Source organism: Lissotriton helveticus, chromosome 4_1 (assembly GCF_964261635.1).
Source record: "Lissotriton helveticus chromosome 4_1, aLisHel1.1, whole genome shotgun sequence".
Classification (NCBI taxonomy): domain Eukaryota; kingdom Metazoa; phylum Chordata; class Amphibia; order Caudata; family Salamandridae; genus Lissotriton; species Lissotriton helveticus.
In genome coordinates this window covers 1,334,998,600-1,335,070,688 of record NC_136063.1, presented here as the reverse complement: position 1 = coordinate 1,335,070,688, position 72,089 = coordinate 1,334,998,600, and positions in this window count along the sequence as shown.

Here is a 72,089-nt window from a genome sequence, read left to right as displayed (position 1 = left end):
TTTTCAATGTGTGTGGTTTCTGAGGTAAAATTTAGGCAATTGTACTTTCTCAGATAAAGGTTGGAAAATGTTTTTATTTTCTCCTTGTTTGAATATCTCTCTTTATGGGTTTGTCTTACCTCAAGGAACACAAATCTTCTCTCTCTCTCTGTCTTGCTTTCTTTTTCTCTCTCTCTCCAACTTTCCTTCCATTCAACACTGTCAATGACCGTCAACATAGGTGAACTTTAACCTAAGTCACTGCATACACTGAAGTGTTTGATTAGTATGTTATACATATGTTTTTGTGCAGATTGCTCATGAGTCACTATGGCATAGTGGTTAAGGTTGCAGACTTTTACTCCAAAGCTTACATGTTGAAATCATGGGTTTCAACTGGTTGTGAGTTCTTAATCAAAAACAAAGGCAATTTTTTTTCTTTGATAATTTCTTTTTCTTTTCTCCTTGTTTGAATATCCCTGTTTATGAGTTTGCCTTACCCCAAAGAATACACATTTTCTCTCTCACTCTATCTTGCTTTTTTCCCCTCTATATATCCCACTTTGCATCTATTCAAAACTATCAATGATGTCAATGTAGGTGAACTCTAACCTATGGCACTGCATACACTGGAGTGTTTGATTCGAATGTCATATATAAGTATTCATGCACATTATTCATGGGTCACTGTGACCTAGTCGTTAACTTTTGGACTCTTACTCCAAAAGTTATGTATTCAAATCCTAGTGTTTCCTTGGTTGTTGTTTTTTAAGTAAAATTACAGGTAATGGTACTTTTTCTGATAAATATTGGAAAATATGTTTAATTTCTCCTTTTTTGGTTATCTCTCTTTATGAGTTTGTCTTACCCCAAAGAATACAAATCTCTCTCCTTTTATCTCACGTTCTATTTCTTTCTATCACCCTCTTTCCTTCCATTCAACACTGTCAATGATGTCATCATAGGGGAACTCTAACCCACGGCACTGCACACACTGGAGTATTTGATTCAAATCTCATATATACTTTTTTGTGCAAACTATTTATGAGTCACCATGGCCTAGTGGTTAATGTCGCAGACTTCTACTATAAAGGTTATATCTTCTCTGTCTGTCTATCTCACTTTCTATCTCCCTCTTTCCGTCCATTCAACACTGTCCAAGATGTCAACATAGGTGAACTCTAACCTATGGCACTGCATACACTGGAGAGTTTCATTTGAATGTCATATATACATTTTTGAGCAGATTACCCATGAGTCACTGTGACATAGTGGTTAAGTTCACTGACTCTTATTCCAAAGGTCATGTATTGAAATACTAGTGTATCAATGGTTTTGGTTTCTGAATTAAAATTATTGGCAATGGTACCTTCTCTAATAAATGATGCAAAATATTTTTAATTTCTCCTTGTTAGAATATCTCGTGTTACATTCCTACCCCAAAGAATACAAATCTTCTTCTTCCCTCTGTCTGGCTTTCTTTTTCTCTTTCTCTTCCTCTTTCCTTCCATTCAACACTGTCAATGATGTCAACAAAAGCAAACTCTAATCCAAGGCACTGCATACACTAGAGTGTTTGATACAAATACATTATATATGTTTTATGGCTGATTACATATGAGTTACCATGGGTTAGTGGTTAAGGTTGCAAACTCTTAGTCTAAAGGGTATGTTTTCAAAGCATGGCATTTTTACTGGTTGCAAGTTCTCTGTCATAAATAAAGGCTATGGGCCAGATGTAGGTAGGCATTTACCGGTCGGTAACGGCCGAATTCGGCCGTTACCGACCGGTAAATGCAATTTGAGATGTAGGGCCCTGTATTTTACAGACTCGGTAAATTTACCGATAGGTAAATTTACCGATTATGTAAAATACCGAGTCGGTATTTTTAAGGATTAGGGACAATTGATATGTAGGTGGGACTCTTCTGAGTCCCACAAGCATTAAAAAATCGGTATTTTACCATCAAATACTATTTGATGGTAAAATACCGATTCTGGTGTGCATGCACATGTGTGCATGCACACCTGTGCCATATGACAGGCAGACCTGCCCTTAGGGCAGGTATGCCTGCCACATGGCACCCAAACCCGTTTTGGGGGTGCTAGAGGGTGTCAAAGTGACACACCCTGCACCCTTGTGTAAATCGGTATTTACCGATGCGGTAAATACCGACCGGTAAATGCCCAATCATTCCTATGGGCTTCAAAGCCCATAGGAATGCATGGGCATTTACCGGTCGGTATTTACCGCATCGGTAAATACCGATTGTTTCCGAATCGGTAAATGCACATCTGCATTTACCTACATCTCGGTACTTTTATTTTACCACTTCTTAAATACCGAGTCGGTATGATGCGGTATTTAAGAGGTGGTAAAATAAAATTTACCTACATCTGGCCCTCAGTTACTTTCTTTGGTAAATGTTTTTCTTTTCTCCTTGTTTGAATATCTCTCTTTAGAATACACATCTTCTCTCTCCCTCTTTCTTGCTTTCATTGTCTCTCTCTATCCCCCTTTCCTTCCATTCAACACTGTCAATGATGTCAACATAGGTGAACTCTAACCTACAGCACTGCATACACTGGAGTGTTGATTCAAATGTCATGTATAAGATTTCATGCAGACTACTCATGAGCTACTCTGGCCTAACGGTTATGGTCTCTAACTCCAAAGATTTTGGTGAAGATTTACAAGCCCCTTGCAACACATTTACGCCGCCTTTGCCTCACTTCTGTGACGCAGCGGCAATCTAAATCATGCGCCATGTTGCGCCTTATTTACAACGTGACGCATCCAGGGAGATGCATCACGTTGTAAACTCCTGCACCACATGAAACCAGTGCCAGGTTTCATGTGGGTGTTCCAGAGCAGGGTGGGCTTTCCCTCGCAGGTACGCCTCATAAAAGTGATGCAGTGAAAATTACAAGATTTCACTGAGTCACTTTTACGGCCATGCTGCGTAAAAACCCTGCGCCTGCTTGAAGCAGGCATAAGGATGGATTCAGCATGTTAGGCCTAGGGCTCCCCCGAGCCTTGCAGGAGCCATGTGTTGCTTGCGATACGACTCCAGCAATGTGCTGCATTTCCGCCAGGGGATGCAACACACATCTGCCCATCCGTGAACCACAGCGTGCCACATTGTAAATGGGGCGCATCAGTGGTGGCGCACGGGTGGGCAGATGCATCGCATCTCTTCTGGCCCATCCCTGCTGATTAGCACTTGCGAACACGTAGATGCGGCGGGCAGCGACAATCTCGCAATTGCGAGATTGCAAAATTTGCAATTTCGCACAAGAAATTCACCAGCAGGCAGCATAAACCTTGAAAATGATGATTTTTATCAGAATAACTCCTCAGGTTGACATTTGCCTGCACCTTTTTTTTGCAAGGAGTCCATTTCAGAGGGGGTGGGAGGAAGGAAGTACCCCACAGTCTCCAACTTCCTGTTCCTGTCCAGCAGGCTCCTCCCAGTGCTTTGTTCATGTCCTGGTCACTTTGATATGGATCTTGACCTGGAAGGATTACTTTTTGTGGATGCTGCTGGATATTTGGATTTGAGGCCTTTTTGACTTCCTTTGGATCACTTTTGGATTAGAAATTTCACAAGTAAGTTGATGTTGTTTGTACAGGGCATTACAGTTGCTGCAAATACAATTTTGGAACTTTTTCAGAACATTAAATAAAATATATTGTGGGTAGCCACAGTATCCAGTAGGACCAGGGTTAGTTATGGGTGCATGATGCAACTGTTTTGTTGAATTTCAACATCATTTAGGGCATGGATGGCATTGGATTGTGGTGATTTGATGTGGGTGGGGGCCATTTTGAGGCCTGGTCCAGGCAGGGCCTGGCCATGTGGGTGGGGGTCTAGGGGCCATTTTGAAGCCAGGCAGTGTGCTTTGGTGTGCCATAGGCCTGCACCCAGTCTGCCATGCTTTCATCCATTATGCCCAGGGGTACTCAGTGGTGCATGGACCGAGTCTTTCTGTGGGGTGTCTTGAATTTCAACATGATTGAGGGCACGGATGGCATTGGATTGTGGTGATTTTTGTGTGTTTTTCGATTTTTTGGCTGTTGTTGGGCCTTTTGCCCAGGGGTACTCAGTGGTGCATGGGCCTAGTCTTTCTGTGGGGTCTCTTTAATGTAAACATCATGGAGGGCATGGATGGCATTGGATTGTGGTGATTTTCGTGTGTTTTTCGATTTTTTGTAGTGTTGATGGGTCATGGCCATGTGGGTGGGGGCCATTTTGAAGACTGGTACAGGCAGGGCCTGGCCATGTGGTGGGGGTCAAGGGGCCATTTTGAATCCAGGCAGTGTGCTTTGTTGTGCCATAGGCCTGCACCCAGTCTGCCATGCTTTCATCCATTATGCCCAGGGGTACTCAGTGGTGCATGGACCAAGTCTTTCTGTGGGGTCTCTTTAATGTAAACATCATGGAGGGCATGGATGGCATTGGATTGTGGTGATTTTTGTGTGTTTTTTGACTTTTTGGGGTGGTGTTGGGGCCTGTCCATGTGGGTGGGGGCCATTTTGAGGCCTGGTCCAGGCAGGGCCCGGCCATGTGGGTGGGGTCTAGGGGCCATTTTGAAGCCAGGCACTGTGCTTTGTTGTGCCATAGGCCTGCACCCAGTGCCATGCTTTCATCCATTATGCCCAGGGGTACTCTGTCAGTGGTGCATTTTATTGGTCTTTCCATTTTGGGGGGTGGGTATAATGAAAAATGCTTACTTGCAAACTATTAATTGAAGCACTACATATGCAACATTTATTTAACTGATGTTCCTCTGGCTTCGTTTGCTTTTAGGTGCAGAAAGACGAATCATCAGCCTCATCGTTCCTAATCAGTGCCAGGAAGAAGTCCTGCTGCGGTGTGTGCAGCACAACGTCACGTGTGGCCACAGACAACTCTGCAACTTGTGCAACTGCGGCCTGCTGTTCTGACATCTGAAGAAGATGGCCCCAAAAAAAGTTGCCCGTAGCTCCTCTAGCAAGAAAGTTGCCAGTAAGGAGCAGAAGAAGCAAGTGGCGCCACTTACCAAGGAGACTGGTGTGACGACCGCCACATTTTTTGGGGAAAAAAAGTACGCCTGCAGCAGCAGCGGGGTCTGCTGCAGACCAAGCTGGGAGCAGCACCTCCGCTCCATTGGGCTCAGTGCCACCACCACCACGCCAACTTAGGTCCAAGCCCTTGAGTGCTGCAGAGGCAGCTAGTATAGTTGTTCAATCACCATCGACCAGTGATGTTGGCTCATCGCAAGAAAGTAGCAGCATCCCTCAATCAACACAGGTTGTTGTAACTCATCTGACGAGTGTTCAACAACCACAGCCGCAACAACAACCACATGTGCAAGTACATGTGCAAGTACAAGCCCAAGTACATGTGGAAGGAGAGGCGGCGCAAGGAGAGGCGCAAGCAGAGGTTCATGGAGCGGCACAAGGGCCCACAATAGTTGTTCCTCCCGAAGTAGGGGCACATCAGGAAATCGACATTCATGCCGAGGTATCATATGAGGAAGCCACTCCTCCTGATGATTCATTGTCTTCCAGATCCCTAGCAAGGAAGAGATCAAGGATGGTGTCTACATCTTCTTCAAGCCCCCTTCCTTCTGATGATATGGATGAAAATTGGGAACCAACAGGCCTGTCTGAGAGTGAGGCACACCATGATCTGACAAAGGTAGCTAAGCGTAAAAGGAAGGTCCCCGAAAGTCTCAGAGTTGTGGAGTGTGATGATGACGCTGAACAAGAAATGGCGTATACTCCTGCTGAATGTGCTGATGAAGACTCTCACGACGACGATGCAGTCATCATAGATGTCACTCCAGCCTCAGCGGGCATGCAGCAAACAGACATTTTTAGCCTATCCCGAAATGCTGCTGAGCGTGATGCTGGTGACGTGTCAATGGGACCACCACCAATGCAGTTAACTAGTACGCCACCACCTACAGCTTCCATATTTTCTCGCCAGAAGGGACCTCCATCCACCTCGACCTCCATTTCCTCAATTAGTGGTGCTGTAAGTGCACAACGTACTAAATTTCGGCAACACACATCATCCACTTCATCTGGCATTAGCAGCATTCCCAGTATCGCCTCCTCCACCCCCCACAGACATTTGAAGTCCTCAGTTTGGGACTTCTTTATTGTTAGCCCAACAAGGGAAAACATAGCCATTTGTACCATTTGTAAGGTTCGAGTTAGTCGTGGTAAGCTTGGTACCAACTATGGTACCGGAGGCCAGAGAGGTCATCTTGAGAGACAGCACACTGTCAAATGGCATGCGCACCTAAGGGAGATCAAGGCAGCTCGAATTGCAAGTCAACAAATTGTATCCGTTGATGTTTCATCTGCTGATGACAAGGAGGAAGAAGCGTCAAACATTTCTTCAAATACACCCAGTACCCCTGTCAGCAGCACACCCCCTGGAAGATATATGAGCCAAACTAAGAGTATGGGAGAGAGTGAGACACCAATGCAAAAAAGTTCATCATCACTGAGCGTAACTGGGTCGAAGAAGTCATCATCATCCCATAAAATGGTCCAGCCCACCATTAGAAGTATGTTGTTTTCAGATGTGCCATTTGAACGCAACCACCCAACGGCGCGTCTGTATAACACTAATCTGGCTAAAATGCTAGCGCTGGACCTTCTCCCTTTTTCTTTTGTGGAAGGGGTGGGTTTTCTTGAAATGGTGGCAATGCTCTGCCCTAAATGGAAGGTTCCTAGCTGGTTCTATTTTGCCAGAGTTGCGGTTCCAGCACTACATGAAGATGTGCTGGAGGTGATTGGGGGAACTTTGTAGAAGAGTGCTGTTCACACTATACATCTGACAACAGACATGTGGACCAGTTGCGCAGCCACTGATTACATGTGCATCACTGCACACTGGGTCCCTCTTTCAGGGGTGAAAGCAAAGCTAAACGCAGTTGTTGACACGGACAAAGTTTATAAAGCTGCTCGGAAACATGCAACAATAGCCAATTTTGCCATGGAGAAAACTCATACAGGAGAAAACATTTTGCATGAGTTTAACACAAAGGTCTTTGAATGGCTGTTCCCAGGAAAACGCATGATTGGTTATGTTTCCACGGATAATGGCGCCATTGTAGTTAAGGCCATGGATAAGGGTAACTATTTCAGAGTGCCGTGTTTGGCGCACTGTATAAACCTGGTTGTTAAAAAATTCTTGAGTGAAGAAAGTCCCGTCTCCGAGTTACTGACCACCTGCCGAAGAATGTGCACACATTTCAACCATTCTTTTAAGGCCCGGAAGCAGCTGCAACATGAACGTAAAGTGCCAGTGAAAGCACTCATCCAGGAGGTGGCAACACGTTGGAACTCAACCTTCTACATGCTTGAGCGTCTGTATGAGCAGAATGCGGTAGTCGATCAGTATTTCTTTAAACTGGGTACACCTATGATAGACATGAGGATACAGGTGGAGCAATGGGAGCTAGTTAAAAGCCTGACAGACATGCTTCGTCCTTTTGAGGTCTTCACGCGTGCATTCAGCAGGGAGGACTGTAATTTGGGAAAAGCTATCCCATTGTTGCGCATGCTAGAGCACCAACTGAAGGCGGTGTCTTCTAGGTTTGAAAAAGATGGAAAGGAAGAAGCATTGGTGTTGGCGGAGAAGTTATTACAGCTCCTACTTCGCGATGAATGTCTTGAAAAGATCCAGACAAAACAGCATTACATTTCTGCTACTATTCTGGATCCACGGTACAAAAAGGCAGTGGCAGGCAGAGTATTCTTTCCTTTTGATGACGCAGATGTTACAAAGTACAAACATTGGCTAGCTGTGTCAGCCACTCGGTTTGAAAGAGAATGGCAGGAAATTGAAGGAAAAGGCAGTACATCAGCAGGCCATCCGCAGTCAAAAAAATCCACTTCTGCATCTGTGGCTGTGGCAGAAGTGAGTGATTTTCCCTCTCAGCCGTTAACGACACCAGCAACCGTATCATCTGCACCAGACACAACAGTAATATTGTGTGAAGAAGAGGATTGGCTAACTGAGCTTGGGTTTGCTTCTCAAATGGTCCCAGAAAAAAGTAAGCAAAGTGGAGGAACCCTGGAGAACCTTGAGTCTATGGTGCAGGCCTATCTGAATGACTCAACAGAGGTCCATCTTTCTCATGACCCATTGGCGTATTGGCATGGGAAAACAGATGTGTGGCCAGAGATCACCAACCTGGCTATAAATTACTTGTCTTGCCCACTCGCAAGCGTGTCTTCTGAACGTGTTTTCAGTGCTGCTGGTGGCATTGTAACTTCCAAAAGGACCCGCCTCTCGCCCAAAAATATGGAGAGGTTAACAATTATCAAGATGAATCAGCACTTCATACCACCAGATTACAAAATAGGAGAATGCACGCAGGAAGAAGACAAGGAGGACAACAACTTAGATGAGGGAAGTTCTTCCCTGTTAACTGACCTACTCCCGTCTGAATTAGCAGAGTTTGAGGACGAGCTCTTCTTCCCTGACACCGAGCCCTGAAAATGAGTCAATGAATCACTAACTTTCTTTTTCGTCCTCATTCACTTTTATTCCTGTGTGTCTGTCTTTCTTTGTTTTGCAAAATCTATATAAAAAAAACTTTAATCACCTAATCACAAAAACAAGCCTATCAGCAGAACTGTCTTCACTTATGTGCTTATTGATTTGAAGGTGCCGGAGTCTGCATTCCTCAGGTTCACAAGTTCACAAGAACATGCTCCTCTATCCTCCTCCACCAGACTCCTATTTCCCTCAAAGCAGATGGCTGGATTACGCCCAATGAAGAAAGACTCTGCACTTGTGGGGGTGTTCTACTTCTTTGCGGGTGAGTTGACGGGTCTGGGGCATTGCTGTGAAGGTCTAATACCGGCTAAAAGTGGTTTGGAGAAAATCGGAGCAGAAAACTTTTTTGCGCTTTTGATCACTTGCCTGTCTTTGGGGTGCTGTTTGGGGGGCTTATAGGTTGTTTGGGGTGGGTTTTGGCATCTGTGAGCACTGCTGGCACATTCTAATGTTGATTGCATTTGTTTTACAGGAAATCCATGGTGGAAAAGGGGAGTTAGGGCCTAGCTGCAGAGCTCATTTGGACTGCATTCCAGGTAGGCCCACAGTTTCTTAAGTGTGGCTTTTCCCGGTTTTGCTTTTCGGCTTTTTGGGGGGGTGAAACTTGTTTTTGCCCGGGTTCACGGGTCTGGGGGCCTTGCTTGGAAGGTGTAATACCGGCTAAAAGTGGTTTGGAGAAAATCGGAGCAGAAAAAGTTTTTGCGCTTTTGATCACTTGCCTGTCTTTGGGGTGCTGTTTGGGGGGCTTTTAGGTTGTTGGGGGTGGGTTTTGGGGTCTGTGAGCACTGCTGGCACATTCTAATGTTGATTGAATTTGTTTTACAGGAAATCCATGGTGGAAAAGGGGAGTTAGGGCCTTTCGCCCTTTGCAAAGTAGGCGAAGCAGGCAACACTACGCCCACTTCGTGGGCTTAGCGAAGTTGCCCGCCACCGGCCTCCCTCCCGCCCTCCGTAAATGCTTAAATGATATTATAAATGAATTATAAAACCACTTACCTTGTCCGCCACGTCCCTGGGGCTCCCGCTCGTCATCGCGCCGCCGGCACCGCCGTCTTAGATACTAATGCGCATGCGCAGCCGCCAGCGCATGCGCATTTCTCGCCCGTGCATGCGCATTAGTATCCAAGATGCGCACGCCGGTGGCGTGATGACGAGAGGGAGCCCCGGGTACGCGGCGGACAAGGTAAGTGGTTTTATAATTCATTTATAATATCATTTAAGCATTTAGGGAGGGCGGGAGAGAGGCGGGATCGAGGCGGGTGGCGCGTAGTGGGGCTATGCGAAGTGCGTGGGTGGGTGTAGTTTTTTGCCCACTTCGCGTAGCTTCGCGAAGCCCCACTACGCCCACTACGCCCAGGGTTAAAAATGATTCAGCAGAAAGTTGTGTCACAGTAGAACTAGCAACTTGCAAGCGCAGTACATAACTATTGTGGCCAGTATCTATCTAACCTCCCACTTCTTCATCCTTGCTCTAACATTAGTGGGAGTTTAAGGAATTAATTCTACGAGCACTGTGGACTCACTCCATTAGAGTCGACTATGACAGTACACCAGTCTTATTCTTCTTCTTCTCTCTTTTGTTTAGCAAAATTGGTACGTTAACTTCTGCAAGCCGGCATAATGCCAGCGCAGTCAACTTTCACCCGAGAAAAACAGACGCCCGCCATGATGAGTGAGACAGACTTGCGTTACAGTACCAGTCCAGTACATGCAGGTGGTGATGCTCTTACTTTTCTATTACGGGTGGCACTGAGAATACTCTGTTACAAGGGCTACTGCTTAATTAATTTTACTTTCACCCTACAGTGCCAATGAATACTAGAAAAGGAAAATGAAGAAGATAAATAATCTGATTATCTATCACTGCACATGGTATGTATTTGCTTACATATGGGATGACTTTAGGTGCTTTGCTTTTTATTGAGTCAACAGTGATACATCCACACATGAATGACCGAGTTCTACTAAACTTATTAACAGAGGTAGTGAGTGGCCATCGTAATAGCCGGATATATGCTGTGCTTGCAATACAAACTACTGCTACTATTCATGGTAGAATTCGGACAAAATTACAACTTCTTTTCCTTGCCTTTCCTACACTGGGACGGACGTGCGGGTGCGGTGTTACATGCTCTTCAGAGTAACACTTAGTTCATCAAGTGACCGTCTACTCTCTCTAGATACACATATGCTATCTAAGAGTCAGATAGTACCATGATCCATCCATTCAAACTATATGTCAATCATTCTTCTTCATGTCTCTCATCTGGACAAACCTTACGTTTTCTCACGGGAAAACAATCTTTTCATTTTATTTGGAAAACCGCAAGCCATACATCCGTGCTTGACTTGCATTTGAATTTCAACCAAAGCATATATTGTGCACACATATAGTTTCTGTTTCACCCACCCAGGCTGTTCTCCTTCCACCCATCCTTGCTTCATCCTTCACCAAGTCATGCATCATATTCCTTCCCAGCCACCTCGGGCACCAATCAAACATGTATCATTCTTCTTTGTCAGTCATCATTACTTTTAACTTGCTCGTCCTTCCACACTTACTTACACCCTCCTTTCGCTTTTCGTTCATCCCATCCATCAAGTTCATCTCAGATCTGATTTGTATTCTCGAAAAAAAAATCACCGCTGAGTTGAAGTAAATTTAGAGGAGGCTACTACCTGGTTGATAAAAACTTTGTTCTAAATTTGAAAGTCTGCTTAACAGTATAGTAACTTAACTGTAGAACATATATACTACACCCGTGCAGAGAGCACACTATGTAGTCTGCAATCTCAATAAGTAAGGAATATAAGAGCTTACCACTGCCCGCCACTACCGTGGCAACCCGCACAGCAGTTTCGTCCGGCACTTGCACCGCCTCCTCCCCAGAAGTGTCCTCCTCCATCTCCGCGCTGGGCCCAGCACCAGATGTTCCACCTACAAAGTACATTTAAGAATGTTAGATGTCATAGACATACACCACTCACTAGTATTTCGTCTAGGAATGAAGAAATGTGAATACAGAAACCAATCTAATAATTTGTGACTGTCTACTCTAAAGTAAAAATGGCCCTTTTTCCAGGGAAGGGTGTTGTCTTGCTGCACTTTTTGGCACAACTGATGAATGCTTGCTTTTTAACACGCACCATTTTTCTCATAACAGACAGAAGCTTCACTTCTAAGAACAAATCATCATCACTAGGACGGAGTGACCAACGATTCAGCACCAAAAAGAAAAATTAAAGTTCAAACCAGGTGAGGGCTCGGCTCACCCACAATAAATTTGTGAAATAAATCACTAAGCACTTTTCCATTTTTAATCAACCGTTTATGTTTTATGACAAGCTTGATTTTAATAAATATTTTTACTTTTAATAAAGCTTTAAAACTTAAATAGACTCTGTGGTTTTTGGTCAAGAGTGAATGAGCAAAAGGTTTTGCAATTTGCAAGCACAAGTCCGTGCCTCTGACACTTCTGGACTCTGACTCCGTACTCTTGTCCTGCGTTGGATAATCATCATTGGGGATCAATCATCGATGAATTCGGGAGCTAAATGACTCTGCCACACTATCTAGTCAGTAAGGAGATTGGGGGTTCTTCAAAGTCTGATATCACTGAGGTATGTGGAAAGTCTACCTGCGCCTATTATAATTGATAAACAATGCACTATTTAGTGTCCATAGTTCTGTTTGTGCAGATTTGTCCCTGCAACAGTAGTAGTATGGATTGTCCTCCTATTCAAACTAAAAGTAAAGTAGTATCTTATTCTTTCTTGGTGGTCATTCACCTTTTTATTGTTGGCAATTGTCAAAGTATAAACATTTAGAAGACTTGAAAAGACATTATGGACAATTCCAGAGGACTGCACTCAGTGCATAGAGCTATTGCTGACTAGAATGGGAGTTTCGTTTAACACCTTTTGCCAAATGTGCAATCTTAGATAGCTACACAGACAGACTAATAAGAATAATCTAGTAATACCACAGGGAGTCATAGTAGAGGCAGGATAAGAATTTAGATACAGTCTACAAGAAGATCAAAGACGATTTAGAAAAAATCGGATGAGGAACGCTAGGAAAAAATAGGTACTCTATATTAAAATTAAAACTTACCGGGGCCAGCAAAGGAGCCCTCGCCTGACCGATCCTGGCTTTGAACAGCAGCAGCAGCCGATAACCCCTCCTCCTCTGTCCTCTTGCCCCTGGGGGGAGCTGATGTACAACATGAAAGAAAGAAAGACCCGAAAACATGGATGATTGTTGTCAACCAAATCAAACATTTCAAAAGAACAATAACAAAATATTTTGGCGAAATAGCAAATACACAACTATTCCACGGGATATATTGACTTATCTCATGTGGTCTACTACGATATTAGTATTGCTTGATTTGCGGACCGTCGACTTGGAAAGTTATGTAACTCACTAAACAAACTACTAAAAAGGTTCGCCTAGGACTGGCAGGCAGCAGTCCGCAGCACGCGAAGTGACAGACAAATTCCATTGTGATTGCAGATCAGCGACAACACTAAAAAGTTTCATACTACATTAACCAGTCATTAAAATACTCAAACTATCAATCCACCATCACTATTTCTTCTTATTGCCACCTGTACAAAGAAAGGACTGGACTTGAGTCTCTAGGGGCAGATTTACAAGCCCCTTGTGGCTCTTTTACTCCATTGTTGCGTGACTTTTGTGACGCAGCGGCAGAACAAAAGAGGCGCTATGGTGCGGCGTATATTAACAATGTGACGCATATGGGAGATGCATCACGTTGTAAATCCCTGCGCCATCAGGGGGCATTCCGGCGCAAGGGAGGGCATTCCTGCGCAGGAATGCATCCTAAAAGTGTGGGAGGGAAATCTACAAGATTTCAATCAGTCGCTTTTAGGACAATCATGCGTCACTCAAACCCTGCGCCTGCTTGAAGCAGACGTACGGCTTGACGCAGCATTGGGGAGATAGGGCATCCCAGAGCATTGCTGGAGCTGCGCCATCGTTGCGATGCAACTCCAGCAATACGCCGCCTTTACGGCACAGATGCGTAACGCTTCGGTGACGTTTTGGGCCCATGGTGCGCCACATTGTAAATACGGCACACCATGGGTGGTGGTGGCGTGGCGCACAATTACTGGCGCATCCCTGCTACTTTGCAGGGATGCGCCGGTAATTGAAAATCTGACCCTTAGTGTCTAGCATTACACAGTTCTTTAAACTACACTCATACATAATTTCTTAGGCCAATGAAATGAACACAAAATCGAAAACAAATAAGCATAGTAGCAACGCTTCTGAGAAGGAGAGCAGTGCACCTGAATTGCACAGAATATTTTGAAATATAATTTACCTACAATGTAATCTGCAGCATTATTGCTCTTGGTAAAAAACAAAAATTTGCAATATAATAACACACAGAGCAGGAGAAAACAGAGTAGTGATGAAATAGCTACTACTACTCACCAAGCTCGGGGATCTCGATGTCAAGCAGGTCGAGCAAGTCGCGGTCCCGGTCCATGAGATCCGTCCAACGGTGGGTGTCCTGGTTGTAGGTGCGCCGGACCAGAGAGTGTTGATACATGGCCCGGCACACCTTCTCCCACCGCTTCTGGCGCTCCCGGAGCCCGTAGCGCCTAGCGATCTTGCCGCCTGCCATGATGGTCCTGGGGAGGCGGCGCTGGACATAAAACACTAGTGCGGCCACGTCCTCCGCGCTAAAGATCTCCCGTGGCATCACCAGCTCCCCCCTCAAACGCCAGCATGGGAGCCGGGCACGGGGTGCGGGACCCTTCCCCTTCTCGGGCTGCTTCCCGGCTCCCTTTACCATGGTCTGGGCAGAAAGAAAAGTAAATAAGAAGTAAGAAATAGAATAGGGAAGAAGAAAAGAAAAGAGTTTAAAAAAGTAGTTTAAAATTAACCAAAAGTAGCAGAAAACACAAAAATATAGAGCTAGAATAATGGAGGGATAGATAATAAGTAAAATAGATCAAAAACAACTTCAAACAAGCAAAGGATGGCAGAGATTGACAGAGGATACAGAAAGCATGCCCAGAACCATAGCAATGAATGAAAAACAAGATGGCCGCGCCCGTTCACGACCGCTTGGGTAAGTTCGCGCGAGATTTCCCTCGCGATCACACGCGAACTTGTACTAGTGAGCCGCACACTTTGCGAGATTACACTTAGCGCCCGGAAACGGAAATACATCACGCAAACAAGATGGGCGCGCCCATGTACGACCGCTAGGGTAACTACGCAACGTTGCGCTACAAGCGGCTTGCGAAAACACAAAAAATCACGCGAACTAACACGCCGCAAAAAAAACCAAATCGTATATTTGCACGAATTCACGGCTTCTGAATTTGATCTCGCGCAAATTCGCGGCCGAGAATCTCGCGAAATTGCAGAAAAATGATTTTTGCAAAACTGAAAGCACTCAGCAGGTGCAAAAGTTCAATCTTATCATTAGTAACCATTCCCTGTAGTGCCTTCTGAGGGGCCCCTCCAGAGTTCAGTTGCCTACTTGCAACTATTCTATGACCCTGCTCGGACCCTCACAGCAGGCTCAGAGAATAGCTACAAGTATGCCACAAAGGTCCTGTTAAAAAAATTACACTGCAACAGAAAGCAATTACAGATAAGGAAGCAGGTGCCAGATTGGAAGTTCAAATTCAGTGACACATTAATCAGCCCCTAATTCATTCATGTCAGTTGAGGCATGGCAGGTGTGCTAACGAATTTTACAAAACTGAAAGCACTTAGCAGGTGCAAAAGTTCAAGCTCATCATTAATGAGGAAGCACTTACAGCTAAGGAAGCAGGTGCCAGCTCAAATTCAGTGACACATTCATCAGCCCCAAATTAATTCATGTCAGTTGAGGCAGGGCAGGTGTGCTTTTCCCCCCATAATCTACAGTGATGAAGCAGAGGGTGGCATGGGTGAGCCAGAGGGTGGCAGTGGTGAAACAGAGGGTGGCAGTGGTGAAACAGAGGGTGCTGTGATGAACCAGACGTATAAACAACATGGTCGCGACCTTTGCTACCTGACAAGTAAGTTCGCGTTTGTGAACTGGTAAAAAACCCTTGCGAAATGGCAGAAACACTTGCGAACACAAAAAAAAATCTGCAAAATTTGCGAGAGTTCGCAAATTTAGCGGATTGCGAATTCGCAAAATTCGCCCATGCTTAGTTCCTTCCATTCAACATTGCCAATGATGTCAGTATACCTGAACTGTAACTTATGGCACTTCATACACAATTGTTTGATTCGAATGTCATATGCACCATTTTGTGCTGACTACATATGTGTTATCATGGCATAGCAGCTAAGGTTTGCAGACTCTTACTCCAAAGTTTATGTGTTCAACTCCTAATGTTTCACTGGTTGTGTGTTCTCAGTCACAATTAGAGGTAATGTTACTTTCTTTGATAAATGTTTTTCTTTTGTCCATGTCTGAATATCTGTCTTTATAAGTTTGTCTAACCCCAAAGAATACACATCTTCTCTCTCCCTCTATCTCGCTTTCTTTTTCTTTCTCTATCTCTCGTTCCTTCATCCAACACTGTCAATGATGTTAACATAGGTGAACTCTAACCTACGGCACTGAATACACTGAATTGTTTGATTCGAATGTCACATATAGGTTTTTGTGCTACTTATGGGTTACTATGGACTATTACCACAAACATTAAATTTTCAAATTCTGGTGTTTTAATGGTTATAGTTTCTGAGTTAAAAATATAGGCAATGGTACTTTCTCTGATAAATGTTGAATTGGATTTTAAGTTCTCCTTGTTTGAATATCTCTTTTTACAAGTATATCTTACCCCAAAGAATACAAGTCTCTCTCCCTCGGTCTCACTTTCTTTTTCTCTCTTCCTCCCTCTTAACTTCCATCATCACCGACAATAATGTCAATATAGGTGAACTCTAACTCATGGCTTTGCATACACTGGAGTGTTTGATTCGAATGTCACATACACAATTTGTGCATTTCTTGAAGAGCCAGGGTGGCCTCCTGGTTAAGAGTGCAGACTCTTACTCCAAAGATTAGGGGCTCAAATCCTCATGTTTCACTGTTGTTGTATTACCTGTCAAAATTAAAGACAATGTTGATTTCTTTGATAAATATTTTTCTTTTGCATTTGTTTCAATATCTGTCTTCATGAGTGTGTCTTTTCCCAAACAATACAAATCTTCTCTCTCCCTCTATCTCACTTTCTTTTTCTTTCTCTCTCTCTATGACCCACCATCCCACACTGTCAATGTTTTAACATAGGTGAACTCTAACATACGGTATTGAATACACTGAAGTGTTTGATTCAAATATCATACACATGTTTACGTGAAGACTTCTTATGAGTCACTGAGGCCAGTGGTTAAAGTCTCTGACTCTTACTACAAATGTTCTGTGTACAAATGTTGGTGTTTCTAAGTTAAACTTATTGCCAATGGTACTTTCTCTGATAAATGTTTTTTCATTCCTCCTTGTTTGAATATCCCTCCTTACAAGTATGTCTTCCCCCAAACAATGCAGATCTTCTCTCTCCCACTGTCTTTCTTTCTTTTTTTCTCTCTTTCCTTCCATGCAACACTGCCAAGGATGTCAATATAGGTGAACGCTAACCTATGGCACTGTATACACTGAAGTGTTTGACTCCAATGTCATGAATACACTTTTTATACAGGCTACTTGCGAATCAATGTGGCCTAGTGATTAAGGTCTCTGACTCTTTTCCAAGCGTATTGTGTTCAAATCCTGGAGTTTATGAAGTAAAATTACAGGCAAAGGTACTTTCTCTTTTGAATACCTCTTTTTACAGGTATGTCTTTCCCCAGAAAATACAAATCTTCTCTCTCCCTTTGTCTCCCTTACTTTTTCTCTCTCTCTATTTCCTTCCATTCAACACTGCCAATGATGTCAATATAGGTGAACTCTAACCTATGGCACTCCATACACTGGAGTGTTTGATTTTAATGTCATATATATGATTTTGTGTAGCCTACTCATGAGTCACTGTGGCCAAGTGGTTTAGTTTGCAGACTCTTATTCCAAAAGGTTATGTATTGAAATCCCATTGTGTGCACTCACTGAAAATTAAATGCAATGTCACTTTCTTTGATAAATTTTTTTTCTTTTGTCCTGCTATGAATATTTGTCTTTATGGGTTTGTCTTCCTCCAAATAATACAAATCTTCTCTCTCCATCTATCTCTCTTTCTCTTTCTTTCTCTCTTTCTCTTTCCTTCAATTTAACACTTCCAGTGATGTCAATATAGATGAAGTCTAACCTCTGGCACTGAATATACTGGAGTGTTTGATTCGAATGTCATATATACCATTTTGAATAGACCACTTGTGAGTCTCTGTGGCCTAGTGGTTCAATCAATCAATCAATCAATCAGCGAATTTATAGAGCGTACTGCATACCCGTGAGGGTCACAAGGCGCTGGGGGAGGGGGTCGCAGCAGCTAGTGGTCTGCCTTTATAAGTTTGTCTTACCCCAAAGAATACAAATCTTCTCTCTCCCTCTATCTCGCTTTCTTTCTCTATCTCTCTTTCCTTTATTCAACACTGTCAATTATGTTAAAATAGGTGAACTCTAACCTACTGCACTGAATACACTGAAATGTTTGATTCAAATGTCATATATAGGTTTTCGTGCAGACTACTTATGAGTTTCTGCGGCCTAGTGGTTATGGTGTCTGACTATTACCACAAATGTTACATTGTCAAATTCTGGTGTTTCAATGGTTGCAGTTTCGGAGTTAAAAATATAGACAATGGTACTTTCTCTGATAAATGTTGAATTTGTTTTAAATGTTTCCTTCTTTGAATATCTCTTTTTACAAGTATGTCTTACCCCAAAGAATACAACTATCTCTCCCTCGGTCTCGCTTTGCTTTCTTTTTCTCTATCCCTCCCTCTTAGCTTCCATCATCACCGACAATGATGTCAATATAGGTGAACTCTAACTTGTGCACTGCATACACTGGAGTGAATCGAATTGAATTTCATATATACGATTTTGTGCAAGTTGCACATTACTCAGTGTAGCTTAGTGGTTAAGGATGCAGACTTTTACTGCACAAGTTAGGGGCACTAATACTGGTACTTCACTGGTTAAGTGTTCTCTATCAATATTAAAGGCAATGTTACTTTCTTTGATAAGTGTTTTTCTTTTGTCCTTGTTTGAATATCTCTCCTGATGAGTTTGTCTTATTCCAAAGAATACAAGTCTTCCCTCTCCCTCTATCTTGCTTTCTTTTATTTTCACTCTCTCTCTTTCTTTCAATCCAACACTCATTGATGTTAAAATAGGTGAACTCTAACCTACGGCACTGAATACAGTGAAGTGTTTGATTTGAATGTCACATATACAATTTTGAGCGTGTTGGACTTAACGCAGTGTGGCTTAGTGGTTAAAGATGCAGGCTCTTACTATAAAGGTTAGGGGTTCAAGTCTGGGTGTTTTGCTGGTTACCTGTTCCATGCCAACAATTACAGCAATGTTTCTTTCTTTGATAAATGTTTTTCTTTTGTCCTTGTTTGAATATCTCTCTTTATGAATGTGTCTTATCCCAAAGAATTAAAATCTTCTCTCTCTCTCTTCAGCTCGCTTTCTTTTCTTTCTCGCGGCCCTCTTTTTTTCCATCGAACACTGTCAATGATGTCAACATAGGTGAACTCTAACCTATGGCACTGCATTCACTAAGGTGTTTGATTTCAATGTCATATATACATTTTTGTGCAGACTAGTGATGAGTCACTGTGGCCTAGTAGTTAAGGTCTATGACTCTTAATTCGTGTATTTTGTGTTCAAATCCTGACACTCATGATGTAAAATTACTGCCAACGGTAATTTCTGTGAGGAATGTTGAATTTCTCCTTGTTTAATACCCCTGTGTACAAGTATGTCTTTCTACAAAGAATACAAATCTACTCTCTCCCTCTGTGTCGCTTCTTTTACCCTCTCTCTCTCTTTCCTTCCATTAAACATTGCCAATGAGGTCAATATAGGGGAAATCTAACCCATGGCACTGCATACAATGGACTGTTTGAATTGAATGGCATATATAGAATTTTGTGAGATTGCTTGTGAATTACTGTGGCCTAGTGGTTAAGGTTGTAGACTCTTACTCTGAAGTTTATCTCTTCAAATCCTGGCATTTCACTGGTAGGGTGTAACTGGTTGAAATTAAATCCACCATTACTTTCTATGATAAATGTGTTTCTTTTGTCCGTCTTTGAATATCTGTCTTTATAGGTTTAAGTTTCCCCAAAGAATACAATCTTCTCTCTCCCTCTATCCCTCTTTCTTTTTATTTATCTCTCTCTATTTCCTTCCATCCAACACTGTCAATGATGTTAACATTGGTGAACTTTAACCTATGGCACTGAATACACTGAAGTGTTTGATTTGAATGACATATTTAGGTTTTCGTGCAGGCTACTTATGAGTCACTGTGGCCTAGTGGTTGACGTGTGTGACTAAAAAGGTTATGTTTAAATCCTGGTGTTTTAATGGTTGTAGTTTCTGAGTTAAAATTATAGGCAATTGTACTTTCTCTGATAAATGTTGATTTCTTTTTTATTTCTCCTTGTTTTAATATTTCTCTTTACAATTATGTCTTTCACCAAAGAATACAAATCTTCTCTCTCCCTCTGTCTCACTTTCCTTTCCTATTCTCCCTCTCTCTCTCTCTTTCCATCCATTCAATATTTCCAATTATGTCAATATAGGTGAACTCTATCCTATGGCACTGTATAGACTGGAGTGTTTGCTTTGAATGTCATATAAATGATTTTGTGTAGGCTATTTGTGTGCCACTGTTACCTAGTGGTTAAGGCTGAAGCCACTTGCAACAAAAGTGGTGTCTTCAAATCTTGGTTTACACTGTTTGCGTGTTCTCCTTTGAAAATATAGCTAATTTGACTTTCTTTGATACATGTTTTTCTTTTGTCCTTGTTTGAATATCCCTCTTTATGAGTTTGTCTTACCACAAAGGATATAAATCTTCTTTCTCCCTCTATCTCACTTTCTTTTTCTTTCTCTTGCTATTTTTCCTTCCATCCAACACTGTCAAAGACGTCAACATAGGTGAACTCTAATCAATGGCACTGAATACACTGAAGTGATTGATTCCAACGTCATATATTCCTTTTTGGGCAGATTACTTATGAGTCACTGTGGCCTAGTGTTTAAGGTCTCTGACTCATCCTTCAAGGCTTAGGTGTTTGAATCTTGATGCTTCAGAGGTAGAATTATAGGCAAATACATTCTTGGTTATATGAATTTTGGAATACCTGAAAGAATGGAGTCAGGTAAGTGACCACCAAACATCAGCCACAAGTCAGTTTTGACACTTAAGCATACATAACTTCAATGGTACGAGTTCAATAATTTAGACTTTTTTTAAAGGAATGCCGACAATCAATATATCTGCTCTCAACATCCAAAATTACCCAAACAATCACATTTACAAATGTCGGGGCATATTATCAAGAACGGCGTTAAAATTATTGCCGGTTTAACAGCCAAAAACTGCAGCTATAGCGGCGATAATGGGCTTGATAATATGCCCTGGAGAATTCCAATAGAAGCCCATGTTCACACCAGAACATGGACTTCTATTGGAACTCTCAGGGGCATATTATCAAGCCCATTATTGCCACTTTAGCTGCAGTTTTCTGCCGCTAAACCGGCAATACTTTGTAACGTTTTTTTTTATAATATGCCCCGTCTACATGTAGGCTGTCAGTGTATACCATTAACCCATCATGGGACCAACAACAACAACAGTCCCAAAAAATGTCTCTTAACTAGAGTAAGTAGTTATGAGGTATGTAATGCCAAGCACTTTATCAAATAATTAGGGAGCATATTAGCAAGTACCCTGCATAAAATTATCGCAGTTTTATCGGCAGGAAACTGCTGATAAAATGGTGATAATGGGTTTGCTAATATGTGTTATAGAATTCCTATAGAAGCCCGGGTTAGATGTGCAGGACATCTAACCTGGACTTCTATAGGAATTCTATAAAGCATATTAGCAAGCCCATTATCGCCGTTTTATCAGTAGTTTCCTGCTGATAAAATGGCGATAATTTTACACAGGGTTCGTGCTAATATGGCCCTAAATTCCCCTAAAGGTACTATACCTACCATCAGCCACTCCCAATCCACCAAATAAAAACAGCCTCCTGTGCAAGTCATCTCTCCCCGCAACTTCTCCTCAATGGCAGGAAGCAATAGGTCCAGGTTGGACTCCTTTGCTGGGTGGGGAGATGACTGACTGCGCTGACCACAGATCCCAGCAGGCTTTTTACCCCAAACTACAGCCATCTTGCTACTACATCCCCCCCCGACTGGCAGGAAGTCATTTGTCAATTGGGGGAAATCAGAGTGTTAAAAAATACCTCACATTCCAACAGGCCTTCTAATACAAACTACATCCACTTATGTCACCCATCTTGCTGCTACACAGTCATTGGTCAAGTGGTGGTGGGAGAAGTGTCAGAAATGACCATACATCTTAGCAGTCCATACAGATTCAGTTTATCATATAAACTGTAGTCAACGGTATCTACTCACAGATAGTCAATTGTATGAACAATCATCACAAGTTGACATCCCACTCAACAATCTATGACACCAACCTATTTTGTCAACTAAAACTAAACAACAACTTAGGAGGAGCTATATCAAACACTCCAAACTTCAATGCAAAACACACATTTTAGTTTTTGAGAACACCTGGTGGCAGATCATAAACAAGCAAATAGGACTGTACTACTGGCCAGTGTGAACAGGTCCCATTATAACACGTTGTGCTGCATCTTTAGGTAGGTTACAAGCATATATATATGTCATTTGTGTAGCACTTGCACTGTGACATACAGTGAGGACACACATCAACAGCTACATCAAGTTTTCCAATATTGATTATCTAGGCGATATAAATGGAAATTACCATGGTCTGTCTCCACTACCAAATTGGTTTTGAGCAAATAATAGTACACATATTGCAAAACAAAATACAGTGGCTTTGTAGCAACTTTCATTCCTACTATTGCAATCAGATGTCAAAACAGATGTGTATTATTACATTCTGTGCCAGACATTGCAAGGATAATTTAATCTCCTGGTTGCACTCAGACAAGGCATTATATGCCTGGTATTGGCACAACTCAGACACTCCCATCAGTTGATGACATGGCACAGTGAGCTAAAACAATAAAATGAAATGATACTAGCAAGGACAAAACATGTCTCACAAGTAAGAGCAAACTGAAACTTCAGCCAGAACAATGTCACTGTTAACACTGTTAACACTAGTTAGGCAGGAATGACACAGTGTGCATGTAACTATAACCATATCCCAACCCGTCTTGTATAAACATTGGCACACTTATCCTTAACTCTGATGTATACATACACATAGTCTGCACAGCTACACATAAAAAAACACTGTTGAACTGGAAATACATCTTAGTGCATGCCTACAGTCATGAAAATAAGTTGTTGATAAGCTGTTGATTCGAATATATGACGTTAAAACGCATACCATTACAACGCATACTTTTACATCACAGTTTTTACAACGCAAATACCATTAGAACACATGTTTTTACAACGCATACCACTACAATGCATGTTCATGGAAATATATTACAACTACCATTACAATTCATACTAATACAACACATACCATGTCAATGCAACATACGTTTTCATTATTTATTATTAACATTTCAGTAAGTTAGTATTTGTGCATCCAACCCTTGGGACGAAATGCAAGGGAAATAGGGATTTTGGGTGGGGGAGATTACTAATTCGACAACAACATAAAATCCACGGATCCCTAAGAGGAATATATATACAGACAAGTAACCAGTACACCCCCACAGGAAAGCACATTTAAGATGACGGAATCCCCTAACCCACTGAGGTGGCAAGTTCATCATTTGGGATCCCCTCTTGGCTACAACCTGGTGCAGCCAAGGAGCTACAACTCCTTGCTGAGATCTGGGCCTAAATCCATCATTTTTTTGCTCGCCATTCCAGTTTTAACCTAGCCATTAGCAAATCAGTCTTTGCCCTGTGCCCCATGGGAACAGTCCAGCCCGAAACAAGTATCCTAGGACCGGTTTCGGCTTTCAGCCATCATCAGCCAGGATAGATTGATTCCAGTGGCATGGAGAGCACAGGACCCACGTCTGAACATACCCGTCCCACTCGGGGGGACAAATGCAAAAACAACAGTTGATGGACAGAATGCAGAACAATGTCATACAATCACCCCAGTACAGAGATCTGGGCCTGAATCCATCATTTTTTTGCTCACCATGCCATTCCAGTTTGAACCTAGCCAAATGTAAATCAGTCTTGACCCTGTGCCCCACGGGAACAGTACAGCCCAAACTGCCAAACCAGGTCCTCCCTGGACTGGAAACAAGCATCCTTGGACTGGTTTCGGTCAGGATAGCTTGATTCCAGTGGCATGGAGAGCACGGGACTCACGTCTGAGGATACCCGTCCCACTCGGGCGACAAATGCAAAAACCATAGTTGATGGACAGAATGCAGAACAATGTCATATATTCACGTCAGTACAGAGATCTGAGATTTTCCACCCAGCACTTGTCTGCCAGTACCAGTCTGCACGCCTGCCTAGCAGGCAGAACTGGACAGCTACAATGGTGCCAGTGCAGGACCAGGCTCTGCCGGCTTGATTATGATGCTGGCAGTAGCCAGCCTTTCCGCGGAAGTGGGACCGCCATGGAAAGGCATGCAGAAAATGTCTCTGGGGGCCATTGTGGACCCCAATGTGTTCTTGGGCTGTGTGGGTGCACTGAGGGGTACCCATGGTACCCCTTTACATGTTCCTGTACCAGGTGGCATTCACTGTGCAGTGCCTGCCACGCAGTGCAGTGATATGCATTACATGCTCCTTTTCACATCGCGGGGGTGCTGCTGGCAGAAGCAACCTCCGCAATGTTAATGCCTGCGATTGTACCGCCACGGGCGGATTTCTACTGCGGAGCATGCTAATCGGTCCTTAAGGGCAGACTTTTCCTGCTACCATGGCGGTCGGGCTGATCTTCTGACCGCCATCCTAAAAGACCCCTAAATGTTGTTCAGCGTAAAAAACCTATAAACAAAAAGAAAATGTGTTAAACAGTGAAAAGTTATCTGAACAAAAAAAAAACTTTATTGTCAGAAATAATATATTAGCAGGCACTGAAGTGATATGTCTAACTATACCTATTATTCCACCTTCATGACTTTGCCTCAGGGCACATGCTGATGTAAAGTGCTGGAAGGTGGTGGGGCAAATTTACTATGCTTACTCCAACAGGTGCTTGCCTCAGGGAAAGTGCTGGATGGTGGTGGGGCAAATTTATGATTCCAACTCCAACAGGTGCTTGCCTCAAGGAAAGAGCTGGATGGTGTTGGCAAATTTACTATTCCTACTGCAACAGGTGCTTGCCTCAGGGAAAGTGTTGGATGGTGTGGGGCAAATTTACGATTCCTACTCCGACAGTTGCTTGCCTCAGGGAAAGTGCTGGATGGTGTTGGGGAAAAGTTGCTATTTCTACTCCGACAGATGCTTGCCTCAGGGAAAGTGCAGGATGGTGGTGGGAAAATTTAACATTCCTTATTCGACAGGTCCTTGCCTCAGGGAAAGTGATTGATCGTTGTGGGGCAAATTTACTATTTGTACTCCAACAGGTGCTTGCCTCAGGGAAAGTGTTGGATGGTGGTGGGGGTAAATTTGCTATTCCTACTCCGACAGGTGCTTGCCTCAGGGAAGGTGGGGGAAAATGTGCTAATCCTACCCCATCGGGTGCTTGCCTCAGGGAAAGTGCTTGATGGTTGTGGGGGCAAATTTACTATTCCTACTCTGAACGTTGCTTGCCACAGGGAAAGTGCTGGATGGAGGTGGGAGCAAAGTAATTGTACTTAAATTAAAAAATTTAAATGTAAACTGTAAACTTCACATTTTCATTTCTGTTCTTTGTGAAGAATGCAATCAAACAGTTTATTTTCTTTACAATTCTCAACAGATAAAATCATAAAAAGCAACCAGAGTAGAGGAACATATCTACCACCGAAATAATCCAAACAAGCCCTTCAACATTGAAGACGCCAAATTACACATTGTAAAAATGATCCAAACCAGAATAATTAATTATTTTTACAGGTTTTCAGGGAAGAAGCATTTTTTTAAAATGTATAATTGCATAAAAAATGTGAGCGTCACAAACAAAAGCAAAATTACTTTTTTCTAGTACATAAATACTAAACTATTTCTCTGCAGGCTATTTCTAAAACTAACATTTTCCAAGCAAAAACATAAATGTCTTCACTTTTTTCTAAACCAAAGAATCAAAAGCTCCAAATACCACATAAAGAACAACTGAAATAAAAATTCAAGAAAAAACCCAGGGGCAGATTTACAAGCCCCTTGCGCCACCCTACGTGCTTTTTTCTCTCCTTGTAAATATGGCTTCTTCACACGCATCACTTTGCATTGTAGGGGCACTCAATGGGTCTTGCTATGGGTGTTTCGACGCAACACCCATGGAAAGAGACACATCTCCAGATTTAGGAGAAATCATGAATCTGGAAGCGTCTGAATGCTACACCACCCTAGAGGTGGCGTAGCGAGGTGCAACAAGGAGAAATATTTTCATTTCTCCTCATTTGTTCCTCTTTCAATGCGTACTGCATTCTACAGCATGCATTGAAAGAGGAAAATGCGTGTAGTGATTGTTTTGTGCAGGAAGGTGACCCTTCCTGTATAAAAACATTCTCCCTACGACGCAGGCATCCTTGCACTATAGTGCAAGGGTGCCTGTGCCAGCGCATGGCTGCAGTTTTGTGCACCAGCGCTGATGGAAGCACAGAGATGCAACATATGCTTGTAAATATGTCGCATTCTTGTGCTTCAGAAGTGCCACTGCGTGGTGCTGCCAAAGGGCTTGCAGTGCCACACTGCGGCACTTCATTGTAGATCTGCCCCCTAGAATCTACACCAGGACTTTCCAACTACACAACAGAAAAACAGAAAAAAGGTAACATTTATCATTCTTACAAGTCTATCCAAAATTAACCTTTCCTTTATCAAAGGTATCAAAGCAGCAAAATATTCCAAACCAACATTATCAAGCCAATGCAATTGAATCTTGGTACAATTTTGTTTAAAAAAGCTGTAAATTAATTAACGTACACTAACTTTTCACTTGCAGATAACATAGTTTTTAAAACACAAAATCACTAAAACATTTTTTTCTTTTTCTCTTCTTTCTACAGAGAATGGCAGCAAGAAAACAAGCCACATATTTGCAATCACGCAGGGGAAGTAAACTGATAAGTTACAGTGGCTATGTTTATTGGAAGTAGAGATTAACTGAGCCCAGGTGCCTTGGAGGTGTGTGCATTATTACTCATCCCATTGCACAGGCAGAGCAGTTACTCTTGGTGACACTGTTGAAAGGACCACTGAGCATAACCACTCTGCCTCTGCAATGAAGATAGAAGTAAGAGAAAATATACATGAAATGAAAGCCATGGCATCCACCTCCAATGAACCCTGTGTCTCAGTTTTGAGGGAGGTATCACAAAACATTCCTAAACATGTAGCAAGTTTATGCCCACAATTCCCAACCTATGAAGAATTATTCAGAGTAAAAAGCAGGCAAGTAACCACCTACGTGTAACACCCCAAACCGTCTCTGATATTAAAATTCCTCCTTAACTTACTCTAACTGTTACTAATGAAATCTTTCTTTTGCATGACAACAAAAACCCTCTTAAAAGAATTCTAGTCTTTAGCACACCCCATAATCTTCTTCAGTTAGAGAGCAGTGATATTTGGAAGATGGATGGGACATTTAAATTAACACCTCATCCATTCAACCAAATATACACTATTCATGCCTAGATTAATCATACATCAGTGCCCTTAATGTACAGTTTACTCTCTGATAAACAAACATCAACATACACTTGTCAGTGATAAAAGCTACAACCATGAACAAAAGTCCTAGAAAAGTTTTATTTGACTTTTAATTACCTATGAGTAACACAATTACCAAAATGTACACGATACCCAAATTCAAGGATCTTTTTACACTTTTCACAGGCTTATTGGGGAAAAACTGAGGATTACATTTCAGAAAGTAAACTGCAATTTGAGTTGAAGAAACTAACAACACTTTTCTTTGTTCCTCCTGACACTGACAGTGTAGATGAATACTACACATCTATTACTAAATCTGACAATTTTACTGCAACCAAGGACAAATTGGCACCGCTTCTAAATTACTTTGAAGACACATTGATTGGCCATCCAAGCAGGTCAGGTCGCAGGAGGAGGCCACGTTTCCATGTGAAGTGGTGAAACTGCTATTAGAACTGCTTAGAGAGGGAGCAAAAAATAAAAATGCCATAGAGGGATGGCATAACTCCTTTAACAAATCTATAGGTAAACCACATCCTAACTTCTATAATTTTTTGGGAAATGTTGAAGAAGGAACAAAGTTTCCAAGAAATGAGAATTGCACAATCATTACTTTGTAGTCTGAAGCCACAAATTTCTAAAAGAACAAAATAAATGTCAGAGCGACTATTGGGTGCAGTTCAATAATTTTCGGTAATGGTGGCTTCAGACTACCTAGATAAAATTGCACACATCCTATATTTCTAATCTACACTAACTCCTAAACCACCTTACTTGCCTGTTTTGACAATAAATGTCCCTATTTCAATTGTCATTTTTTTAAATGATAAATTCAGTCATGGGTTTCTTACCGTCAGTTATCTTCTTATTGCAACTCTTGGACTTGCATACAATCCCACATTTCACCAAGAGTCTTGAGCAGTCCTTAAATCCAAAGGACATAATCCATAATCTGTGATGTAATCCATGACCCGAGTTAAACTAACCAAAAAGGACAGAGTTTGGCAAAGCCATTTTCTTACATCAAAAATTATGCTGAAAACTGTACTGTGCTCCCCTACAAAAAACGCATCCCCCAAAAAATCCAGAAACAGAATTCTTGTTTGGCAAAAAACGCAACAAGAAATCCATTGCTGCAATCCTCTCTTGATCGAATTCAAGTTAAAAGAACATGAACAATTAAAAAAGTTTTGAAATAATCCCAATAAAAAAAATCCAACGTTGAAATCCTCTCTCAACTGAAATCCAACATAAGTCCCAAAAACCATATATCCATGTTTTGAAAATGTCCCAAAAAGTATTTCTGCAATCCATAAAGCCTATTTCCATGTTCCTTTCTCCTATCCGAAAAACCGCGACAACTTAATAACTTCATAAAAAAAAATGCATCAAAGTAATTTCTTAAAATATTGCTTTAATAACAATATTGTTTAGTAGAAAAAGTAATCATTCTTTCATAAAATTTCTATGAAACAAAAAGTGTTATGAAAGCAATCAACCCAATGTGAGCCTACAACTGCTACCTGTTTAGGTTAAGTTAAAACATACAAAAATATAAAAATACAACTTCCTTAGTTCTTACTAACTCCCTCCTCTCTCCTTAAAATAAACTATGCCCCCCTTATTCTATTTTTAATAACTTAATAACTTAAATTGGTCTTGGTTCTGATCCGGACCGCGACAACCCTAGCACTGACGAAACTTACATACAAGCGGCATCGTCATCTATTTTCGTAAAAAGGATAAAAGGACAATTTCTCTCATTCACTTCAACCGGAAACCATTGGAAAACCTACACATAAAATAAAATTATATGTTACAATACATTTAAAAATCTATGTTGATGTTTTAAAAATAATACAACTAATAACGTTTAAAAAAAATGTTTTTGATTATTTTATATTACTGTATTATATATTTTTTAAATGTAAAAAAATAACCTACAATACTATTGATGTGTCAATTGGTAAGTTAACTGTTATTTTTTTAATAATACATTTATGCAAACTCATGTTGTACATATATGCTTTTTAATTTTTTTAAATATATTAAATACTTTTAAAAGATTAATTAGTATATACAAACACCCAAAGTTTGTCTGCATATCACTTTTAATATTTGTAATAATTAAACATAATTTATTAATTTCCCCCAAAAATAAATGATAAATTAAGTAATACTCATGTATTAAAATTAATACCTGAGTATTAATACACATCCCCGCCCAAAATCCCTGTTTCTCATGCATCCCGTCCCAGAGAATAGGTGCCAAAGACTTTTAAAATAATTTTTGATAAAAATATTTCAAAAATGATCTATCAGTAAAAGTAAATATCAATTACTTCTCCAGAAATAAAATTAATACCCGAGTATTAATACACTCCCCCACTCAGAACCCCTATTTCCCATGCATCCCATCCCAGAGGATAGTTGCCAAAGCTTTTTTAAATAAGTTTTAATAAAATATATTTAAAATGTTCTATTACTTCAATTAAATATCAATTAATTCACAAGTATTGAAATTAATGCATGAGTATTAATACACTCCGTCACCCAATACATCTGTTGCCCATGCATCACATCCCAGAGGAAAGGTACCAAATCCTTTTTTTATTATTTGAAATATAAATGTTTTCTTTTTTAATTGTCTAACAGTAAAACTACATTTCTATTAATTCTCAAGTATTAAAATTAAAACCTGAGTATTAATACACTCTCCCACCCAAAATCACTATTTCCCATGCATCCTATCCCAGAGGATAGTTGCCAAAGCTTTTTTTTATTATTTTTTTTTAATATAATATCACAAAAAAAATCAATTCATTCTAAAGTATTAACATTATTACCTGAGTATTAATGCACTACCCCACCCAAAACCCGTTTCCCATGCATCCAGTCCCAGAAGATAGATGCCTACACATTTTCTATTATTTTTTATTTTTTTTTACATTTTCTATCACTATAACTATTCAATTCAATTTGACTTTATTCGGTTAAAAAAATAATAACCATAAAAGTACGTTAAAAATAGTTCATAATGATACAGAATCAAAATCAATACATAGTACAAACAAAAAGAAGAATTCAAGTTAAACATGGATTAAATTTAAGTGCAAATTGATTTACGTAATCTAAAAACATTACTAAAAAATTCCGAAATGCAGGCAACATTAAAAATAACGTCTAATTTCTGACGTTCCAGGAAGGCAACCCTACAGCGTCTCACACCCATTTCCCTTAGAATTGGAATAATCAATCTTTTCCTGGGTAACATATAGTATTTACAGAAAAAAATGATATGGATGTCAGACTGTTCCGATTGGTCATCACATGGGCATTTAGTGAGATTACAAGACCAACAATTCATTACAGGGAAGCTTAGGGCCCTAAAGAGGATGCCTAACCTGAATCGGGTCAAAATGAACCGCGAAAATTCTGTCAAAGAAAGGGTTAGGTATGGTTGGATTTTCCCTTGAGTTGATACAGGTAGATGGGCTAAGACAGTTTTCTTCTCATGTTCCACTGTCATTCTACATTCTTCCAGGTGTTTCATACATTTTATTTTTAGTGCCTTTCTCGTAATGTTACACATGGACAAGGGGTTGTCATAATAGCCCATACAGCCAACATCTCCAAGGAAGTCCCTAATGTAAGTGAACCATCTTATCCTCCCAACATAATCCAGGCTTAGTCCATCAGTTAGGATAGCACGGTTCAGTACACATCCATCACTAGTCCAGGCCCTATGCCACAACAGTATTGGTTGAATTCTAATTGTGTCTTCAATATAACATTGACTCAATTCCGTATGGCAAATGTAACTAGAGCACTCTCAGGTACAACTAAGATATGTCTCAGGAATTTATTTTCGGCCACTTGTATGGATTTAACATTTTCATATCCCCACAGTCCCGCACCATAGACCGCAATAGAGACACAGGTGGCATTGTAGATTTTCAGAAGTTCTACAGTGGGTTTTTTCCCCATCTTTTTTGCGAAATTTTTAAGGGCAGTAATAGATTTGCAGAACAGGGCTTTCCTTACTTTTATCACTTCTATCCAATTCCCTGCTTCGTGAAATAAAATACCAAGGTAAGAAAAAGTGGCAGTATTGTCTATAGGGCTTGCATTAATAAAGATCCGCCTCCTTCTTCTGCTAGCTCCAGGGCCACAATTCATGGAAAATGTCTTGGAGCAGTTGATTTTCAAATCCAGGTTAGTCATGAATGCATTAAAAGATGTTACGAGACATTGCAGAGCCACCGGAGTTCGAGCCATTAAGACCGCGTCGTCTGCGTATAGTAACGCAGGAATTGGTCTTTTTGCTACCCTAGGCATGTCACAAGTTGTTTCCACTAGAGCATTCTCTATTCCATTTATATATACCAGGAATAGGAAAGGTGCTAAAACACAACCCTGGCGAACCCCACGTCCAATGTCAAAAGATCTAGTGCATTCACCTTTTTTACCATAACGCACTGTTGCGATGGCACCCGAATACAAGTCCTTAAGAAAGGCGATTATATTTCCTTCTACACCAAGAGATTCCATAATGCCCCACAATTTGCTGTGTGAAACACAGTCAAACGCTGACGTCAAGTCAACGAAGGTGAAATAGATGGGCTCACGTCGTGCCTTGGTATATTTCTGCTGGAGGATAAATAGGTTTAGGCCCTGATCTACTGTCCCCTGCCCCTTTTGAAACCCATATTGAAGGTCACTGATTATAGAGTTGTCTTCCGACCATTTTTGTAACCTACCTAATATTACTCTTCCTAATATCTTTAAGGTGCTGTCCAATAGGAAGATGGGGCGATAGCACATGGGGTTTTGCCTGTCCCCTTTTTTAAAAATTGGAACGATAACAGACATAAACCATGATGGGAGTAGGCTCGTCTTTAGGGATGCATTGAATAGTTGCACTAAAAGTGGGCCCCATAAATCAATATTATTTTTAAACAAGTCTGGAGGTATGCCATCTGGGCCTGGGGCTTTACCGCCCCGTGTTGCTTTGAGGCTCTCAGTTATTTCTTTTAGGGTAAATTTTAATTCCAAGCCGTTCACTCTCATTTCCCCCTGGCTAAGCATTAGTAATTGCGACGGAGGAATCTGCTCGTCGGTTGAGGTACTATACAGGCTAGAATAGTGGCCCACCCAAGAGTCCTCGGAAATGGCAATTTCAATACGTGCTTTTCCTACGTCAAAGAAGGGGGCATTTACTGCTTTCCAAAAAGCACAAACATCCTTACTCAATGAGGCCTCACAGAGCTCCTCCCAGGCTTCAGTTTTAATTGCCAACTTCCTTCTTTTCAATGCATTTTGGTAAGATTTACGAGCCTCTCTGACCCTTAAGGGATTACGGGGGACAGCGTGTAAAGCTCTCTTAAGCTCAGAGTGGGCCTTTGTGCACGTGAGATCAAACCATTTACCCTTCTTTTCCTTACTTGATTTAGAAGCCACCCAAAGGTTACCCTTAATTTGAGAAGCAATAACCTCAAACTGTTTAAGAATCTCCTGACTAGACGCACTTTCATCCAAAATGGTCAAGAAGCTAGACAAGCCTCTGCCTCACTGGTCACTGTATGGGAGGCCTGGAAAGCTTTTATAAGGGGCTGCATTACCAGTAGGGCCTCTTACAGGAAAAAGAAATACGGGGAGGAGATCTTACATATAGAGCAAGAACTGACCCGTTTGGAGGCATCAGATCAAGCCCCCTCTGATAACCAAGAGGAGAAAACAGAACTAAAAGTCAAGTTAGATACCCTATTGCAAGGAAGGTTAAACAAAAGATGGCAGGCCAGCAAACTCGCGCATTTTGAATATGGCGAATCAGCTGGTAAATTGCTGGCCTGGAAAATAAAAGCTGACCGGACCAGAAATTTCATCAAAGAAGTGAGGGTGGTTGGGGGAACTATCAGCAGGACAACAGACACAGAAATTGGGGAAGCCTTTAGCGAGTTCTTCCGGAATATCTATACAGAAGAACTCACTGCCAGTCCAGACGAAAGGGATGAATGGCTAGATAGTATACAGCTCCCAAAGTGAAAACTTAGATGAAGAAATAACGGAAATAGAAGTTAATAATACTATTAAACAACTAACACAGGGCAAGGCCGCGGGACCAGATGGTCTCCCAGGAGAATTATATAGGGCTCTTAAATCCTCCCTTACTCCAGTCCTTACGACCCTCTTTAACAACATACTAATCAGAGGGGAGACACCACCGAGCTCTTGGGGCGAAGCAAATATAGCTTTAATATTAAAAACAGGTAAAGACCCAACCGAATGTGGATCATATCGTCCAATCTCGCTTCTCAATAATGATTATAAAATCTTTGCGTCAATACTGGCAGCACGACTGGGAGGCGAGATTGGATCGATTATCCACCCCGACCAAAAGGGGTTTATCAGAGGCCGGCAATTAGCCGACTTAACCTATGATTTGGTAGGAGCCGCGGATATTGCCTCAACTTTTGGATTACCCCTGGCAATCATGACACTAGACGCTACCAAAGCGTTTGATAGGGTAAACTGGGAATATCTAAACATAATAATGGGGAAATTCCATCTTGGTCCCAAATTCTGCAGAGCTATTGGACTACTATACAACAACCCTAGAGCATCCCTACTAATAAACGGCACGCAAACAACTCCTTTTAAAATTAGCAGAGGAACAAGGCAGGGGTGTCCCCTATCCCCCCTCCTTTTTAATCTATACGTAGAACCGTTTGCACAGTCCATTAGGGAGGACACCAATATTCCACACTTCATCTTTTCAGGCTGGGAAAAGAAGGTCAGCTTATATGCCGATGATATACTCATCTATACTACCGACCCTGCTTTGGCTTTCCCTGCAGTTATAAAGAAGGCGGAGGATTTTGGGAAATTTTCGGGATACGAAATAAATGCCGGGAAAACGGAAATCATGGCTTGGAACATTTCCAATCTCCAACTCCCGATAAAATCCTCAATGAGATATCTGGGAGTTACAATAACTAGAGACCTGGATCATTTGGCTCAAAACAATTTAGCTCGGATCTCCCGTGAATCACAATCTTTGATGAAAGCTTGGTCTTTTCTCCCGATTACCATCTACGGGAGAACCAGCCTAATAAAAATGAGCATTCTCCCGAAATATACTTTTATTTTCAATACTATTCCGTTAAATTTTGACCCCAAACAACTTGCAAAATGCCAACAAAACATTAACTCATTTATTTGGGGATATAAATCCAGCAGACTGGCTTGGAAAAAGCTGAGAAGGAGGAGAGAAAAAGGGGGGCTTGCATTACCAGACCTGGAAAGCTACGCTTGGGCATTCCATCTGACTCATTCCATGATGTTACTTAAGATCCCCTGGGAAAATGCAAATGGCCTCATGTATAAGGCAATGCTATTGGGTTCGGACCTTCCATTGAATGGCTTCATGTTTAAGTTTGGCCATCAGAAGTTTTTCAAGAAAGTCAGACTAAAGTCATTATTGGGCACTATAAAAGAATGGTCTCAAATTAAGTCCAAGGCCGGGATAGGATACTTATCTAAATATGCACCGATCTGGGATTTACCTGGGCTGTCACCACAAGACTCTACTACAGTTAAAAGGGTCCTTGTCGATGCAGGCATAAGACAATGGGGGGATTTGCTGGAGGAAAGATCCTTCATGGACTGGGCTTCATTCAAACTCAGGGTAACATCACCACTAGCGTGGATAGTACATTTACAACTGGCCAGCTGGCTTCGATCTCAAACAAAGAAAAAAGCAATGATGGGTGACTATAGCCCCTTAGAAAACATCTTAGTGGAGAGACCCGCGGGAAGAAAGGAAGTCGCCCTTTTCTACTGGCATATCATAGAGGATGGAGAGAGCGACTCCAATCTCCCGGTAAAACTTTGGGGTGTAGAGGGAGACCCACATATGGAAGACATATGGGAGGAATCTTTTACCCTCCTTTATAAAATCATCAAGCCAGCATGGCTGAGGCGTAATCACCTCTTCACGCTACATCGGGCATATTATTCCCCTAAGCGGCTCTCGAAATTTCAACCCGGGAAATGTTGCAGTAAATGCTCCTACCCAGCAGCCTCAGATCTCCATATGTTCTGGGAATGCCCGAACATTGCCATCTTTTGGCAAGAAATCAGGATAACACTCGAATCCATTCTCAGAACACCTATCCCGTGGTCTTGGCCTTTAATCATTTTTGGCCTAAACAACAGCATCAGGGGGTTAGAAAGAAAGTTCTTATTCTATGCTATACTATTAGCAAGAAGAGAAATCTGTAAAAACTGGGCTAATATAAACCCCCCGACACATGCAGAGTGGCTGTCTTCACTATATGTAACATCGAAGATCGACCTAACTAGAACATGTAGCCCCCAATCACTGAGTTTTTGGGACATTCTGATTGAATGGAGAAGGACCAGTTAGACAACCCGGGTTTTTTTTTTTTTTTCCCCCGGGTCGGATGATTAGGCCTTAAAATCTCCTTGTCCAAAGGGAGGCACCCCAAGCCACACAGTCGTTGGACTATACGCCAAATTGGCCCGAAGGGAGAGTGTCCGTCCAAGCTTTGACCGGAGGCATCCAGTTTTGACTCCCTGGGTACTGGGAGCTAATCAATAGGCTCCTCGGTGCTACAGGGGGGGTCGAGTCTTGTGTCTTGTGGCCAGGAGCACATTTGGATCGACTATATGGCTAATGAGGACAAAAAAATAAAAAAAAATAAAAAAAAATTAAAAAAAAGAAGCTAGACAAGCATTCGGTTACCAGGTTACGCAGAAAATCACTTGGAACTACCCTATCCCACTTTAATGCGTAGCCGTTTTGTTTTGCCATAGTAATATCAGAGATGTTCTGCACAGATCTCCCCTCTATAGCCACTGCCTGAAAGGGATTTGTGATCTCCATGTTTATCGGGTAGTGATCGCTAAGTGGGGTATCAAGGGTCCAACACCTTTTGACCATATGTCTGTGCCTAACAGAAGTTATTATAAAATCTATTATAGACAAAACACCCCTGCCATTAAACGTAGGGGCAAAGGGGAGCTCTATTTGGCCAATTTCATTTGCGTACCCTAGATCTTCAGAATGAAGAATCTCATTTAATAGGTCTCCACAGATAGAATGTTTAAAGTGTGTTAAGTCAGTATCTGGGTCCAACATAAGCCCACATGCTCCTTTCCGGCTTTTCTTACATATAGTACAGTTAAAATCAGCCCCCCAAACGACCCAAACATCCCTTGCATTTTTATCTGTTTCTTTGCCTAGATCATTACCTAGCATCTTAAGGGTCGATTCCAGGTCAGCAGGAGGGATATTGTTATAAAAATTTATAATTAAAAGACACAGTTCCTTGCTTACATCAATCCGCACTAACTGATAATACGGGTTGTGGGAAAATAAGTCGATCTTCTTGCAGTTTAGGGAGTTAGATATAAACGTCGTCAATCCCCCCTTAGCCCTACCATGGTGAACCTCTACTGCAGATGTAAACAGGGTTTTGTAGCCTGGAAGATGGAGGGGTTCTAAGGACCAAGTTTCCTGTAAACAAAGAATCCCCATCTCTTCTATCGTTTTTAACCAGATGGGATTCGATAATTTGGACCTAAGCCCTGCCACATTCCAGAACATTATGCTAACAGTTTCCCTGTTTAGTGAATTAACTGCTAAGCATTGGCCCGTATCTGTAACTGGGTTATTAATAATGGTTCCTATTCCCTGGGAGGATGGATACACCGGAACAACAGTGGGGGGAGTTACAGGGGTGGGAATAATGGGAGAACTAATGCCATATGTTACACCAAAACCATTGCCAAAAGTGACTGGGTTGGAATCATGGGCCGAAGGCAGTCAATCAACCCCGTCCAGTCCATTAAGACAATTAAACCGGTTGTAATCATAGAAAGATGTCTCCGGAGAACGGTAAACCGGTCGTGCAGCATACCCCCGATATCTAGCCCTCCGTTCGACCCTCGTCCAATTGCCTTGTGCTAAATCATGGTGCATATGGGTAGGGGGAAGAAAAAGGACACTGGCAGAGTCTGTATGGTAGAGTCAGGAGATCTATTTGACCCAGCACATATATGTGTAACAGTCCTAGGATCTCGAAAACTCACCATAATACAGTCCCCAATTATTGATTTTCTAGTTTTCCCCAGCCAGGGTACCCTTCTTACCATGATGATTTCGTTGTTAAGATGGGCCGGGAGGGGTCTGTTCCAATTCAGCCATTTGATAATTTTTCTTTTAAGTGATTGGAAGTTCTCACCTTCGCCCACTTCAAGAGGAGGAGCACCCGCCATAACTACCGTAAAGCCTCAGGCGGCAAGTCGGGTCTCCGTGGTCTGGGGGCAGGCTTCTCAGGGAGTGGGGGAGCAATACTATCATTAGGTATAGCCCCATCAAAGGTAATCACAGGGGGAACTGGGCCTACTGGTTGTAAAGATGAAGTATTGGGTTTGCTAAATGGTATTGGGACTAAGTTGGCCATGAGAGGTTGTGGAAGGTGGGCGGCAGTAGTGACCAAGGGAGGTCCCGCATTAACTAAAAGGTTTTGAGTGTAGGGAGTACAATTAGGAAGGGGAATGGACTCAAGGGGTCTACCCTGTTTAGTGGCCGGGGTTTTCAGGCTACTTATAGTTGCCTCCAAAATAGTGAGTCTGATCTCCACTTTCTTCAAGCTCTCACTGATGGGCAAAAGCAATGATCTTAATACAAATTCTATGTTCCCCATAGAGGTAACGGGAGGTGATGTATTAGGTGGATTATCCCCTGGGACACTAACAGGATCAGTGGTATTAGTACCCTTAACAAGAGAAGCTTTATGCACATCCAATATTATCCTATCGGAAATGGAAGGGAGCTTAGGGACTTTTCCGAATTCGGAATGGGGGATTTTGGTTTTACCCTGCCCTCCCCTCAGCTTCCTTCTACCTTTGTTTGGTGGTGGGCCATGTATCTCTGCCTCAACTATTTGCTTCGGCTTAGTTTTCCTTATTTTAACTACAGAGGGGGTTTGAGTGACTAAGTCAACAGCCGTATTGCTAGGGCTGAGAGGAGGGGTGACACCAGAAATCTGCTCGGTAGTTAAGCAGAGGTTAGGAATACCATCCCGCAATAAAAGAGGGACGCCTTCTTGGGATAATAAATCCTGGCTAATGTTAAAAGAGCCTCCCTCTTGGGAGATAGGATAAGAAATAATATCGCCAAGAGGCCTATTTTTCATATTCTCAATAGAGCGGCGACGTTCCGCCCTACGCTCCGCCAAGGAGGTTTCTTTATCCCCAACACCCTGAGCCCGTGAAAAATAGTTATCCAGAGTCCCATTTCTAACTCCCCCCACCTTCACTGATGTTCCCTCCAAAGCTGGTGATGGCATGCCCAATACATATATCAAGGTCCATAAAAAAACAAAGGAATGCAGGCGAAAGAGAGTAGGCCCAGCCCGGCCTGCTCCGGCCTCCGACGGCCACAGACGGTCCCGCCCTTGTCCCGGGCTTCTCCCGGTCGCTCCCGCACGCTCCCGCGCTGCGAGACACTGCTGTTGAAAATATACAGTCAAAGTAAGAAGAGGGAGGAGCCTGCAGGGAGAGCGTCCCAGGTGGTGGCAATTGGGGGTTGCGGGAGCTCCTGGGACTTGTAGTCCTGCGCCCACAACACACTCGCAGCCCTGCTCCCACTAGCAATGTCCCAGCAATGAGAGGCTGACTCCTTGAAAGACTGTCTCCTCGGCCGCACTGACAGCCCCACACGAAGCGGGACCCGCGCAGCGGGTTCCGCGAGCAGTTGGCAAAGATGCGGGGAAAAGATCTGCTGCACTCAGTCCCAGCGTGGTGATATACAGGATTAAGGTGATCCACCAGAGAACCAGCGATGATGGCTTTTACCGTGGAGCTAACGGGGAGGAGCCTGCAGGGAGAGCGTCCCAGGTGGTGGCAATTGGGGGTTGCGGGCGCTCCTGGGACTTGTAGTCCTGCGCCCACAACACGCTCGCAGCCCTGCTCCCACTAGCAATGTCCCAGCAATGAGAGGCTGACTCCTTGAAAGACTGTCTCCTCGGCCGCACTGACAGCCCCACATGAAGCGGGACCCGCGCAGCGGGTTCCGCGAGCAGTTGGCAAAGATGCGGGGAAAAGATCTGCTGCACTCAGTCCCAGCGTGGTGATAAACAGGATTAAGGTGATCCACCAGAGAACCAGCGATGACGGCTTTTACTGTGAAGCTAACGGGGAGGAGCCTGCAGGGAGAGCGTCCCAGGTGGTGGCAATTGGGGGTTGTGGGCACTCCTGGGACTTGTAGTCCTGCGCCCACAACACGCTCGCAGCCCTGCTCCCACTAGCAATGTCCCAGCAATGAGAGGCTGACTCCTTGAAAGACTGTCTCCTCGGCCGCGCTGACAGCCCCACACGAAGCGGGACCCGCGCAGCGGGTTCCGCGAGCAGTTGGCAAAGATGAGGGGAAAAGATCTGCTACACTCAGTCCCAGCGTGGTGATAAACAGGATTAAGGTGATCCACCAGAGAACCAGCGATGACGGCTTTTACCGTGGAGCTAACGGGGAGGAGCCTGCAGGGAGAGCGTCCCAGGTGGTGGCAATTGGGGGTTGCGGGCGCTCCTGGGACTTGTAGTCCTGCGCCCACAACACGCTCGCAGCCCTGCTCCCACTAGCAATGTCCCAGCAAAGAGAGGCTGACTCCTTGAAAGACTGTCTCCTCGGCCGCACTGACAGCCCCACACGAAGCGGGACCCGCGCAGCGGGTTCCGCGAGCAGTTGGCAAAGATGCGGGGAAAAGATCTGCTGCACTCAGTCCCAGCGTGGTGATAAACAGGATTAAGGTGATCCACCAGAGAACCAGCGATGACGGCTTTTACCGTGGAGCTATAACTAAATGTCAATTAATTCTTAATATTAAAATGGATACCTGAGTATTAATACACTCCCACATTGAGGGGAGAGTGCACACCTTTTCATCATTTTCTCAATTTGCTCAGTTGAAACTGTATGTTGCGTGCATCCCGGTAACGTGGTCAACCCTGCAACCACGTGAGGCAAAAGCAATGTTCAATTGAAGGGAACGTATTTTCGCTCCAGCCGGAAGCACAGCTTGTTCACGTACTATGTACACAAGATGCCACAATTCAAGAATAAGGAGTCAAGGAAAGAAGGGTGATGGTCACAAGAAAAATCCATTCTCCTTGTAAGAAGGAGCAAGTTCAAACTGCTCTAATTGGAATGGATATGACGGCCGATTGAAATCCACGGACTTGAGAACAATGTCTTACCTTATAGTTACTCGGTGGAGTGTTGTTTAATTTTGATCCCTGATTCAACATAATTGTAAAGTGTTTTGATCGATGTTTAATGTATTATGAGTTCAACGGGCATAGTTATTTACATCGCAAGGGTGGGCGGGGTAATTCACCATTATAATGGAGGGGATTGGTTTAACGAAAGTGGGAGATGGAGTTTGCACTAAGGTGTTTTGTCACAACAGTATGGGTGCCATGGAGAGGGATTATGGGTTTTGTAGTAAAGTGGCAAGAAGAAGATGAAGGGATGGGGTTACGAAGGTGATGACGGCAATAGTTTAAAAGGGACGCAGGTGAGAGAGAGCTTTCAGCCGATTTCTGCGAGGAGAATCAAGTTCATGCACCATAAGAGAGGGATGTTATGAGGTTGGTTGAGAATGTTTAGGAAAGGATTATATAGGGAGGTAGTAGGAGAGATAAGAACATTCTTTTTAACAGAATGTGTGACTATGATAAGGAAAGAGGGAAGCACATTCTGAACAGCTTAGTGTTGTGAGTTCTAGCGGGAATACCCCGATTAATACATTGAATTTTATGACAGCTTTATAAAATGAGGAACATACAGTGGTATGTAATGAATGTTTTACAAATATATAGTCTAAAAATGTTGTTTTTTACATTTGTAGTGAACCCCTGGAGAAGGGCAACAAAATAGCCCAAATGCATTGGGAAATAATCACTGCTGATGATGTTATGTATGTTTCCTGCCTTTGAAAAAGGCCCGGACTGGCATATCTACTGCATCAGAATAAAATACATATTGGTTTTTTCATGTGACGGAGGAAAAGAATGATAAATGAAAACTGGAATAACCGAATAAATCTATGAGACAGATTGAATTTTGGCATCTTTTGTACATAGTACGTAAACAAGCTGTGCTTCCTGCAGGAGCGAAAATACGCTTCCTTCAATTGAACATTATTAATACACTCCCCCAGCCAAAACCCTGCTTCCCATACATTCCATCTCATGGAATAAGGGCAAAGCACATTTAATTTATTTTTAATAAATATATATTTTATATATTTTTTTTAACAAAAATAAGGACATGTTATGAAATGTTTTAATAATACTCAAGTTTAAAAAAAATAAGGGCATGTTATCAAATGCTCTAATAATACTCAAGTTTCAAAAATAACACTTGAGTATTAATACACTACCCCACCCCACCCCACACCTATCCTTTTTAATTACTTGCATTGATATATATCTTTTTTTTAAATACAAACTTGTCAAGTAAACAGTAACGAATTCACAAAAATTAAATTTAAAACATGGGGATATTTGCCATGCCTGTTTAATTATTTTTTTCTATGTATATTGCTTTTATTTAAAAAAAACTCACTTACCTCCATTACTTACCTTACAATGCATTGTAATGGCATGAGTTGTAATGGCACATGCATTGTAATGGCATGCGATGTAATGTCACCTGCATTGTACAAGTTGCATTGTAAAGGCATTACACCATGCCTGCGTTGTAATGGACGTTTCCCATTGTCGCAAGTTAATTCCTTCCTTATTGCCACTGTCTTCTTTGGCTAGACCAATATCCTCAGCCGGTGGCACCTGCTGGTCTCCTTCATCTTCAATCAGAGGGATGTTCTTCCTAATTGCCATGTTGTGGAGAAATCTGGCACAGATGTGGGAAAAATATAACCCTGGGTGGAGTTTGCGGAGTTGCACTATGCGGAACTCCGCAAAGTGCAAAGAAACTCCCCCGTTCTATGTGGAGCTCTGCAAGTGGCAGATTACAATAGAAAAATGGAGTTTGCGTTGATTGCTCAGTGCTGGATGCTTGTCCGCACTGTGCAGTCATTACGAACGGCACCATGCACAGTGCAAGCAGTCCCTGCTTTACTTTTCTGCCACTCGAGTAGATTTTTACTCGATTGTAAGCTTTCTCGAAGCGAATGGGCAGTTTCTCAACCCGAGCTGTCGTGAGCATACGCGACCAATCGCAATGAGAAACCTGACCCCGCCCCGCATTGAGAAATCTCACCGGGATGTTCATTTTCCACGCTCGTGCTTACCAACTTGATGTTGATGATTGAAAACAAGGAAAAATCTTGCTGGGAGGTTGATTTTCCTCGCTCGCGGTCGCCAACTTGACGTTGACAAATGCGAGAAAGGGAAAAAACTCTGTGGGCTCCGCTTAATGGGGAGTGCAGAAAACTCCACAACCTCAGCGAGCGGAGCGGAGTTCACTGCCCAGCATAAGAAATATTCATATCTAGCAAACACACCACCTGTAAGTTGATTGAGTGGAAATGCTTTCTGTTCCGACATACTTGCTCATTGGCCTGTGGTGGAATCGAAGCAATTTGTGTCCCATCAATTGCTCCAATGACATGTGGGATTCACCTAAAATTAAATTAAGCTTTGATGTTGGTCAATTCCCTTGGTTTGGGAAACTTGATGTAGCTATCCTTGTGCCTGGTCAATGCCTGCAGTACACCCGAAGTATGTTGCTAAACATATGGTGGGACATTCTGTCAGATGTTGCCTCTTCGCACTGGAATGACCCTGTGGCCAAGAAATGTAGTACTGCCATCACCTTAGCTTTGGGTGTCAGTGATGTAGGATACTAGTGATTTGGACACAGTGAAGGTGCCAGCTGCTGGAACAAATCATTTATTGTCGTCTTATTGAGACAGTATTTTCTAAGCATGTCTCTCTCTTCCATTGTTTGTAGATCAAGAAACGACCTGTAGACGGTAGACTGTCTTAAGGCTCCTATGTGTGGAGTGTAAACACAGTGGATGTTAGGTCACAATGTGCCCAGCAACATGTACTTGGACAAACACCAAAGACCAAGTAACCACATATGATAGTCCACAGTAGTGCAAACCAGATTTCACAGAAAGAAACGATTCAAAACGCACCACAGCATACATGTAATTTCTGAATAGGTTTCAAATGTATAGTTACACAGGAAGGAAAGTGCACTAGACCTATATCATTAGCAACAGATTTTTTTGAGGCAAAATCAAGCAGGACATAGTTCAAATCTCACAAGCCAAGAACACATCATGTAGGTATTTTTAATGACTGAGCAGGTTTTGTCGTAAACACAGTAGGATCATGTTATGTATCACATCATGTACACCACATGCATCTTGAGTTTCACTCAGCACTTCATGCAGATACATTTTACATGGTGGACACGGTCAATTTGTCATATCTGCATTGCACATAAAATGACATACACAACCCATTGACAATGTACATCTTTCTTAATATCTAGATGTACACTTAAGTATAGTAGACAAAAACCACTTACAATGTCCCATTTATTTTCAATCCCTCAGTAGGGTGCTGGAACCTTTTATTGTATTGGCCCTCTGGGAAGGTAGGATTCTGTACATCAGGCACACACGCCCTTACCACATGGACATCACACAGATCACACACTGGGTGACAGTGGCTTCCAACATTGTTATATTGTGGTCACACCTGTTAATGGACATGAGCTGCATACTGCTTGAGAGAAAGTTGAAAATCAGAAACTGTACTATGTACTTTCCTGTTGGTTTAGCCTTCCAACAAGTGTTTTAGGGTCCTCTCAAGGTGACTTTATCATGTGAATGTGTGGGTTTGATTTGTATGCTCCTTTGACACACAAGTCAAGTCAAGTCAAGGAAAGCTTTATTCAGTTGCCATATAAAACAATAATAAAAGCACAAAAAATAAGTCAACAAATATTTCATAAGTCGAAATATCATACATATAAAAAAAAATGGCACATATTACAGTTCATATTTCATGTTACAGATAAAAAGTGATCAAATAGTCATACATTTCCTTTGACTTAAAACTCGTTTTAAGAAAGTTACAATCCTAAAAACATGATGCATATTGTCCAAGAATTGTAATGCAAGGAAGGCCGGTCGGCATTGCTGGAGCCCCAGTGCTTTCAGAATTGGTAATAACCAAACTTTCCTCACGTCAAGATAAAATTCACAAAAAGAACGACATGATTCGTGGACTGTGCAGAGTGAATATCACAAGTACACATATCAAGATCTTGTGCCCAATCTTTCATTTTGGGAATAGTAACGAGTCTATGAAAACCCCCCAGCCTGAATCTAGTCAGTAAAAATCTATCAAAGACACATGGTACAAAGGTTAAATAGGGTTGAATATTAGAAGAAGTTAAAATCAGCTGACTATACATAACGGTCGGCTTTGTAATCTCAGAGGATACTCTAATAGTATCCAATAGCCTGAGAGCCTCCTTTTTTAGGTCCTTCCGCGTTATGTCAATAGTTCTTGGATTAGTCAAATATTCTAAACGACCTACAGCTTGAAAGAAGTTCCTAACGTATCTCACCCAAGGAATCTTTATGGCCTCTTCTAGTTTCAAGGTATCTGACAGGATATTTCGATTTAACTTTGTTTCTTCTCTAGTCCAGGGCCTGTGCCATAAGAGAACTGGCTCCAGTTGTATTAAATCAGAAATAAAGGGAAAACCCAACTCTGCATGGCAGATAAATGATGATGTACTATTCGGGACAGATAAAATATATCTTACATTGGAAGCAGATCAGCAAATCCCCAGACCACTGCCCCATAAAGCGCAGTGGAGACACACTTTGCTTTATCAATTTTAATCAGTTGTACTGGTGGTCTCCTACTTAGTTTTGTTAGCAAAATTGGTCAGGGCATTTATTGATCTTAATAGCGATAGTTTTATTGCTGAGACTGCTTGTGCCTAGGTATCATTCTGGTCAAAGAGAATTCCGAGATACGAAAATCTCTTAGTGGCCCCAGTTTTCTGACCTGCCACAAATGTGTCCATAGACTTCTTGATACCAGGACCACACTGCATGATGAAAGTATTCGAGGTGTTAATTCCTAATCCAAGATATAAAAGTGTCTAAAATCCTCTGGAGGCCTACTTGTGTACAGGACATCAATACCATGTCAGCTGCATATAAGAGTGCTTGTATAGGGCATCCAGCTACTTGGGGAAAATCCTGGTTACCTTTCAGGAGTGCCTTGTCCAAACCATTAATACAAAGATTAAAAAGAAAAGGGGCCAGGACACATCTTTGCCTGACCCCCCTCCTTATTTGAAACAGGGCCGAGCACACGCCCTTTAAGCCATAACGTACACGAGCCTTCGCATCAGTATAAAAACACTTCAGAAAAAAAGTAATCTGAACATCAACCCTCATAGCTTCTAGTGTTGATCAGAGTTTACTGTGAATCACAGTCAAAGGCTACTGTGAGGTCCACAAACGCTAGAAACAGCTTTCCCTGCATCGCTCAAGTGTAGTTCCCCACTAAAATTGACAGTTTTAAGCTCTGCTCTACTGTCCCCATACCAGCACGGAAACCATATTGTTAGTCGGGCAGAATTGAATTATCCTCAGCCCAGTCCTGGAGACGTTCTAATAATATGCGGCCTACAATTTTTGTCATAGCATCCAATAAGGAGAGAGGTCTATATCATCCAGGATCCGCCCAGTCCCCCTTTTTAAAAATTGGAACTATAGTGGATTCCACCCAAGTAGACACACAAGGGGTGCGGAAGCTTGCAGCAATCACCTGGATGATTATTGGGCCCCACAGCGAAATGTTTGACTTGTATAAATTTACAGGTACCCTGTCTGGGCCTGGAGCCTTCCCACCCTGACTCGCAGAGAGTGCCCAGTTCACCTCATCCAATGTACACTGCAGATGTCATTGGGGGAACAATGGAACCAAAGTGTGTTCCTCTTCAAAGTTACTACCCATTGCATCAAGATTAATCTTTTCATTATATATTTCATAAAAATGTTTAATCCAGTGTATCTTTTAGCTTAAAATGTGCTAAGGTACACCCAGAGTCGAACCATCCTCATGATTAGCCCTCATTACATTTCCGTCTAAACAAAGATTCTCTTACTGCATCAGTTATCAACTTAAAAGAGGATAAAATAATGTCTGGGGCAGCTGATTCACTCAGACATGTCTCGAAGGGGGATTGCATTTATCAACCACAGCCTTAGTTAGCAGGGTAAGCAATTGTCTCTCTCTATGTGGGTCAGGCCGGAATTACTGTACTGTAAACCAGCATGGTCACCCCTTCCGCCATGCAGGCCAAAATTAAGGGTAGGGTGACCAACAAACCCAGTGGTCAGTCAGTCTATCTCTTCAAGTGGGTTTAGTATTTTGAATCGGTTACTCACTGGGACCACATATCTGGCAGCCCAATCCCTGTATAGTTCACCTCCACTGGTGGATACCAGCGAGGTCTAGGGGGTTAATAAAAAAAGCCTAGAGGTAATATGTTTATGTCCTGCACGTTGAAAAACCGATTACATCCCTTATCAAGAATTTTCTGCACTAAAAAGGGTGTACTAAAGGTTAACACTACACAGTTCCCCCCTAGAGTTTTTCCTGAGTTGCCCACCGGCCCTATTCTCCTGGCCATTTTGAATTCTGAGAAAAGAATATCATTATCAGTCCTTGTGCTTAAAAAGTGAAGCAACTTGTTCCTTAAGGTGGACCAGTGCTCAAAGGCATTATGTGGAAGAGATTGAACATTTGCCAGGACAACCGTGTAGGGGGTTGCTTCTGGCGGCAGGTGTAAATTAGCGGGTTTACCATGAGTGGATTTCTGATGCTCTTGGGTATTTGAGCTTCTCCCTCCGTCCCAATGTGTAGTGTTAATTGAGGTACCTAAAGGGCGATCCACTCCTTTGACATCTGGCATATTATGGTCAACTCTACCTTGTGAGTGGCTTTGAGTGTCTACTAGGGGTGGTCAAACTTTAAAGGGTCGATGCCCAGCTCGAATGGAAGTAATAACTATACTTGGAGTAGTGCTGATCAGGGTAGTTAAGTTAGTAGTTAAGTTTTGAACCTGCCCATTGGGAATGCTACTTCCAGCTTGTTCAGCCGTATTATCCATCCCCCTGTTATGTATGGTACCTGATCCTACACTTTGACAAGAGGCCGATTGGGTTGTAAGTTTGCTAGTAACAAGTTCCTCCAGATTTGTTAATCTGGATTCCACCAAAATTATCTTTTGAAATATCGGGTCCAATAATACTGGTACCAGAGTCTCTAGTCTGCCCCAATAGTCTTCCTCTTGTCCGCAGTCAGGTGTTTCGTCCATTCCAGTGTGTACAGCAAGTGCGAGGAGCCCTTTATCAATAGCCCTAACATTGTTAGAGGGTCTGGACTTCCTCACAGTTGGTTTGAGGCCAGGTTTAGGCTATTTCTGAGGTCCTCGACCCTTCCTTTTTTTGGCTTGGGGTACATTGATATTTCCAGCGCTCAATGTAGCTTTCTGGCCTATAGTAATTACAATAGACCTAGCAGATCCATGTTCCAGGTCAGGAGATATAGGGGAGACTATTTATTGAGAAGTAGACGGTTCATTGTTACTTATCATGAGCAGTTCAGCAGGGGCAGGTCTAGGCTGTGAGGGCAAGAGCTCGAGGGATATTCTGCATTCCATGAGTTTTATCTCCTGGATAAGTGCTGACTCGGCCCTCAGTAAAAAAGCATCAAGTGTCCCTGCAACACCATGTCCTACACTTAATTTTCTGCTTACTCATATTGACAATGCAAAAAATATACAAAAGTGATAACATGAAAAACAAGTTAGGTATAGTACTTCACCACAATGTAGTAGGTAGTCCCAGAAGCCAAGTCATTAGGTGATTGGCCCAACCCGGTCTCATTCGGTGTAAGATGGGCACAGACAGGCCCGCCCTTGGCCTGGGCATGCCAGCGCGTGTCCCGCACTGCGGGAGCCCTTGCCCCCTCTTAAGAACCTCCTGGTGCAAGTAATGGCGTGCGCAACATGCATGGCGCTTGTGGTGCTGGGGATGTAGTCCCAGGGTCCTGGTCCTCCGAGTTACCCGGGAAGCAGCTTGCGGTGATGGTGATCGAGTCAACATAACCCCGCATGCTATGGCAGGTCCTCAAATAGCAGGAATCAGGTAGGTGGCAGGCAGCTTCAATAGTCTAACAGGCATAATAGTAGTCCAAAACAACAGCATTTGCAAAAAAAACTCACGAACCAAACCGTCATTCAAAGTTTGCTATAGGCAGTTCAGAATCGAGGCGGACACAGCCATCGGTGACAGTTGCTAATGTAGCAATCTTACTTGTGGCTATTTTGAACCATGCCAGAGGTGGAGTGTCAGTCAGCAATTAAATACATTGTATGACTTCAGAAATTACGACTGACGCAGACCTATCCCTTTGACACACTGCACAGAAGACTGGCTATGCGACCAAGATATAGGTCTTGAATTTTTCAATACAGATCACTTGCCTTTAGAAACTGCACTTCTATTGACCTCCCCATCTCTCTGATGCTGTTCACCTTCTCTAGGAGTTACAATGTCTCGCTGTGCAGGGAGCAGGAACCCTGCCTCCACACCAGAGGAGCTGAAGATGCTGGCAGACACGGTCCTTTCCCTGTGCAAGCAGGTTTATGGCACACCAGAGAAGCAGGTGAAAACAATTTAGAGGAATTACATATTTTAAATGTCATCTAACCATGTACTTAGGGCAGATTGCTGTAATGAGACACACATCTGAATCTGTAGTCAATTGTTTAAAAGTGTGTTTGGAAATGTGATGGAAAAGGTCACTGCTGTATGTGTGTCAGTACTTGTCTGGACTTTATATCACTGCTCTCATGTGAATATCTCATCATCAACCACAAACTTTGTATGGTGTAATAGGCATATACACATCAGTTTGACATAATGATGCCTTGTTTTCTATCATATTTCAAAATATATTTGATTGTTGAGTCATCGCTAACCTAACTCTAATGGTGAATGTGAAATGTCATTTGTATATGTGGTTAAGTTGTTAATGTATACAGTCACAACAACTTCTCCACACACACTTTGCAATATCAGCATTATGTCAGTTATGTCACAAGCCGTCACATAGCAAATCACAGTGCTTAACAAAGGTCATGTCAGATGTAGGAAGGCAACACAGTGTATGTGTTATAATGTCCATTCAGGCCATGTTTAGATCATGTTGAACAATGTTTTATTGACACAGTGTAATGGTTGGTAAATAACCATACTATGTAGGTGTATGTCCAGGGTCAAAATGCTACTGTTCCCTTCTGCAGAAGACATAGGTGTGCTGAGGTTAGCAGTCATGAGATTTGATTCCACCTGTGTTATTCTCTCATCAACAGTGTAGTGAGAGGTGTTGCATAGTCACTTAGGGTAAATTCAGGTTAGAGTGTGGTGTCAACGGGAAATGAAAATGTGTTATTAAATATATAAATATTGCATTTTTGACAACAGGTGCAGTGTTGAGAATTCTAGTCTGCTAACTTGGATATTGGTTAAGCTAGCTTTTCATGACCTATGTGACAAAGTACCTGGATATGTACATCTTGCCTGTGTACTAAGTGTCCGATACCATGTCATCCTTACAGGTCAACACCCATCAGAAGGTTTTCATGTGGAGGACACTCGCCCGGAAGGGGCATTCCCTTGGAGTTACACTTCTGCGAGGGGCCACTGCTGAAAACGGTGGCAGGACTTAAGAGGCTGGGTGAATAAGATCTCCAAAGACCAGCTACACCTGGCACCTCCAGGCAAGAGGGGCGCATTCCTCACCCTAACCCCACTAATCCTGGCAGTGGCCTATTCCAACCTCAATGGGCAGTTGAGAGCCAGACAGCAGCAAGGAGGGGGTGAGTATGTGCCTTGATGAACTTTGTGCAATACTGCGCATGTTTACGTATTGCAGCCAGTGGTATGACTTTTATGTTTTGAGACAATTGAGACCTATGTAGAGTGTAACATGGAGCATATGCAACAATAGTTGTTGGTGCATGGTTAGATTCCTTGAACCGGGGACATGTAAGACTAAAATAGACTGGGTATTGCCACTAGTTCTATTTATTGTATTATGGACACATGACATCACAATGTGCAAGACAAAACTCTTTCAGTATTTCTATGATGCTCAACATATATCATCCCAAATACAATTGTTTGCCCTGGTCTCTGTATTCAATCAATCAATCAATCAATCAATCATAGCATTTCTAAAGTGCACTACTTGCCCGTGAGGGTCTCAAGGTGCAGGGGGTGGGGAATGCTGCTACTGCTCAAAAAGCCAAGTCTTGAGTAGTCTTCTGAAGGTCAGCAGGTCTTGGGTCTGCCGTAGGTGGATGGGGAGGGTGTTCCAGGTCCTGGCAGCGAGGTGGGAGAACGATCTGCCGCCGGAGGTCGCTTTCTGGATGCAGGGGACTGTGGCGAGGGTGAGGTTGGCAGAGCGGAGCTGGTGGGTGGGGGCGTGGAAGCTGAGTCATCTGTTGAGGTATGCAGGTCCGGTGTTGTGGAGTGCCTTGTGTGCGTGGGTGAGGAGCTTGAAGGTTGTTCTCTTGTTGATGGGGAGCCAGTGCAGGTCTCTCAGGTGGGGGGTGATGTGGCTGCGGCAAGGGATGTCGGGGATAGTCGTGCAGAGGCGTTCTGGATGCGTTGAAGCCGTTTCAGGAGTTTGGCTGAGGCTCCTGCATAGAGAGTGTTTCTGTAGTTGAGCCTGCTGCTGACGAGGGCCTGGGTCACCATTCTTCTTGTTTCGGTGGGGATCCACTTGTAGATCTTGCAGAGCATGCGAAGGGTGTTGAAGCAGTAGGAAGATATGGCATTGACCTGCCTGGTCATGGAGAGGGTGGAGTAGAGGATGACCCCTAGGTTGCGTGCGTGGTCGGTGCGTGTTGGAGCTGTTCCCAGTGTAGTCGGCCACCAGGAGTCATCCCAGGCCGAGGGGGTGGATCCGAGGGTGAGGACATCTGTCTTGTCCTAGTTCAGCTTCAGTCGGCTATTCCTCATCCATTCAGCGATGGCCTTCATTCCTTCGTGGAGATTGGTTTTGGCAGTGTGGGGGTCCTTGGTGAGGGAGAGGATCAGCTGGGTGTCATCGGTGTAGGAGATGATGTTGAGGACATGCAGTTGGGCAGCGTGGGCATGGGGTGCCATGTAAATGTTAAACAGCGTTGGGCTGAGGGATGAGCCCTGGGGAACTCCGCAGATGATCTCAGTGGCTTCAGAGTGGAAAGGGGGGAGGCGGACACTCTTTGTTCTGCCTGAGAGGAAGGTGGTGGTCCAATCCAGGACCTTCTCTTAGATCCCTGCGTCATGGAGGCTTGTTCGTAGTGTGCGGTGGCAGACAGTGTCGAAGGAGGCTGACAGGTCTAGGAGGATGAGGGTTGTGGTTTCTCCATTGTCTAGCAGGGTCCTGATGTCATCGGTGGCCGCGAAAAGGGCAGTTTCGGTGCTGTGGTTGCTGCGGAACCCAGACTGGAATGGGTCCAGGATGTTGTTCTTCTCAAGGTAGTGGGTCAGTTGTTTGTTGACCGTATTCTCGATCACCTTCGCTGGGAACAGGAGCAGGGAGATGGGCCGGAAGTTCTTGAGGTCCTTGGGGTCTAAATTGGGTTTTTGAGTAAGGCGTTGATGTCGGTGTGATTCCAGCTCTCCAGTAAGGTTGCTGTTTTGAAGGAGATGTTGATGGCTTTCCGGAGATGGGGTGCGATGGTGGTGCTGGCTTTGTTGAAGATGTGGTGTGGGCATGGGTCTGATGGAGAGCCGTAGTCGATGGTGTTCATGGTGTCGTCGTCGTTGACATAGGTCCAGGAGAGCACAAATTTATGTTACCTTGTTAAATGAGTCAAGTTCATCCCGACTACCTATATATAAAAATGATCGTTTATCTATCATTAGTCAACCTCTAAGCGTAGAGAATTCCACCAGCAAACCTCACTCTCATAGTATAACTCACCAGTCTACACAATGAACACAGGTTCATCACTACATGGGCTAAATCACCTATTCACATTGAGGGCTATAAAACATTTTTTCCCAAGCAATCCCCTCTAAGTTTGGGAGAGCTAGGAGGGGGGGCCGACAATATTCATCTCAAACCTCCTGGTGTTTAGGAAAATCATTCCATTTAAGCTGGAACCAAACTATGAAATAGTAATTCTAGATCAGAACAAACCTATGTATTAGTGAATTTCTATAATAATCTTCGTCAGCCCAAATTAATATCAACTTTAAAGGACATTTCGAGCTCATTACAGCAATTAAAGAATAATGACACCAAATATGTCCTAATAATATGGGGGGGTGACTTTAATCTTACCCTCTGTAAATATAATAATAACTTAAATTGTGTACTTCAGGACGAGAACAAGAACACCTTAATCCATTTTCCCCATACTCATGTAGGGGAATGCCTAAATGACATCTTATTTGTTCTAGAGTTAGGTTCGGCTAATGACTTAGTGCCCCCCCTCAGTTCCACTTACTGCTACTTTTAACGGCAGGGGAGCCTATAGTATCATTTATTTTATTTTCATTTTCAGAAATGCCGTATCCCGCCTTCTGGATTTTAGAACGCATCAAAACGCTACTAATGACCGTTATCCGACCAGTATAACAGTATCTTTCCCACATAAGCAAGACTTGCGCAATCTAGAGGGATTATATGGGCAAGGTACATTAACCCTGGATAGCCTAAATGGGTATTATCTCAGGTGGGACAAAATAGATCCCAAAGTAATCACCATGGCGGTCGTGAATAACTCTCTAAGATCGATTAATAAGTGTCTAGAACTTGCAACTCCACACACGGAAATCCTAGCTAGTTTTTCGGTTATAACTAGCACAATTAAAACATCACTGCATAGTAACGCAAAGGATAGAAAGGGTAAAAGTAAGGATGGTTTAATAAAACAAAAGCCTATTCAAACTTAAAAGCTGCCCTCCATAAGACAGAACGAGACAAGCAAGAAGTTGCCTTTCTCAAGAAGGGCGTATAATCAGGCTATTAAAGCAAGGAAAAGGGAACTAAAAAACAAAGCATGGGATCAACTACATAAAAGTTGTACCTCGAGAGATGACATTGCCTTCTGGAAAACCATCAAGTTCCCCTTTCTTACAGAAGCTAGGGAAAACTCTAAAATGGACATAGCCTTTGATGAGGCTGCATGGGTTCAGCACAGATATTTGGCTCGTCTTCACAGGATCAAGATGCCCACAATGATAAGGACAATACAATCATAAATCCTGCAAACTCTATTTTCCCTATAGCACTTGAAATTACACATTTAGAAGTTGAGCGTGCTCTGTTAGCGAGCAAAGGGGGAAAGGCGCCCGTTCCCGACGGTGTCCCAGTTGACCTATTTAAACACAACTTGGAACTGTGGACCCCAATATTGACCAGAGTCCTCGAAGCCTCCTGTGCTGTGGGGCTTAAAGAATCCTGGTTGGACCCAATCCTAGTCCCGATTTTTAAAAAGGGGGACCGTCAGTGCCCATCCTGCTAGCGGCCAATTTCCTTGCTAGACTAGCTAGGTAAAGTAGCAGGCCGTATCATTCTTGAACGTCTTCAGCAGTGGGCAAAAGACAACAAGAAGCTCTCAGACCTCCAATTCGGGTGTAGAGAAGGACTACGCACCACCAGGCAAGCTCTTAATTTGACATTAATTATGGGAAAGTACGCCGATGCAAAGGGTGGGAACCTTCATATGGCCTATGTCAATTTAACATCAGCTTTTGACTGCGTGAGTCATTCCAAACTGTGGCTTATTTTATTAGATATGGGGGTTGATACCATCCTGGTCAATTTCCTACGGGAATTATATTCTAACGCAACGACCAGGGTGAGATACGGGCTAATGGGAGAATTAATGGCACCATTCAGGGTGGAAAGACGGGTAAGGCAGGGCTGTGTCCTGGCGCGCTTCCTGTTCACGCTCTATACAAATGGTCTGGAGCGAGTAATGCAGGAGGGGTGCCAGGACCTACCTTTCATCGGAAAACGCCCAATACCGCCCCTCCTTTATGCCGATGACGCCGTGATCCTTGCCCGAACACCCCTAGGACTCCAGCGTGCTCTCAAGAGCTACCACAGTTTTATGGGTAATTTAGACCTCAGGATTAATATTAAAAAAACTTTTGTGATGTCCATTGGTCCCAGATCCAAGAAAACAATGGACGTATTTATTGACAATAAGAAGCTTGAGACCATAAAGACGTACCCCTATCTAGGTATTTTAATGGATAATAAATGCTCTTGGAAGCAAGCAATTGAGGGGAGGAAATTGCTTTTTATGAGGGCAATAATTGCACTAGCGAACTTTGCACAAAGGTTAGGGAAAAGACCACCTACTGAACTGATTAAAATCTATCAGTCTAAATGTGTAAGTGTCGCTATTTATGGTGCAGGGGTGTGGGGATATGGTAGGGTGGATGCACTCCAAAAAGTAGAGAACTGCTTTCTTAGATTTCTTCTCACTGTTCCACAAAGCTCCTCTACTTGTAGCTGTCATTTGGAACTCGGTGTGCCTTATGTCACTGATATAGTTAAGTTACAACCAATTCTTTTATGGCACCGTCTTTGGACATCCAGCAAAACTACTTTTAACCAAGAAATTATTGACGATTGCCTCTCTTTATTATATGGCCATAAGATTGGATGGCTTAAGTATTTCAAGAATTTTTTGACTGATTTGGGTCTTGTCAGATGCTATCATTCCCCTACAACAATCTCGGAGTTATCTATAAAAGGTCTTAAAAACTTTGTCTAAACCATCTAGATCAACTGCGGTTGACCACCGAGGCACCCAAATCTTCAGTCCAACACATGTTAATCATCCAAACCACAATGACTATTCAGCCTTATTTTACATGTAATTTAAGTAGCTACAATAGGTTTCTTCTAACGTGATTAAGGTTGGACATATTCCATCGCCTATTGACTTTTCCAAAAGTGAATGACTGGTCAAAACAACTACCACCATGTCCGTGCGACGAAGGTTCTACGCAAACAACAATCCATTTGATATTTTTTTGCAAATTTTATAAAGATTCAAGGAAGCGAGGGCTCATCCCGATTTTAAAAATGATGGGCTTTCGTAGATGCCGACCAGCCTAACTCGCCTTGCAATTTCTCAAAGAACCATGTCTTGCTAAAAGTATTGTACAATTTTTAAAGCTTTGTGTAAGGCACAAGCCTAACTTAGAGTAGTTGACGAACTGTATAGGCAACTATAGGTAATCCTAGAACGTATATTTATATTAGATTTTGCACTTTATCACTTTAATCGCTGGCTTGCTTAATAATGTTTTTAATAATTGAAACCTTAAATGATAGATTTTAATTGTTAAATTGTATCCAATCTGTTTGAATGTACTTTTATGGTTTTTCTACATGATGAAAACCAAATAAAGGACTTTTGATTTGATTTGATTTGAGTCAAGTTCAGTAAAATGAAATGTGTAACCTTGAATGCACCAATGAAAAATGACGTTGCTTATAAATGGTTTGAATAGATTACAATTGATAAAGTAAAGTACAATGACTGAATGTTTTGTACCCAAAATCTGCTGAATTAAAAAGCAGCATTGTGAATTGGAGGCCAGGTATTTTTTCTTTTGCATTGGTCCAGGAGAGCAGGCTGTTGGTGCGGATGGTGGTCGTGGCAGCAGGGGTCTCAGTGGTTGTTGGGGGGGGGGGTCGAAGCGTTGAAGCTGTCGTGGATGTCTGCGATGTTGCGAAGGAAGAAGGTGGCCAGAGAGTCGCACAGGTCTTGAGGAGGTGGGATGTCGTTGGTGTTGGAGCTGGGGTTGGTGAGTTCCTTTACGATGTTGAAGAGCTCTTTGCTGTACTGTTTGTTGTTGTCCAGGCGGTCTTTGAAGGAGGCCCTTTTGGCGGATCTGATGAGGTGATGGTGTTTGCGGGTGGCGTTCTTGTGGGCAGCATAGCTGTCTGTTGTTCATTCATGGAGCCAGTTCTTCACCAGCTTTCAGCAGGTTTGCTTGGAGGCCTGGAGGTCTTCAGTGAACCAGCTGGCTTTCTTGTGGGTGTGACTGTTGGAGGGTTTCTTGAGCAGGGCGAGGGTGTTGGCACAGTCGTCGATCCACTGTCTGAGGTTGTGGGCGGTGGTGTCTGGGTCAGTGGGGACAGTGGGTGGGCTCCTGGCGAGGGTGGTGGTTAGCTGGTCTGAGGTGACTTTCCTCCAGCAGCGGCGAGGCATCTGTTGGGTGTGGTGGTGTGTGGTGGGTTTCCGGAAGGTAAAGTGGATTCACCGATGGTCGGTCCAGTAGATTTCGGTGTTGTTGTAGAAGGAGACGTGTATTGAGACAACAAACCATTTGAAGCTTGTGAACTTGACTGTGACATGCCAAGCAATACATCCAGGTAGCAGGCATTGTTTATTGCAGGCCGTGGTAAGAAGATATTGATCTGTGTGAAAACTTTTACAAACAGCACTGGTGCCATCTGTTGTCCAATGGAGCAGCTGGCAATATTTAGACTTATGTGTACTGATGTCACATGTCAGATTGGACCTTACCATAAGTGAGTGACAGAATGCATTCTATCTAATTTTAAGCATATTCCATGTTGTGGACTATGTGTAGGTGACAACAGATGTCTGTGAGTGCCTAACAAACTAGGTGTTAGGTGGTAATGGGGTGGGGAAGTACATGGATGTGAAAGTTATACTTTTCTAATGGTATTGATGATTGTTACAAGGGGCATTAATATTTTTAGACAAATAACACTATGATTCAGCACTGTAAACCAGATATCTGGGAATGTGACTTCACCAACATTTGAGAAGGTAAGATATATTCAGGTGACAAACACAAAGACATCTAAGCTGGAAAATAAGTGAATTATAATATTTATTCGGGGAGGGATAGGCTGACTTGTCCTTGTGAGATGTGGACATCAGCAGGATGTACACAATAAGAAATAGTGTTGTCAAAAGGTATCAAGTAAAAGGTTTCGCACTAAGATTGCGGTCACACAATGATTCTACCCGGCTTGGTGGTATACTAAGCCACATGTTCCTGAAGTAAAATTCAGTCATTGTGATTGACAGTGGTATAAGCTGTGTTTGCATGCAAACTTTTAGCAGTGTTGCAATTTGCCTACAGTGCATTTGATAATTGCATTGTGCGGACATGACACAATACTTATAGACATAAATCTTTGCCTTGCTCTGGCTATATTCCTTGTGTAACTTCTATATGACTTATACATGTGACACTTAGAACTGCTTCATCTGCTAATGGGTAGATGCGCAAATGTAATTTGATCCATGAAAGCCCAGCCCTCCCACGGACCAACCCAGCTTCCCAGTTATTTTATTTTAGTGCCTGGCTTGCCCCCCCTAGATGCCCCTATAGGATAGGTATCCCTCAGCAGCATTACTGAAGGCAAGTTTGGGTGGGCCACCCTCTGCTATCCCACAACATAGATATTTGGAGGGGCCATTGGCCTTTGATTTCATCATTGAACTATGGAGGCTGAATAAAGCATTTTTGTTTTGGTTTTGGTATCCCTTTGTCCAAACATTTCTCTTGCTGTTGAGTACAGGTCTGTTAGGTTGACAATGATAGCATATGGTTCATAGAGTAGGTAAGTATATTGAAATATTGTGTGGATTTGTGAACCTACACTGCCTGAGTGTCAATGTCCATATGAGGTTTGTTTAGGAGTGTGTGGTAAAGAGCCACACATTGCATTGATTGGATATTGTATGCATTCATAGTTTAGGCAGATTTCTGAGTCCGTTGTGCAAGTGTGTCAATGGACAAAACTCAAGGAGATGGATGTTGCATGTGTATTTAATGTCAACAAAGGGAATCTTCTTGTCAATACACTTGGAGGCTGTTTGACTCTACATACATGATAGTTACTTTAGCCACACATATACACAGAGTAATGTTCAAACTGCAATATGTGTCTTAATAGATATGGGCCAATTGCTGTTCTTTCAGTGGATCTTGTTAAGTGATTCCAATCAAAAATGTGCCACATGTGGATGCCACTTTGTGCCAGTACCCATTAGTCCCAGTTGAGACTGATTTGCGATGTCCTGTCCACATGGAGAGTGTGAGGTAGGTACCAATCAGACTTTGTACTCGCCCTGATGTGCCTTTATATTTTGTCTTGGTCCACACATGACCCTACTTTTGATCTTCCACCCATTGATATCGTGCACCATACTTTGCCATGGGTACCTGCCTGATACGGGATGTATATCCTATCAGAGGTTCATGTTTGTTGTTGAGTGTGGGTCAAGTTTGTCAAGGAGTATTTGTGTGTCAAGTGATGTTTGAGTGTGTGTACATGTTCAGGTATGATGTGTCACCTGTAAACAGTGGCACAGCCACAAGCGTTAGGACTTCTGGGTTGTGGGAGAGTGCATCAGTCTAGTGATCGTTGTACTGTGACTGCTTTATCTTGTTTGTCACAAGATGAGTTTGAGTAACTTTGTTTAATAAGGGAATTTTGGTGGGGGACTCATAGGGATGTGCATGTTTCTATGTGGTCAGCTTTTTCAGCCAAATGAATGTGCTTTTCACATATTTTTACAAATGTGAATTCCCAATACTTCAGACATACGAGGGGATGTAGATACGTGAATGCACAACTTGAGTTGTAACTAGGATGCCGGAGTGCTTGACATTGGCAAATGCTGTTATTATCAATTCACTTTGGTGACACAAAGTTGACTTCAATGCTTTGGAATTTGTAGTTGGCTCAATGTAGAAAGTAGGAGATTATGCTTGTAGTGTGACAGATATCTCAGCTAATAGTTGTGGGGCACTGGTAGGTGATGCACCTGCAAAGTCTGCTGTATGTTTATTCAAGGTCTTGCTGCACTCAATGGAGTTTGGATGGTAGCTTTCTGTTTATATAATTGTGATCATGGAAATGCTTGGCACTATCAAGTCCAATAACTATTCATAGACTGATATACATTTGTCAGTGCTTGCTTCCCCAATGCATATTCAAGCCCCCTCATATGGAACATCTCAAGGTATACCTTTTCAATGTGACACTGCACTGCAACACCCTCCTTCACAATGCAGCTTAGGAGATCAGCTGGACCATCGGTCTTTGCTCCCAGCAGTGGTGATGAGGTTATTGGGTTCAGAAAGGATGTAGTGTGGAAGTGTGTGGGACATACTTTTAGGTCTGCTTTACTGTTATGTTGCCATGACATGTGGCACTTAGAGCAGTGGTGAACTCACAATACATATTTCTGTACATATATCTATGTGACAATGCCTGTTTCTCTTCCAACTTTATGTCGGGTCTGTCCCTGTATTTCCGGTTCACACTGTAGATACCCAATGCTGACATTACCTCATTCCCCCTGCACAACATGCTACAGGACACAGTCACATTACTGCACCTTTGCAGTCACTTCAATGGTTAGAGCAGAAGTCTTCAAACTGGTGGGGTGGTCCCTCCATGGAGGGGACTTAAGTGAGTTCAGAGGGATGCAAGTCTCTGGCCAAGAGAAGCATCATGTTTTGTTTTAAGTGTCAGAAGCATGAGTGACAGTAAGCCAGCCTTGTAATGGACCGTCACTGACAACTTTTGGTAATTATTTCCTGACTGGGATTATGTGTAAAAAAGGGTAATGAAGCTTAACTGCAATGTTTAAATAATTCAAGACATATTTAAACACTGCTGATTTAGCTGAATAACTGTGCAAAAATATGAGGTAGGGCCCAGCATTAACAATTTTGAAACCCACTGGCGTATGTGTGGGTGTGTCACTAACTGGCAGCGACATCTGCGATGGTCCTGATTTTGCTGGTCATCGAGTAGGTACAGAAGTGGTATGACTTGTGCGATGGGCCTCCATAACCGCACAGGAAATGTGGAAGTGTGTTGTGGTGAGTTTCAGCATTATAAGCCTCCCATTCTGCCAGCTCTTTTGAGGTGGTTGGACCGACACAGATGGCGCGTTGGAAATAAGCATCGTAATTGGACAGGTGGTTCCAGGGTCAGATCGCAGTTGGATCTGCTCTATTCGACCTTTCCTAAACCGTTGCCGTCAGAATTTCCAGTCAGAGTCAGAAGAACCACGTCGTCAGTAAGCCATGTATTGTAGTGCATCATAATACTGCGATTGGAACAACCGATTCCAATGTGACATCGGGCGGAGAGACCAACCCTGACAAGTCACACAGGCTTACTGACCGGCATCGTAATAAGCTCCTGTGTTTACTATTTATACATTTTAGTGGGAATAGTATATGTATTATTTTTAAAATTGTGTAGTTTACTTTATGTTGTTTAAATTTATATTATTATGTTTTGGTTATTTAAAATTATAATATTTGTAAACATTAATATTATAAATATTTTATTTATTGTTAGTAAATACAACATTTTTATTTTGTTTGAGTTTTTGATTTGTAACTAAAATGTTATAAGATATATGTATATATATTTTCATTTATTTTATTATTATATTAAAAAAGTATTAAAAATACAATATTAATTCAAGAATATTTTTAATTAGATATATGTTATAAATATATATATATATATATATATATATATATATATATATATATATATATATATATATATATATATATATATTAATATGCATGTTTGTTTTATTTTTTGAACACTAATAATTGTTATATTAAAAAAATATTAACTATTTTATTTTGATTATATTTGTATTCATATTTAATTAATGTTTATTATATACATTTTGATTACTCAAAAATCGATTTTTTTAGACAATTATATTAGTGAAAACAATCAGTTTCTCTATTGTTTTGTAATTTTAATTATAAGTATAGGGAGTCAATATTTTTAAAATCAAAATTTTTGACTCGATATTTTTCTAAGTAGATATTTTGTACTCAATATTTTATAAGTGAACCAACTGAAAAGATCTGCCACAAGCTACTCACCAACAAGAATCTTTAAAAGCTATATACTACGACCGCTTACATTTCACAATGATTATGAAATATGGGATGATATTAACAAAGAGTCGGCCTGCAGGTCGCTTCACCTTGTCTCTATACAACTTTTGCCTTTTCAGGACCATAAACAGAATAACTCAGAATGGACAACAGAGTGAAGTAACAAGCTAAGTGGACTATGATCATAAAAAATACAAGCGAGCTGCAGAGACCCTTAAAGTTGCTACTTTACAGAAACCCATAAACTGTGTGCCTCTCTCTCACACTTCTTCATCTATTCCTCCATCACACTGCTAAATGCTGCATCCCATGAAACAATACCAGTATGTCTGTGGCCATCAAGCAAGACATGGAAACACTTTCCACATAGGACCAAAACAGAGACAACACATTTCCTACCCCACACCTAACACGGTGTAGCATTCTACCCAAGTGAACTAGGTCTTCATTGATCTCCATGGGATTAGTAAATACTTAATAAAGTTGCAAAATAATACAATACACTACAACACGTGTCCATGTTGTTGTCCCCCCGAGGACGTATCCATTAACTAACAGCTATTTTTCTTTATTCTGCTAAGTGATTCTTTTCTAAACCTAGACATTTGCAGTTTTTTGGTTTATGCACATCTTGGTGATATAATCTCTGCAATAAAGCACATCTTGCCAATTGTAAGAACTGCACTAATACTCTTCTTTCACAACTTTATTGTATGGATTCAGGGAACTAAAAGTGCAGGGAGTTTGGTTTGTTCATGTAAATGAGATGAAGAGAACTCCAATGCTTGTCAATGCCCTGTAATTAGGCATAAACTAGGGTGGGGGTCTAAATCAGATTTAGGAGTTGCTACTCAATGGCACTCTCCTTTGTTTAATCGGTAAACTAGATGTTTTCACCGCCATGGTACTTGCTTTTCTGTTCCCTGAGGCTGTAGCATTTTGCAGGGGATTAGAAAGGATGTATTGACTTTTATAAAATATTTTTTAATGATATTTAATAATCTTTGTTTCTTTTAGTATTTTCAGTACACTGTTAAATTTGTGATCTTTTTGCTCTTTAAAATTATATAATATATAATTTTCAGTGGAGTGGCAGCATTTTAGCAACTTTTCAAGTAATCCAGCTGGCTTGGCACACTAGTTCTTTGTCCAAATCTCTAAGAGTGGTAATCTTTGCCTCACCAGAGTTAAAGGTTGATAGATACCTGTACTCCAAGCAGCTCACTGGGATAGAACAGACAAACATATATAGGCCACGCTGTTAGCAGAATGATCATTTGTAATGCCCTATACGTCTCCTTCCCTAATCGTGAAAATGACTACTCCACTCTCCTAGATTAGGCTTTCCTGATGGCCCAAGGAATGTTACGAGATTTACTTACCTATCACTCCCAGCAAATGCAACTCAAGCCTTAAAGATATGCACAGCTTCTGAGAAGCATAGAAGGATAAGACGCATGCACGTTGATGTCATGTCAGGGCTCTTCTTGTGACTAATCATTTCTAAAGAATGGATTTGAAACACCATTATTAGAAGTAAAAAACAAGGCCATCACGCTGTTGCTTAGGAGGATGCTTATTCGCTTCCGATCTGGGGTCTCAAAAAATTTGAAGAATGCTGAAGAATGCCTTCTCCAACGTCTCTTGGGTCATTGAATACCTGAGTGAGGTAGGCACAAGGCAGATGATGCCCTTGCAATGCCCAGCCACCATCTCCAATGTTTGTCAGGAGGTATGTGCAGACATTTGGTAGGCAAGGGGTTTCAATCCATGCTGGCAATGGGGGCAATCAAAGACACTTTCAACATGCCACAGGCTCTCCGCTACAACCTGGTGTGGGAGAAGTGTAAAGAAGGCACATGAGTTTGTGGTTGAAGATGGAGGATGTTAGATATTTTCATTATTCTGTTTTTTAAATAATGTGAACATTTTATTTTAGTGAGTTAAATAGGTACCATTCATTATATTCTGTTTGTGATCTGGAACTCATGAGGTCCAGTACCAAAGAGGACAAGTCAGCCGTCCATCGTTTTGAGTTCATTTAAATGAGAATCATTTAATTGGTTAATGATAACACCCTTCATTTAAAATGCTTAGAAACCGCTGTAAGTAGTGTTGCATAAAAATACGTTAATATTATAGGAGGAAGGGAGGAAAAGCCAAACAGAGGTAGTAAAGAAAGGTAGTAAAGAAAGGCAGAACACCAACATTGTAATATACAAGAAAAGGTAGTAAGGTTGGTAAAGATGTAGAATTGTACTCAAAAATCGTTTATTTATTAATTATAGTTTGGGTAGTTATTAATAACAGGAAGTTTCCCATCTTATAATTCCAGGTAAATTCAATATTTTCTGTCTTTTGCACTTAGCACCTGTTCGCTTACCTGTGTTTTTACTCACAGACAGCATTTTTTGGCATATCTACCCTTGTCCTGCTGATAATTATGGAATATGACCTTGAAAGCACTTTGCCGCACATCTGTGTTTTTATCCACACCCAGCACTTTCTTGGTATAGCCTTACTTTCTTTTGTTGACAATCTAGGCATATGCCTTTGTATGGTATGAGGACAAGGCTTTGTCACATCTCTCCTTGTAGTATTTTTGTTGTTCATACATGAAATGCTAAGGAGTGCCATGAGATTTAATACGTTGGGGCTCATTGCGATGTCAGACGGAATCAATACCACCCAACACCGACGCCCGGTCATTGGTCCCGACCACCCCATTAGGATGCGACTGAACACTGTTTAGTCGCATGCCTATATTTCTCTATGGGAGCATGAATTACCTCTGTAAACTGACCATAATGCATGCTCCCATAGTGAAATGTGAGGTGCGGTTCATCCCTGCTCCCCGTGGCAGGCACCTCAAGGTGCCTACCACAAGGTTTAGGGATCAACTCGGCCTCCAACTAGAGGACGTGCACCCAACAGGGTCCTGCTGGGGGCCCCCCAAACACGCCTTCCAACAACTGACAGGCATGGAAACCATGTCGGAAAGCGTGCATTGTAATCTCAAGGGCAGAAAGAGCCGCCCTTGAGATTACAGGCCACATTCCGTCTGGTGGACGGGCTCTCCTAATAATTAATAAGACATAGACAATGCAAGCATTTAATGTAAAGATAACACCTTTGAATTTGTAATAACATTTAAATAACTAATGCAATAACGTAGATTTCAGTATTGTATGTAGTAAGTAAAATACATCATCGTGTTCATCATTTTCATCTCTGCCACATTTGTCCAAGACATCACAAGTGCTTCCTTTTCACCTACTGTGTAGATTTCTTAGATAATTACTGCCTCTGCTAAGTATTATTTATAATCTTATTTGGTCAGGTTGTATGGACTCATAAGCTCACAGTCACCTTTGATATTAGTCATGCAATATCGCTATGCACATTTTAATTTTTATACTTCTCAGACCTGAATCCTAATAGATGTGCAAATTTAGATTCAACAAGACTTATGAATAGACATTAAAATATGCATTTCGATATTGCATGACTAATATCGATGCAGACTGTGTGCTATTATGACTCTAGAAAGCCTGAGGAAATATGTTTACTCCCAATACTTAGCAATAGCAGTAGATGTCAGGAAACTCCACATCATAGGTGACAAGGAACGATGCCGGTGGTTTTTGGCAAATGAAGATGATTATGCCTATTGATAGCATTGAAAACAATATTAAAATCTGTTCTTACAAATCAGTTTGTTTTATTATGTCGAAGATTTTATCAAGTTGATGGACATGTGTATGTACCACTGGCAGCTTACTGGCACCCATCCTCACAGTAAACTTTTATGACACGTCGTTCATCTGTAGATATTATGGAGAAATTACCATCAACATGTTATCATTGTCTTGGAAATTAGCAGAATGGGAAACCAGGAGGACCTAAGGAAAAACATGCGGTGGTATATTTACTAAAATGTGTCACAACTCAGAGCAGCAACCATAGTTGCAGCATTGCGCAGCATGAGTGAGAGCTCAGGACAATGCTATATATACGGAGATATGGTGCTACCCTGCCCCTCCCTAGGGTTGGCGCAAAATTAGGCTGCAAGTGCCATTTACACAGCTTTGAATCTTATTGCAAAAGTGTCTGAATCAAGTCTAACAGAGCTTTGCGCTGAAAGCATACATATTCAGTATAAAATACCATGCTTGGACTAACTTTTAAACTTTTCCTACTTTGTATGTGTTTTGTACAGTACAGCACAAATGCAAATTCCAAAAAGTTTTATCTCAGCGTAATTTGTTATGCATAATCTTGACTACTTGTTTTAGTAGATGGGTGTTGCATCAAAAACCATAGAAGTTTGCACTGGATTGCCTGTGTATAACGAGTGAAATGCCCCCACCAAGCAAAATAATGCAAAGCAGCACCTACTGCAAAATAAAGTTCAAATTAACATTTTGCGCTGATTTCTGTCGGCTTTGTGACACAAACCTAGTGCAAAAATGTTAGGGTACTACTGTTGAAATAATATTTGTTGTACGTTGCCTTGGATTTTAAAAGAAACAAAGTTTCAAAACATTGGTCGCATATTGGCATTCTCTGTTTTCTTAAAGGTTATTTTCTTGAGTCTTCTCTATATGCCACCTTAGAAATTAAATTAGTGAGCTATACTTTGCATGATCTAATTTTTCGTTCGAATTCGTTGTCTGGGTACGGTGTGTACAATGAACCATTTCCAACTATTCATCATGATCATGTATTGATTTATTTTAATACATGTATATTACCTCTACAAATTATTGACAGCCCTTTTGGAATGTTAAGAGCATATTGCATCCGTGCAGTGGGACCGATTCACCCAGAAAATCGTAAATTTCACGATGCAGGTCGAAAGCTTTCCAATTGCAGTGATTTACAACTTGTTACCTCATTCACGAAAAAAACCTCTTGGTTTTATAGGACAGTAATTTACAGTTGTGAAAGTTGTGCTATTAAGAGTATTTTGCTTCATATACATTCCTGCAGCATGACAATTTCTCCCTGGTGAATGCTGCGACTTGCTGATGTTCATGTATTTTACTCTCACGGTGCTAAATAGCGTACGCAGTTAAAATAATTTTAAATTCCTTTTTTCTTACTGGACTATGGGGTATATTATCAACAACTAGCGATAATTTTTGTCTCTAACTTGTTTAGAGACAAAAATTATCGCCGCACATCGGCGATTTTTATCGCAGATAAACCTTGCTATTAGCAAGGTTTATCGCAAATGCGATAAAAAACGCCCGCAATGCATGAATATCGCTGAAAAGTCAGCGATATTCATGCATTATCGAGCAAATGCTCTTAGCCATGTTATCCACCTCCCATTGGATAACATGGCTAAGAACTGCTCAGGGCAGGTGTTAGCTTTTGGAGATATTCGCCCTTAGCGCAAATATCTCCAAAAGTTGGTAATAGGAGATAGCGATGTTAGCGACTGTTTCCAGTCGCTAACATCTTGGCACGCCCACTTTGCATATCATTAGTGATAAATATCACTGACATGCAAAGTGAGGCCCATGATGGTCGCTATCTCCTATTAGCTGTCGCTAACTGGTGTTAGCGACAGCTTGGTAATAGGGAGATAATTTTATCTCCGCTTTCTTGGCTTTTAAAGCCAAAAAAGCGGAGATAAAACCCCTTGATAATATACCCCTATATTTTCTTAAAAGTTCTTGAATTTCCGCAAGAATTCTATAAAAATGATGTACATCTTTCCTGTTTTCCAGACATTGTGCACCCCTTGCAGTGAATCCATGCAAAGTTACATCTGAGTGCATAGGTAGAAACCTGATTTCCATGAAGATATCTGACTGCTCCATACCGCTGGACCCCACGTCTAGATCTACGACGCTGTTACTCAAACTTAGATTAATTTCAGCATGTGTAGATGTCATGTCTGGATAGGAGAAATAGGGGTATATTCACAAGAAGGTGTTATAACAACCGCAAGAGAAGCGTAACCTAACTTTCAACATCACAGCCCATCGCGGGAAAAAACCCTGTGTCAACGTCGAATTCACAACAATGCGGAAGCATGCAATAGTCATCAGATAACGCGTCAAAAATCAGCGAGAAAATCAACACCAAGTTGCAAAAATGCAAAACTCGAACGCAAAAAACATGCAATGAGGTCAATCGGGGTACAAAAATCTGAGAAAACAGCCTCAGCCTGCAAACCCCATGCGTCTGGCGGGACAATGCACTGTAAAAGAAAAAAAAGAAACATTGCAAACTGCGTAGCACCATGGATACACCACAGTACCGAGTGAAGAGGACAAGCCGAACTCCCACGGAGGACCAGCATGGAACCCCGTGTACGGGGAAGGGCAAGGAAAAGAGGAAGAGGAAGACGGGATTCAGTCCTCAGGAAGACCAGACCATCTTCATGGAGGTCATGAGACACTACCAACAACTGTCCATCACCTCCACTGCGGCACTGGAAACCCAAATGGAAAAACGGCAGGCCATCATCAACAAAAACAATGCAGTCGAAGTGGCAAGGAGGTCACTGGAGGAGGTCAAGAGGCGCTGGCATGAAGTGCACAGCCAAACCAAGGAGAAGCTCTCTGCCAACAGGAAGGCAGCAAGGGCGACTGAAGGTGGGAGTCATGCGACACAGGAGGTGACTGATGAGCTGGAGGAAATGGTGGCCACAGTCAGCAGTGTGCAGACGGTGGCAGGAATTGGGGGCCTGGACACAGCACGATATGACCTGACCCAACAGCAACAGGGTGAGTAACGACCAGGGACGGGGGGACGGGGGGAGATGGGCACAATGGCACACATGCACAATTACGTGTAGCACACTGAAAACCCACTATAACCCTGGAACATGTTACTGAGAGCCGTGGCACACAACAGCACACATAGAAATGCCAAGTAGGCCCCCGTCCACAATGTGCAATTAGGGCCCCCTCCAGATCACCAATTACACAACCGACCCATGCACATGTGATGAATCCAGCAAAGCAGCGGCTCTGTGACGCACACTGACTATGCGAGTAACACTGCATGCCCAATAGCATGGCAGCAGCCCAACAGCATGAGATGGGCCACAAATCGACATGAAGGTAGCCCTTTGTGGATCACATCTGTAAAGGAGCAGGTCACACTCTGACATGTCCATGTACACACACAACCCATGCTGTTCAATACATGCAGCAGACGAACAATGCACCAGGCCACAAAATCTGTCCGAGAGCACATATGACCCAAGTCAAAAACAAAACGCCCCAAAAAGCACACAATTCAAAGGCACTCTTCCTCAAAGGGAGAAGGCTACATGAAATCAGAGCTGCAGGGGCAACTCCCCCACATTGCAGCACACACATAGCAATCACAGAACATCAGCAATGATGGCAATGAGGTACAAACTACAACACCAGCACCATAGGACACAACTCACAACATGTCCCGTACATAGTTAGTAACTGTCCACTCAGATCAGGTATTGCCTGACACTGTGTGATGACAATGCACGGGTACTACCTCACATCCGTCATGTAGTCGAAAAACACACTGACTGCCATCAAATAGCCAGCTACAACAAAACAGTCACCATTTACATTGGCATGCAGTCTGAATGTAAACATCTGCAAATCTCCAACATACATGTCCAACTCGGTTAACCTGCATCTCCCCTATCACATTGAAGATGAACAAACAACACCTCCTGCAGAGCAGACCAGACATCTTCAGTGATGATGAAGAGGACCTCCTGGTCATCTGCACCAACACCCTCCAACGGATCGTAGATAGCCTCCGCACCCCTTCCCCAGAAGCAGGGCAGACCAGCAGCCCTGAGGTAACCCCACCACCTGCACAGACCAAACAGCAGGAAACACACATCACCACGGCTGTCTCCCAGCACCTCCAACCAATTCATGGAGGTCCAATAACGTATGTGACATTTCCAGGTGGAGTTGGCAGAGCAGCTGCGGGTGAGCTTCAAACTTGTGGAAACCAAACTCAATGCCATACGTGGGTGTCTGAGTCCCATCACGGATCATGTTCAGTCTCTATTGGACACCCCATGTATGCACCATGCTCCACTACGACCTTGGCTGACCTTGCTGGGGCAATGAATCTAATACAAGAACTGTGTGGTCAGAAAGGGACCAGCGACCAGAGTACGGAGTTGGCACAGATGGGGAGGTCAATGGAGACCATGGAGCAGATGCAGGCTGGATGTCTGTCTGCCACAGCTGGACAGCAGCGAGTAGTAACTGGGAACCTCAATGCCCTGCAGTACTTCATCTTCCTATTGCCACTAAGCTAGTCCCAGATGACTGCAGAGGGAACATTGACACACACAGCTCTGAGCTATAACATGTCTGTGGAACACAGTGATGCTGCACCATCATCTTCACAGTCTGTGTGTCAGTGGCACACAGTGATGCAGGTATCACCCCGCACACACCCCAGACACACCAGACACAGAACCCATAGCAGGGGAGTAGGAAGGGGATTGAAACGACTTAGTTTGGAAGGAGGCAGTAGCATCCATCACCCCCATTTGTCCGGTCCCTGCCTGTTTATGACCTATTCATCATGCCCTGGGAAACACCTCATACTGACCCCCAGAACACTCTCCCACTTTCTAATCACTTCTCAATCCCCAAAGAACTGTGTTTGGCCCACCACTGGGCTTCAATGTGATGTGGGCTTGGATGGCCAGGACCAGCACCAGCTCTGTCACTCACCTGAATGTGAATAAAACATTCAAATCACACAGATGTGTCTTTACTATGTTCACTCACGTATAGAAGTATGGCTTGATGTTGGGACAATGATTGCACATGAAGATACACCATGATAATTTACATCTATGCACATGCGTATCCATGAGACACATGGCAAATAGGTTGGCTGTGAAGGTGAGTACTAGCTGTGTCCCCGTTGCACATCAACAATAATCTCATGACCCCCCAAACTAGGCACACGTCCATGTGTTGAATAGGGCTGTGGGTAGGACTGACCAAATCAGTATCAGGCCAGGTGTGGTGGCCTACATCACATATGACAACAGAACAGCATGTTGCATACCCACTTACACACATCTGTGTGTACACATTCTGTTATGATGCATGACATTGCTCCACATGGTCAGAGGTTGTACACCATACTCACATTGCTGTAGTCACAATTGTGCACATGTCGGCCAAAACCTATCCCAAAACCATGTCTGGCTCACAGAGGTTGAACTTGCAAAAGGGGCACACCACCATTGCCCATGCGTCAGTCAGTCCCTACCTGTGTAGGGACAATGCTCATTGTGGCACACAGGTGGACAATCAAATCAACACACCTCACAGTTAGACACCAGCGGGTTGACATAGACTTTATTGGCATGTGTGTGTCAGTACGGACGAGGCAATGGCCACAACAGGCAGGGACATGCTTAAGACACTTGAACGCAGCATAGGTACATGTTGAGGTTCATACATTGTTGTTGCAAAAATGGACGAAAATCATCACGGATGGCAATGCTCCCAGTCCACCTTGCCTTGCTGGATGAGTCAGGTGTTGTTTGGAGTCTTCCCTGTGAGAAGTTGACCTGGCATATGCTATCCACTATTCTAGTGGGCACCTTGCACCAGACCAAACGACCCTTATTGATGGTAGGTTAGATACACCTTTTATAAAAAGCTATCCTAGTGGTAGCTGTGGAGAGCAGCCTTCAGGCTAAGTCTTGGAGGAATGTAAAGCAGCTTGTTTTACCAGTCTATAATCTCGTGAATGACCAAATGAAAGGAGAACCACACCAGGTATATATATATAAAATATATTTATTTAATCTAAACACATCCCAATAGTCTCTTTATGAGGCCTAGGGGCGTACCAAACCATATATCAATAAAGTGGTATAAGAACCATGACTTGCATGGATACAAGGCCTAGAGCCTGTAGACCCGCTGGGGCCGCCAGCAACTACCCATGGTAGTGACACAGGGAACCCAAGGGGAATGCGTGCAGTGTCTGAACACAAGCACAAATCATCATTAACTTCTATGGGGAAAGTTGCTGTTGGAAATTTAAAGAAAAAGGACACTTAGAGGAGGACTTTGAGCAAACCCCTTTAGACTTAAGGGGTTCTAGAGCCAATACCCATGGGAGCACTGGAGTATTTGAGTTACCTCACCCAGGGAAGCCGGGTGCACAGGTGTCTTTTGGCGTTGGTTTTTGTCGTAGTTTTCAATGGCGATCTGCTGCAAAGTGCTGCTGCTGAAGAAGTGGAAAGTGTCCGGAGTGATCCATGCCTGGATCAAAGATGTGAAGAACCTGAAAGCAGAGGGGACAGAGACTGGGTCACTAGCCAGTGACCAAGGGCACAATAGTTGAATGCCCACAGATGTCAGGTGATTTCAGGTGAAGAACGTGAAGCTTGACTCTTCAGCCCATGAGGACCAGGAGTTGTTGATGATGACCAGGTGCTGGATTCTAGCTGTCCCAAGAAGGATGTTGAGTGCTGCGGTGTTGGTGCCCGGATTGGACCCAACAAG